The sequence below is a fragment of the Spinacia oleracea genome, chromosome 1, assembly GCF_020520425.1.
Source record: "Spinacia oleracea cultivar Varoflay chromosome 1, BTI_SOV_V1, whole genome shotgun sequence".
Classification (NCBI taxonomy): domain Eukaryota; kingdom Viridiplantae; phylum Streptophyta; class Magnoliopsida; order Caryophyllales; family Amaranthaceae; genus Spinacia; species Spinacia oleracea.
The window spans coordinates 74,903,529-74,975,617 of record NC_079487.1 but is presented as its reverse complement, the minus strand read 5'-3'; the positions used below and the strand labels follow the sequence as shown (position 1 = coordinate 74,975,617).

At 40.0% G+C, this 72,089-nt stretch overlaps 2 protein-coding genes, 1 long non-coding RNA gene and 1 other non-coding gene across 6 annotated transcripts in view; 1 reads left to right on the top strand and 3 right to left on the bottom strand.

Annotated features, from left to right (window-relative positions):
- Positions 1–7,552, top strand: part of LOC110799761 (uncharacterized) — an 8,973-nt gene extending 1,421 nt beyond the window's left edge. The window contains exons 2-6 of one of the 3 annotated variants that reach the window (XR_008925682.1): positions 293–473; positions 949–1,070; positions 1,186–1,393; positions 6,641–6,704; positions 7,400–7,552. This is a non-coding gene — a long non-coding RNA (uncharacterized lncRNA). Of the gene's footprint in view, positions 1–292; positions 474–948; positions 1,071–1,185; positions 1,732–6,640; positions 6,705–7,399 lie in introns of those variants that run through there. The other 2 variants (XR_008925681.1, XR_008925680.1) reach the window with 2 other exon arrangements.
- A 1,274-nt stretch (positions 7,553–8,826) lies between these two features.
- On the bottom strand, positions 8,827–8,910 carry LOC130466681 (small nucleolar RNA snoR53Y). Its single transcript, XR_008926850.1, has one exon. It is a non-coding gene; the product is annotated as a small nucleolar RNA snoR53Y (small nucleolar RNA).
- A 4,216-nt stretch (positions 8,911–13,126) lies between these two features.
- On the bottom strand, positions 13,127–14,174 carry LOC110799753 (GCN5-related N-acetyltransferase 8). The gene has a single exon (XM_022005024.2). The coding sequence runs from the start codon at positions 14,093–14,095 to the stop codon at positions 13,385–13,387; it is 711 nt and encodes a 236-aa protein (XP_021860716.1). The 5' UTR covers positions 14,096–14,174; the 3' UTR covers positions 13,127–13,384.
- Positions 14,175–48,969: 34,795 nt separating this feature from the next.
- On the bottom strand, positions 48,970–52,054 carry LOC130465442 (uncharacterized). The gene is made up of 3 exons (XM_056834199.1): positions 51,769–52,054; positions 50,547–51,702; positions 48,970–48,973 (listed from the first exon to the last, which is right to left on the bottom strand). Exons 1-3 carry the CDS (start codon positions 52,052–52,054, stop codon positions 48,970–48,972), a joined length of 1,446 nt encoding a protein of 481 aa, XP_056690177.1.
- Positions 52,055–72,089: the final 20,035 nt, after the last annotated feature.

Here is a 72,089-nt window from a genome sequence, read left to right as displayed (position 1 = left end):
TGATGTAATGTTGTTAGATTGAAGTTTTAGATAGGTGAATGTGTGTTGCTATTCTTTGGCTTGTTCATGGGTTCTAGCTGCTGTTTTGTTTTTCCGTTTGTTGTGCATTCATGGATTTCGTTATCCGTTCAATTTGAATTCGTTATTGTAGATGAAAATGATATGATAGCAGTTCCTTGGTTAATCTTGAGTTTGAGGATAAGGATATTGTGATCAGTGAAATTTTTTTTGTCTTATTCATATGCTGCTTAATATGGTTCACTATATATGTCTGTGTTATGCTATGGTTTAGGGAAACTTGAGGAAAGCAACTCCCCAACGAGCACAGAAGGTGCAATATAAGCAATCAAGCAGGCGGTTCGTCGTTAGAGCATCTACGAACCAAATTGCCTTTGACCAGGATTCGAGGGCAGCTCTTTAAGCTGGAATTGACAAACTTGTTGATGCTGTTGGACTTACCCTTGGACCTAGAGGTACTTTTTATTGTGTGGAAAAAAGAACTTTAATATTGATACTTGTTTGGCTAGGAGTGCCATTATTTGCTAAAAGGCTTGTGATTAAACTGGCTCATTGGTAACTCGGTTGGTTACCTAGTTTCAATAGTTAGTTGGAACTTCAATGAGATATTCTTGTTTTTATTTCTTGGCATGCTTCTATGTACTACCCCTTCCTGTGAATTTTAGATTGGAGAAATGCTGAGTCTAGTTGATTTTGTCTTTGTTTATTGTGTGAACTCCAGGGAGAATAGGTAGAGTTGCTGTGATTATTCTGGTTTAGTTGTTTTTGATGGTATTGTCCGGTTTCTTGTTCTTTAAAGCATGTTAAGTGTGTGTAACACATGAGTGCTTGACAATATATGATTGACTTTGTACTCTATACAGGGTTCATTTCTGCCCAATTACTATTTTAATTCTTCGTAATGGCATGATGATTTTATTCTTTTTTCAGGGAGAAATGTTGTTTTGGATGAGTTTGGGACCCCAAGAGTAGTTAATGATGGAGTTACTATTGCTCGAGCTATTGAGCTGGGTGATCCAATGGAGAATGCTGGTGCTGCTTTGCTTAGAGAGGTATGCATTTTCCATGTATTCTTCTAAGATGCAGTACACATCTCGTACTGAGTAAGAAACTAAAGTTTGCCGCCATTTTCAGTAATTTCTCATTTAATCGTATTTTGAAATAAAGGTCGCCAGTAAAATAAATGACTCTGCTGGCGATGGAACTACAACTGCCTAAGTTCTTGCTCGTGAGATTATCAGACAAGGTCTGCTGAGTGTTACCTCTATTGCTAACCCAGTATCTTTGAAAAGAGGAATTGATAAAACTGTTCTAGGATTAATCGAGGAACTTGAAAAGAGAGCCAGGCCCCTCAATGGTCGTGAGGACATCAAAGGTACTACTAGAAACTGTTGAATAGTATGGTGACTGATCTATACTATCATGCAAATCAAGTGTGTTTGAAAGTAGTAATACATAGTCCTTTGTTTTGATGGAAAGGGAATGTAATGGGTAGGAAAAGGCTTTACCTCCTTTACATGTCCTTTACTTTGGCGATCCGTTTTGGTATGAGGCTTTAGCTTGGGGTATTGGTTAATTGATTTTGTGTGTGATTTAAAAAACTACTTTGTGGGTATTTTTGCATCTGTATGCATATATCCATTTTAAATGGAGAGACTTCACCCTTGCCTATTAATTTTGGGCCAAATATGCCCTATCGTAATTGCCATGAAATCTGTCACTTAGTTTCTCTTATAATTTTCATATGTTCTTCATTTTTCTTTGCACTATCGGAATATTATTGATATCGGAATGCTTCTCATGTGAATTTTATGCGTTAATGTGTGTTGCAAGATACAACTAACGTTAATAACTCATTTGTAGCTCTAAAAATGAGCAATCGAGCAAAAATAATATCGCAATGAGAAACTTGACAATGGACCAAAGGCCTGTCACAACAGATCAGTTTCTGATCTGCACAGATGAACAGACCAGTTTCTGATCTGCACAGTTGCAGATCAGCAGCAGCAGATCAGCTGCTGAACAGATCAGAAACTGATCAGTTCAGCTGCTGATCTGCTGCTGCTGATCTGCAGCTAAACTGATCAGTTTCTGATCTGTTCAGCAGCTGATCTGCTGTTGCTGATCTGCAACTGAACAGATCAGAAACTGATCAGTTCAGCTGCTGATCTGCAACTGAACAGATCAGAAACTGATCAGTTCAGCTGCTGATCTGCTGCTGCTGATCTGCAGCTGAACTGATCAGTTTCTGATCTGTTCAGCAGCTGATCTGCTGCTGCTGATCTGCAACGGAACAGATCAGAAACTGATCAGTTCAGCTGCTGATCTGTTGCTGCTGATCTGCAGCTGAACTGATCAGTTTCTGATCTGTTCAAATATTAGATGATATATTGTTGTCTTTTAATGAAAAGGCTCGGGAATATATGCTCGGGACTATACATGTTAACTATTCGCCTATAATTGGCATGAACCGTCAAAAACGTCATTTTGGGCCAAATATGACCTATATCGTCCCAAATAGGCCTTATGTGTGCATAAAGAACTTGAAATGAATCTTAGTAAACTCTAACTAAGCATATGAAACATAAAAAAGATTTAGAAAGTATCATTAGGTTCGTTTGTTGGTAATTGGGATCGAAAATGCCATTTTTAGCCATAAATGACCTATATCGACTCAAATGACCCTTAGGCGTGCATAACGAACTTGAAATGAGTCTTATAATTATATGACTAATCATATAAATCATGAAAAATGTTTAGAATATGGAAATAGGTTCGTTTGTTGGTAGTTGGGTTCGAAAATGCCATTTTTGGCCGTAAATGAACTATATCGACCCAAATGATCCATAGGCCTGCATAACGAACTTAAAATGAGTCTTATAAACATATGACTAATCATATGAATCATGAAAAACGTTTAGAATATGGAAATAGGTTCATTTGTTGGTAGTTGGGATTGAAAATGCCATTTTTGACCATAAATGACCTATATCGACCCAAATGACCCTTAGGCGTGCATAACGAACTCGAAATGAGTCTTATAATCATATAACTAATCATATAAATCATGAAAAAGGTTTAGAATGTGGATATAAGTTCGTTTGTTGGTAGTTGGGATCGAAAATGCCATTTTTGGCCGTAAATGACCTATATCCACCCAAATGACCCTTAGGCGTGCATAACGAACTTGAAATGAGTCTTATAATTATATGACTAATCATATAAATCATGAAAAATGTTTAGAATATGGAAATAGGTTCGTTTGTTGGTAGTTGGGTTCGAAAATGCCATTTTTGGCCGTAAATGAACTATATCGACCCAAATGATCCATAGGCGTGCATAACGAACTTAAAATGAGTCTTATAAACATATAACTAATCATATAAATCATGAAAAAGGTTTAGAATGTGGATATAAGTTCGTTTGTTGGTAGTTGGGATCGAAAATGCCATTTTTAGCCATATATGACTTATATCGACCCAAATGACCCTTAGGCGTGCATAATGAACTTGAAATGAGTCTTATAATCATATAACTAATCATATAACTAATGAAAAAGGTTTAGAATGTGGATATAAGTTCGTTTGTTGGTAGTTGGGTTCGAAAATGCCATTTTTGACCTTAAATGACTTATATCGACCCAAATGACCCTTAGGCGTGCATAATGAACTTGAAATGAGTCTTATAATCATATAACTAATCATATAAATCATGAAAAAGGTTTAGAATGTGGATATAAGTTCGTTTGCTGGTAGTTGGGATCGAAAATGCCATTTTTTGCCATAAATGACCTATATCGACCCAAATGACCCTTAGGTGTGCATAACGAACTTGAAATGAGTCTTATAAACATATGACTAATCATATAAATCATGTAAAATGTTTAGAATATGGAAATAGGTTCGTTTGTTGGTAGTTGGGTTCGAAAATGCCATTTTTGGCCATAAATGACCTATATTGACCCAAATGACCCATAGGCGTGCATAAAGAACATGAAATGAGTCTTACAATCATATAACTAATCATATGAATCATGAAAAAGGTTATAATGTGGAAATAGGTTTGTTTGTTGGTAGTTGGTTTCGAAAATGACATTTTTTTGCCATAAATGGCCTATATTGACCAAAATGACCTTTGAGCTTGCATAACGAACTTCAAATGAGTTTCATAAACATATAACTAATCATATGAATCATGAAAAAGGGTTAGAATGTGGAAATAGTTCGTTTGTTGGTAGTTGGGATCGAAAATGCCATTTTTGGCCATAAATGACCTATATCGACCCAAATGACCCATAAGCGTGCATAACGAACTTGAAATGAGTCTTATAAACATATAACTAATCATATAAATCATAGAAAAGATTTAAAAAGTGTAGTTAGGTTCATTTTTTGATATTTGGGATCGAAAATGCCATTTTTGGCCAAATATGATCGAAAATGTCAAGATGATGTTTGGTGAAAGAGTATTCTATAAATTATAATGCAGAATTTTATATTGCAAAATATCAGAAATTATATTGCAGAATTTTTTTTTTTTTTTTTAAAAAAAAAAAACTCAAAAGTTGCCCTTGTTTGCAACAAGAGCAACTTATGTGCAGCTTATAAGTTGCCCTTGTTTGAAACAAGAGCAACTTATGTGAAGCTTATAAGTTGCCCTTGTATGCGACAAGGGAAACTTATAAGTTTCACATAAGTTGCCCTTGTTGCAAACAAGGGCAACTTATAAGATTATAAGTTGCCCTTGTTAAGGGCAACCTTTGATAATTTCACAAAAGTGACCCCCCCATATGTTGTCATTGCAATTGGCAACCTATAAGCCTATTTTAAGGGCAACCTATAAGGTTTTTTCCTCTAGTGAAAGTAATTTCAATGGTTAAAGTCTTGTGGGCCAATCACTTGACATCTGAAGCCACATGGGAAGTCGAAGCGCAAATGAGATCGAAATATCCCCAGTTATTCGTTTAGAAACGATAAGATGTATGCATGTTAATATGTTATCTGAATGATTATGTTATAATGTTATTCCGCCATGTTTGTATAGCGAATAAAACGATTAAGTATGAATTATATGAATCTATGAATGGCTAGTTCGACTGAGCTCCAGTTTCGAAGACGAAACTTTTTCTAAGGGGGTAAGAATGTAATACCCCGAAATTTTAAAGTCGATTTATTAAAATTAAAAATATTTATTAACTTGATTTCGTTTTAATTAAATTATGAAATCGAATTTCGTTAATTTTAATCGTTTTTATGATTTATTTTAAACGATAAATTTATAAACTGAAATTATTTATTTTCGTTAACGATAATTTATTTATTTTTAAGGAATTATTTTAATTAAACATTTTATTACAAATTCTGAATTTTTGCCAAATATTGTGAATTTATTATTAAAAAAAAAATGAAAATGTCAGCTTTATTTTCTTGCTCCCCACGCTCAAACCAGGAAGTCAAAAACTTCCTTCCTTCCCACATTTCAGTCCAAATGCAAATGCTTGGACCCCAAGCACAATTCCTAGCTTGTTCAACACAATTCTCATGTACAAAATCAGAATTTTTGGATGGAATTTCAACAACAAACCAAGCACAAATTTCAATTTCAATTTTCTGTGATTCAAACCCACCACCATCAATCACCGTCTGCCACCACCGCAGCCACCACCGTGCACCACCATTCCCTCAACCACCCCAACCACCGTCGCTCCCCAGAACCACCGCAAGCACCACCTCACCTCCCCTGCTCTCTTCGCACTCCCCTGCCCCCTCCCCTGTCTCTCCCCTTTCTTGCTCGCTGCGCCACCAGCACCACGCCACTCCACCACCCTAAAAACACCTCACCACCTCCCCAAACAAACCCCCGACCCCAATAACCCGACCAGCCGCCCTGTCGCCGCCCAGAACCACCCACGAAACCACCCCAATCTCCCCTGTTTTCGCCCCTGTTCGTGCTTCATTTCCTCGCTCCCTCGCCGTTCTGCCACCACCAGTCAATCACCACCATCGCCGCCTCACCTCTGGCGCCGTGCCACACCACCGAGCCACCCAACAACATTCCTCCTCTCCTCTCCTTCTCTTCGTGTTCTCCCCTCCCCCGTTCCGCACCCTGCTCCCAGAAAAACAAAACCAAATTTTGGTTTTCTTTGGTTTTACTCTCCTTTAAAAACCCACAATTAAATTGGGCCATCTTATTTGGGCTTTTGGGTAAGGAACTCTCTTATTATTTCAGATTTTTAGATTTTCGAATTTATTTAGTTCCATGTTTTAATAAATATCTATGATGAAATTATTTACTAATAAATTGTTATTATTTTCAGGTTTAATTATCAAATATCGATTTTACTAAAATAAATTACTTAGCCTGAATTAACAAAAATGGAATTTTTAATATTATTTACATGGAAATCAATTATAAAATATATATGTACTTCGATTGAAAATTCGATTAATAATAACATTTTCGTTAAATTTCGAAAGTATAATTTTATTAAAAATTCGTTATTTATATTAAAAACTCGTTAAGTATAAAATTCATTACTTATAAAATTTATGATTTATAAAATATTGATTTTATAACTATTTATCGTTTTTAGTACTAATTCAATTATTTAATATTTTTAAAGAAATTGGACTCGGAGCTCAGGACGAACGAACCAACGAAAACCCTTAGCAAATCGCGGAAGTGAGGTAACGGCTATTGCTAGTACCCGCAATTCCCTTATAAATGTGATTATGAAATTACAACGTATGATTGATTTATTAAATGAATGTTTTGACATGTTTTATGAATTGCGGGAAATGAAATATGATTTTATTGAATAATTTATTATAATATGATTTGATGGAATTATTCCTTATTTTATGATTGATTATAAAATGCTATTATGATTGATTGAATTTCTTATAAAATGCTGTTTATAAGAAACCATGAAAGAAAGGATGTTTGATCATATGATCCAAAGGAAATATGTTACTTCAATCGAAGTAAAAAGACTAAAATGTAAAATTAAACGAAACATGATAAATGAAAGTGAAAGACCTAGTCCGTTTGGGCAGTATATGTTCACAGGTTACGATTCTCGGTCATGCATGTACCCATGGGGCATCCGCCCATTGAGCCAAGGCTCTCATGTTCTCGGGCCAAGGCCCCATGTTTTATGGACAGCGGTCCATCGTGGAAGACGTTCCACCATGTCATACTTGCCACGACTAGCATGTGCACCCAAAAGTTATGAATGAATTAAATGAAGGACTTTATAAAATGTTTTACATTATTCTATTCTCCCTGTGTTATTGAATAAAATGAATTGAAATGAATTTACGTTGCTAGAATAGTTCGTTACTGAGTCTTCGGCTCACCGTTATTTTGTTTTCTGTTTTAGGTACCGCTGGGATCGAAGGGAACGAGTAGTGGCGAGGATTTCACTTTAATAATTCCCACCTGGTTTATGTTTTAAGTTTTTAATAGTTTAATTAAAGACTTTTAGTAATTTATGTACCTTTATTTTTGGTAATATAAAAGATTATTATATTAATTTTTGGGATTTAATATCTTATGATTGATGGTTGCCTTGTAATTTCCGAAAAGGAAGTTACGGCAGGTAATGCCCCGACCAATTAGGTTAATTCCGCTGCTAATTATGCTTTAATTATGTAATTAGAGGTCGGGGTGTTACATTTACCCATACCCATCCAAATACTTCCCTAAATTATTTTTCCTCTTAATTTTCTCCTGTTTCACAACAACTTGGTTTTGCAGATTAAAAATCCAAAAACAAAATAGGCAAATTTGCCAAAAACAACCTTTTATAACCATTTTTTTTGCAAAAAACAACCTTTTATAAATTTTTTTGCGAAAACAGACCTAAAAGTAAAAATAATTTGCAAAAGGCAGCCTTTTCCCATTTTCAGGCGTTGACTCTCAATTCTCCGGTTTGACTTGGCATGTGATGATCACGTGAGGCCTGTTTTTCTTATTTCCACCATTTCCCTCCATTTTTCCTCCCATATAAAACCCACTCCCTTAAAACCTAAAAAAAAAACTTCTGGAAGGACAAAAGGAAGGTGAAGGAACGCCATTAATGAAGCTCTGCAAACAACGAACCTCCGTTGAATGTTGTAAGTCATTCAATTCCAAACGTCACTTTCTTCAACTACTTAAAAGGATGTTTAATTTCCATTTTTGGGTAAAAATACTGAACTTTTTGCACTCATTTTCGGGATTGTAGAATTTGCAAGCCACGAACTTCCTTCCCGGGTTTTCATGAGTCCACGCGGTCCTCTTTGCTACAGGAAAACCACAGCCACATCTAACTTGCTTCAAAGGTGCCATGGTCCTGCAATTCCATCAACAAAACATAATCAATTCACAAAATTGAGGGGAAAAACCCAAAGTTTCCTACATTAAAATTAGGCAAAATTAATGAACAAAACTTACCAAAAATTAGTGGTTGAGTGTCGAAAATCACTTAGTATAGCAGCATGAAGAACGAGGATGAAGCAAGAAGAGAGGGAAAAAAATTGGTGGAGGATGAATAACAGAGAGAAAGCTGTAATTTTGGGGTTTTATTTTGGCTCCAAAATGGGTTTAAGTGATAAAAAGTGAGGGAAAGTGGGTGCCATAAGTAAAACCGACAAGTCAAACCGGAGAATTGAGAGTCAACGACTGAAAATGGGAAAAAGCTGTCTTTTGCAAATTATTTTTACTTATAGGTATGTTTTTGCAAAAAAAATTATAAAAGGTTGTTTTTTGCAAAAAAATGGTTATAAAAGATTGTTTTTGGCAAATTTGCCAACAAAATAAGAAAAAAGAACCCTCAGCTAATCAATAGCGAAAGTTATAGATCATGGGTTGATCAGAATTAGCATGGTATAAAATTGCATCACCGGGATTTTATAAGATCGATAAAAATAACGAAATTTTGTAAGATCTAGAGAGGCGGAAGAACGGAAATAGGTTGAGGGTTTATCACAAGTTAAACATTGAAGGGTATATTCGTCTTTTTATTGGGGACATAAAAAGTGGGAGTACCGAATTGCCCCTCCCCTCTTGGCTTATATAATAGAGATTAAAATTACGTTAGTACAACTAATCATAATAAATAATATGCAAGAAAAATTGTTCAAAAAGTTCATGTGAAGAAAAATTAGATACAATCTCTAATTAAAAAAATCTAAATAGTGAAACAATGTAATACATCTGCTATTATATGATGAAAAATCTAGATTGAAGTACAAAAGTAAAGAAAATAAACATTTGTACAAATAGTGTGTTGTACTTTTTTTTTCTCCTTTTGTTCGCAATCTACTTGGCTAATCACATGTTTCCCGCTCAATTAATTTGCAACACATAACACATTATAGGGTTATTCTGAATTAAAATCTTTAATTGGTGATGGTAACACTCATTAAAAAATCTTTGTTTTTGAATATTTAGAATACCTTTTCCTTTACCGATTGCGTCCTAGGCTGCATAAACATAACAATTCCCTTTAATTTTAAATACTTATGAGCTCATCAAAATCAAAAGAGTATTTGACGGTAAAACTGAAACATGTCGAGGTACTAATTTTATATTAGTAGCCAAACAACATAAAATTCCAATAATATCTCGTCAAAATGAAAAATAGTACAACTAGTGTAGAATTACAAAAAGTTTACTCAAAAAATGAAAAAAAGGTATGGAGTACTCTAGAACTCTTGTTTTTTGAGGAAGGACAAAAGGAGTACTGTAGAACCTAGGTATTGCTTTACTTACATTAAAAAAAGAAAACTAAGCTACGGGGTCTCAAGTCTAACCCCATACACTCAAGTCTCAACTATTATCTCATTCTCTCTTCTCCCATGTTTTTCTCACTCTCTCCTCCGCTTGTCGGAAACTGTCTGCGATCATCAATGCGCATGTTTGCTTCTATGTCGCCGAAACTAACATCGGCATTTCACCACCGTTCTCCGTCATTGGAGAACGATCGGCTTCAATCAATTACTAACGTCGGCATTTTACTCATGCCGGAGGAGGCGTCGGCGGAAAGATAGTAAAGAACATGCAAGTTCCAACTACTCGCCGCATTCTCCCCCGCCTCCTCCTCCGCCTTTCGACGACCCTGTAAACCCTAATTGGCTTTTCGGTTTGCTTTATCATGTAAAATTCATTACTTCTGGTGCTGGAGAGATAATTTTGATATTTTGATTGGTTATATATTTATGTTGTTTGATTTTGGGGGAATTTGCGAATTTTTTTGGGAGAATTTGTGAATCAATTGCAATCAATTACGCAATCAATCAATCAATTGCCATATTATTCTCATATTAGGCTAACTAAATATGGACATTGCCAATCAATCAATCACGCCAATCAATCCAGTTTATTCTCTATTTTTTAGTTAACTAATTAAATTTGTAAAGTAACCAAGAGTATTTATGGGTATGTATTTATGTGTAATAAATCAGTTCACTTTTTACCGTTACATTACCGGATTTTATTAATGATAATTACTTGGGTTTCCTAATTTGAAAGATTGAATCAAATCATCAGTTTTTTAATTTAGTAAAGAATCACAATTTAATTTCAAGCATGATTTATGTATGTCTGACTTATATAGTTATATGGTTTTCCTGATTTGTTAATTGAATTGAATTGTGAAGGACTGAAGGTGTGTGAGAGTACTATCGTCTATTCCTAGAGGGACACGAAAAGTGTATTTACTCATTTACCCCTCCCCTTTTCCCTTACGTAATAGAGATAACTAGATTAGATCCCGTGCACGCATTATGATCATTTTTTTACAAAATATTTAACTAAATATCCCCAAACTATTACATAATTATAAAAATTCTGAACATGCTCATTTAAATTTATTCATTCAATATGCATATTATATATGTCTAATATGCTAATTTGACCGGCATATCGAGTGAATATATTTTTCATTATTAATGTACCAATTTGACTACAATATTATCAAAAAGTATTTAGCAAAGTTATTATTAGGTGATATCTATTATTACCATAATTTATAAACTAATATTTTTTCCATACATAAATAGTTTATAAAAAGGGTAGAGAATGAAAATAAAATAAAAAAGATATTTATTTTAGGAAAATATTTTAGGCGGAAAATTTTTACACCAGGAAGTGACATGTGTCTTTCCCGGTGTCTGTTTTAGTATAAAGTAATACGGAGTAGAATTTATACCTGCTATTATGTCCCCTTGAGGCCTTAAGCATGATATGAATTCATTTCTCAAAAGAAAAATGGGGTTTGATCAACCATCAAGTGACAAACCCATGACTCATGAAGCAAATCTCTTACCTCTCTGTTGATAAGGGTAACCAGACATCAAATATTACAGTGTGACTTGAATAGGATATTGATCAAAGCATCCCTATCCAGTATCCATGCTTCCTCTAAACTGAAATCCGGGATGATACCCTTTCTGGAGTCAAAGGAGTTAGACCTACAAGTAAAAGTGTTCGTTACAGCAGAAATTAATCACCAGCCACTGCATTCAAAATGAGATCAGGACCGACTCTCCCTCCAGGCAGAAAAACATGCAAAATATGTTACTCTTTCTCTATTATATTTCATCCAACTTCCTAGAGTCAGATTATATGAGATTTATACACTCTCAATACCACTCCATTACAAGCGAAAGCCGTTCAGAATTTTCCTAAAGCAATTGGATATATACCCATGTCTAAAACTAATAGCTGAGTTTGTGTTACATGGTGAAGATCACATCTACTCTTTAGTATCCAACTAGTCTTCTTCACCTAAGAATACCTATTATTACAGCAACACCCTGAAAAGTGAAAACAGAGCTCCGCTCACCCTTCAAAAGTTCAAGTACCTCAAATTCGGTCCACGCTCTGAATAACACGAAAATAGATGCACACACCACAGCCTCCAAAAGTTTAAGTACCTCTACGGCTCTACCTCATCAAAAGAAAATGGAGTTTGACAACCAGCAAATGTAAAACCCATGACTAGATTCAAGATCTCAAGCCAGTCTCTTACCTCTCTGTTGATAAGGGCAACCTGACATCATATAATACTGTATTACTCGTAATAGGATGTTGATCAAAGCAACCCAAACTCAGGCTTATTCTCATCAACTATTCTTAGACACACAGTAAACATCCTGTGCACACTACCTCTAAACTGAATTCCAAGGAGTTGAACTACAAGTAAAGTGTTTGTTACAGTGGAAATTAGTAACAGACTATCAGGCTTACCAGCCCCTGCATCCAATGACCCAAATGAGATAAGGACTGACTCGCCATCCAGGCAGAAAATCATCCCACTTTGACTCTATTATATTTCCATCTAATTGCTTAAGAGTAAGATTTTGAGATTTCAATGTATCCTATAGTAAGATTTTGGTATTTCAATGTAGATATGAACTGTCAACACTACTCCATTCAAAGCCAAAGCCAAAGCCATGCAGAGTTTTTCTAAATCAATCAAGTGAAGCAGTTGGATATATGCCCATGTCCAACACTAAAAGCTGAGTTTGAGAAACATGCTCTTTAGCACCTACAAATTATAAACAATAGATACAGTAAGTATCCAGGCATCCAACTATTCATCTTAAGCTGCTTCATCTAAGAATACCCATCATTACAGCAAAACACTGTAAACATAGCTGACCTTCAAATGCCTCAACCGGTTCATGCTCTGAACAACGCGAAAATGGTTCCACCACCGCACAGCCTACAAGGTCTCCCCTCATATCCTACCCATACCACTATACCAGGGGGGAACACACATACAATACAGACATACTGAATCAAAGAGATCTCAGACAAATACTTGACTAATTGCACTAATATACAAGTTATACAACCATTAGGCAGAATACTTGTTTTGAGTTTAACTCTTAATACTTCACAGATTCATCATAGTAGCCTCCTAGGTAGAAAACCCCCCTCGAGCAGAATATAAATTCGTCATACTAGACTTCACCACAACCGAATAACTCTGCCCTTACCCGTTCCTACCTCTACCCCTTTTAACACTCCTATCATACTGTAAGTCATAAAAGAACAAGAACAAGAACAAGAACAACTAATCAACCGCCACAACCGAATCCAACAGGACAAAAATAAATGCACAACGAAATGAAAATCAATTCATAAAATCATCCATAACATATATGATAAAGCTAGTTAACAACAAAGTAAATGATGCAAAATCATTCAGTAAAATCCCACCATTAGACAAATCCAATCTCACAGAGACTACAACTAAATGTTCGCAACTACGAAAACACGAGTCAGATCGAACTATGAGATTAATTATTGATTACTACGAGATTAGGATTTAGGATGACCGTAAAATAGTAGGGAGTTGCCAACAAGTCTACTACTAGTAATTAGGCTGGCCATAAGAAAGTAGGGAGTCGCCAGTAAGTCGGCAAATCCGCCATTCCTGCATAACATCAGCTCCAATCTTCTCATAAAACCGAATGGCATTCACATTCCAATCAAGCACACACCACTCAACTCTCCCATACCCTAACTTCACAGCCTGATTCGCCACCGCCTTCATCAGCAAACCACCAAAACCCTGCCTACGGTAACACTCTCTGACGAACACATCCTCCACGTAAAACCCGGGTTTCGCGAGAAAAGACGAGTAGTTTGGGAAGAAGAGGACGAAGCCGGCGACGGTGGCGCCTTCAGCGGTGTGGAAGAGTGGCTCTTCAGCGTCGGAAATGAGATGGGAAAGAGGGATATGGACGGTTTTGTGGATGGGTTGGAAGAGGGAGGCAGTGGGAAGGTGGTGGAGAGAGAGAGGAGTAGGGGAAACTTCGAGAAGGAAGACGGTGAAAGATTGGAAAGGAGGGGCATTGGTGAAGAGGGTGGAGGAGAGAGAAGATTCGGTGGCTTCGAAGAGGTGGGTGAGCTTCTCGAAGACGGCCATTTGATGGATGAGTTTGTGGATGAAAGGGACATCAGTTTGGGTGGCGAGGCGGATGCGGGTGTAGAGAGGGGTGGATTTGAGGTGGTCTGAGTGGAGGTTCATGTTGGGTTCCGGTGTTGGAGTGGGTGGAGGTGGTGGTTCTACGGCCGCCATTGATGATAGTACAAGGAAGCTCTGGGAGGACAGGTGGCTAGAGAAAAAGGTCACTGATTTGTTGTGGGAATTGGAGTGTGATTCTTTATGTACTTATAGTCTTATGCCAGGTTTAGGCTCGGTTTATTTCTATCCTATCCACTCGAAAAATTTGCAAATTAATATCTAGATATTCAATGACTGAATTGAATTGAATTGAATGAACTAAACTGAATTGAACTGAATTGAACTGAATTGAGCTGAACTGAACTGAATGTTTCTGAACTGAACTGAACTCCCACTTGCATGGACCTGGTCCACGCTATAATTAGCGTGTATCGGGGTGTTTTTGTAAATTAACGTGAATCGGGTAATCGGCGTCTTCTATTATAGAAACTATAGGTTTTGTAAAGTAACTATATCTTCAGAATAGTAACTATGAAAAAATAATAATAATATAGTCATTTCGATAAGAATAATTATTCTATCAAAAGATTAACTATATCATATAGAAAAGTAATTTTAACTGTAAAACAATTACTATATATTCATTCTTGCAGACAAAAATAGTAAATTATAGAAACTATAGGTTCTGTAAAGTAACTATATTTTCAAAATAGTAACTATGAAAATAATAATAATATAGTCATTTCGATAAGAATAATTATTCTATCCAAAGAGTAACTATATCATATAGAAAAGTAACTTTAGCTGTAGAACAATTACTATATTATAAAATAAACAATATGATATATAGATGCTTTAGAGGTCATATAGTAACTTTTACTATTATATAGTTACTATTGTATATCACATAATTACTGAAATAAAAAAAGAGTAACTATATCAAAAGTAACAGTAATTACAACTCTTGATCGAACAGTAATAAAGAAAACATTAACTACTTGGTCAGCTGTTTTAGCTACGACATTCTAATTATTTGCATCTATTAAATAAACCAGGTTAAAATCAAATATTTTTTGAACTAAAAAATACTAATCGACACGTCCATGTCTTTTTTTTCCACCAGCACGTCCTCTCCTTCCTCTACCACGTCCTTGGTTTCCATTGTTATAAGGATTTTCTTCTTCTCTTGCTTTTGTTTTCCTTGCAAAATTTATTCTTTGCACGACTTCAATTATGGGTGCATCATCTTTGTATTTCTGAATCAATAATATTTAAACTAAGTTAATGATTTAGCATTTAAATATGAAAAATTAACATAGTAACTATGTAAACATATTGTTTCTATTATGCATCATATAGTAACTCTTAGAATTAACGATGGTAAGATACTCGCAGAATTGCAGATATAATTATTGTTATTGTTATAGTCATATAGTTACTGTCATAATAATATAGTCACTTTTATTACTAATAACATAGAGTACAAAGAAAAAACATAAAAAGAACATAAAAGAACATAATGATAACATAGTCACTATTAAAAATATAAAGTTACTATTATACACGATATAGTATCTCTTAATATTAATGATAGTCATATACGAGCAGGGTTGCAGATATAGTTATTGTTATGATCATATAGTTATTGTGATCATAACATAGTAACTCTTATAACATAGAGGACAACAAACAACCTAAAAATAACATTATAATATACATAAAAAACTATACCAAACATATAGTTACTATAATACAAGAAATAGTACCTATAAATATTATTGATGGTCATTTAGTCACAAAGTTGCAGACATAGTTGGTGTGATAATTGTTGTGGGAGTTTTTCCTTTGTATGATGACAAGGAGGTATCAGGTTCCACGTAGTGTCGAGTCCAGTCCACGTCGGCGGCGTACCTACAAAACAAGAATATTCCCGAAGGAATATTCCCTCCGATGCTTAAGTAAGACACGGGTTTTAAGGAAGATGTAATTAATGAACAAAAAGCATTAAAGGTAAGTAGTAGAATGTTTCTCTATCTAGAATTGTGTGTCCATTTCTTGGGAATTGGAGGTATTTATAGTCTCCCCCTTTTATGGGAAAACCCTAGAATCATGTCACATGATTGGCTAGTTTATTAGATAATGACATGTGTCACTATCACAACATTCCTTATGGGCCATGGGCCTCAAAAGGGACTCTTTCATCAGCATAGGCTGATTCTTGGGTGGCAGCCAAGATATGCGGCTGACCAGTGATCGGGAGCCACGTGTCGCGTGACATTGATGCCACGTAGGTGGGGTATTTTTACCCACATCATTTGCCCCTCAAGAAGGGTATTAAGGTAAGATGGCCTACCTGATGCCCGTTCTTGTTCGCTGATCTCCTGATCAGATTCTTTGAACCAGGGAGAGTGCGCCACGTGGCGACTTTTCCTATTCTGTCCTCCCTATATATAAGTGAGGGGGTAAAAAAATTCATTTTTCACTTTACAAAATTCACCTCTGTGCTTTTCTGGGAGAGAATCTACAGAGATTTCTGACGCAGTCTTCTATTCGGCCCATATCCTAAGACGAAGGAAAGACTGTATGAGCCCTTCGTCTCCTTTTCGTGACTCTTACCCTTGACGCCATCCTCTCCGTTATTTTTGAGGTAAGCACCTAATTACAGTATGTTAGTTATTTCTTGCATTTTTTGTTATTCGTCAGTTTTGGCATCGTCCATTTTTCTTTTCCTTTTGGAACGATGGTATGCGGTTCTTGAGCCGTTAAGGTTGGAACTTCTGGGTATGGTGGTCTGATCTGCGCCGCACCAATATCCCACATTTTTTAAGCCCGTCGTTAAGTTCGGCCTCCCATTGCGTCTTTATGCAGGACACGATGGCGAGGACGAAAAAGACGGCAAACATCGCTGACTTGCGGCTTAAAGGTCAGCAGATGGACCCTTCTTTCTCGGGAGGGAGATCCATCAAAGTGCCGGCAGGGGAAATAAGCCGGACTCCCCCAGGTGAGGCTAGCAGTGCTCGTCAAGGAGGTACTTACTTTGATGAGTTTTGGATGGAAGAGATGGAAGCTGGTCCATCGAAACAGCCCGCCGCCTCGTTCGATGAGTCGGAACCAGATGAGAGCGGTGGCGAGGCTATGGGTGAAGAAGTTGAAGAGGAGGCGGCTGGAGTGCCTCAGGTTTTTGCTGGAGGCGTCCAGGGTGAGAATGCTCAAATTGACGCGGGTCATATTGGGGCTGACCCGAAGTGGTTAAAATGGCTGGAGAGACATAAGGAGAATTATGCCGCTGGCATGAATACTGGCCCTGGCTACGAAATGAGATTTCTTGAGAGTGAGGCGTCCACCATTTTTGACGTGAGCCCAGGTGAATTTCCTGTGTATGCTGGGGCCTTTAAAAGTGGTTTACGGTTCCCTGTCCATCCTTTTGTGGAGGAAGTATTGGATGGGTTCGGCATTGGCCTCTGCCAATTGTCACCCAATTCCTGGACAAACGTACTTGGGTACGTCGCAAAGTGAGCCAAAAGTTGGTGCGTGAGGTCGTCGTTCAATGCATTTCTTAGGTTGGTGCGTTTTCAGAAAGTAAAGGGAGCCAAAAGTTGGTTCCAATTAGCTAACAAAGGGGAGTATGCCACCACTTTCGACAAGCCGTCAAAACACCACTTCTGGAGAATGAGGTGGGTGGTGATGTGGACCGCCGACGAGGAGGCGGAGCTAAAATTTAGCCGTTGGCAGTTAGAACCTCGCTTTGCAAGGGGGAACGAGGAATTGCCGGCCTTAACGGCACAGGAGTGGGATCAGATCACGGTCCATTTCCAGGCTGAGGCCGTGACGGCACAGACCAAGAACTTGAACATTCCCTTGTCTTGGCTTCTGTCATGTGCTCAGCTCAGGGACCCTGTGTTCCTGGCAGCGGTTGGCCTAGACCATGAGTTGGACCAAGGTATCATGGCATTACTGCTTTTGTGTATTGGATGTTACTTGCTTACTAACTTTTATAAAAAATCTCCTTTTGCAGCCGTCGCCATGTCCAAGCTTCCGCCTCAAGAGAAGGGGGTTATTAGCACCAAGGAGTGGTTAACACAGATGGTTGACCAGAAGCTGAAAGGGATCGGCGGAGGTGCTCCGGCAAGAGTGAGTTGCCTATATATTTATTATTATTATTTTACTCAGTCATTTTTTTTTGTTTGTTTGTTTTTATTTTTATTTTTATCTTTCTTCCTCTAATATTTCAGAAGGGCAAGAAAGGTTCGGCCGGCCCTAAGCGCAAAGCCGAGGACAAGGACGCTTCTATGGCAGGGAAACGTCCCTAGGTCAAGGCGGGGATCAGGCGTCCTAAAAGGGAGGACTTGCCAGAGGAGTCGTCTGATTCTCCAGTGGAAGTCGTTCCTATGGCAGTGACTCCTCTACGGCAGCATCCTCCTACGGAGGGTTCGGCCAAAAGAGGGGATGCCAGAGGCGGAGCCGGTCCCAGCAAGAGGGCTGCTTTCCCTACGCCGGTCGAGGTCCTTGACTGTGAGGACGACCAGCCTTCGGCTCAGGCGGCCCAGAATCCAGAAGCCCATCGTCCTCCTCATGTGGGAGGCGACGACCCAGATAAATGCTAAATTCTTCAAGTTAAATTGTTTTCTTGATCAAGTACTTTTGTGGACTCTCACCTCTTCTTTGTGTATAGCTTCTGGCCGGCAGGCGGCTCTGGACAATGAGGTCCGCAATATTCCTCCGTCTCGGCATTTCTCGTCCCGAGATAAGGCTAAGATCATCTCTTCGGTGATTAAGGCCGTGCCGAAGGAATATGTGGAGCAGTTCCCTTCGGCGGCGGATGCGCAATTCGGGGCTATGCAGGCGGTTCTCCTGGATGTAAGCATCCGTCTTTTTGTTTCATTCCTGTACTTAGCAATTTTTACTCTTTCTTACTTACATTTTTCTTGCAGCTGCTTATTAAGGCCGAAGGCTTTAAACGCTGGCGAGCTGACGTCACCAGTCAGCTTCAGCGGCAGGTGCATAAGGCTACCAATGTCGGGGACTATGCCATGTCGACGGTGGAGAAGGTTCGGCTGGAGATGCAGGAGACCATTGAAGCTCAGAGCAAGGAGCTGGCCGTCCTGAGGAGTGACAAGAGGCAGTGCTTGATCAAAATTAATGAACAAGTTCTTGCTATTGAGACCCTTAATGCCGAAGCCCTTTCTACCCAGTCGTTCCTCCAGGAGGCCGAAGCCAAGGTGAAGGAAGCTGCGAGCTTGCGCCAGCAAGTGGCCAGTCTTGAAGAGATGGTCTCGGCTTCTCAGGCCGAGGTTTCTCGGGTCAAGGCCGAGGCCAAGTTGGCTGCTGAGGAGGTGAGAGAGAGAACTCGCCGAGCCTGGGACGCCTGCATGGAGAACTTCTCATTCGCCTGGTTTGAGTGGCAAATTCAAAAGCAGGGTGCAATTATTGAGGCGGAGCAACAAGGTATTCCTCCTCCCGTGTTAAAGGATTCCGACGCCGAAAGTGAGGAGGTGAACTCACCGGCTCCGGAGGAGGGGACTTCAGCTCAGCCAACCTCAAAGCCTGCTGTCGATGGTCCAGATGGTGTGGGCACGTCGACCTCCACCCATTCTGCCGCTGCTCGTCCTGCTGGGTCTTAACTCCACTCCCCTTCATCAAAATCAGTTTTTATGGCGCCTAGAGCGCCTGTAATGAATAATTTTTATTTGTGCTTCAACGCTTAGGGCGTTTGTTTGGATAATTTTTTATTTTTGTTGAATTTGGCGCCGTTTTGAGCGCAAACCAGTGGTGATTCGTCACCTTTTTATGTTATCTTTTCCTGTTAAAGACTTTTAAACGCCTTCTCTGTTTATGTCGTGTGTGATTGGCCGTCCATTTCATTCCCCAGAGCAGGTGTTTGCAAGTCTCTGAACCAGACTCCCAAGCCCAAGTTTATTTTAGTTGATTGATTGACGCAAGTCAATCAATCAGTATGATTGCCGCTGAACTTGGGTATGGGGATTATTGTGCGGCTTCTTGCAGTTGGATTACTTTTTTGTTTCGGCATGTAGGAGTAATCCTACTTGCTTTAGAAAATATTCGTTGTTTAAGAAAACGACGAATTATATGGGGGGTTTGCCCCAGTCGTAAATGGGGCGCGGCATGTGTGATGCCGCGGCATATAGGAGTAATCCTATTTGCCTTAGAAAAATATTCATTTTTAAGAAAACGACAAGTTGTATTGGGGTTTGCCCCCGTCGCAAATTAGGCGCGGCATGTTTGATGCCGCGGCGTATGACTTATGTAGGGGTTTGCCCCCGTCGTCAATGTGAAGCGGCATGTTTGTTGCCGCGTCATATAGGAATGAACCTTTTTTCCTTAGAAAAATATTCATTTTAAGATAACTATTTGTATGGGGGTTTACCCTCGTCGTAAATTGGGCGCGGCATGTTTGATGCTGCGGCGTATGACTTATGTGGGGGTTTGCCCCCGTTGTCAATGTGAAGCGGCATGTTTGTTTCCGCGGCATATAGGAATGAACCTATTTGCCTTAGAAAAATATTCATTTTAAGATAACAATTTGTATGGGGGTTTGCCCCCGTCGTAAATTGGGCGCGGCATGTTTGATGCCGCCGCGTATGACTTATGTGGGGGTTTGCCCACGTCATCAATGTGAAGCGGCATGTTTCTTGCCGCGGCATATAGGAATGAACCTATTTGCCTTAGAAAAATATTCATTTTTAAGAAAACGACAAGTTGTATGGGGGTTTGCCCCTGTCGCAAATTGGGCGCGGCATGTTTGATGCCGCGACGTATGACTTATGTGGAGGTTTGCCCTCGTCGTCAATGTGAAGCGGCATGTATGTTGCCGCGGCATATAGGAATGAACCTATTTGCCTTAGAAAAATATTCGTTTTTCAGAAAACAATTTGTATGGGGGTTTGCCCCCGTCGTAAATTGGGCGCGGCATGTTTGATGCCGCGGTGTATGACTTATGTGGGGGTTTGCCCCCGTCGTCAATGTGAAGCGGCATGTTTGTTGCCGCGGCATATAGGAATGAACCTATTTGCCTTAGAAAAATATTCATTTTTAAGAAAACGACAAGTTGTATGGGGGTTTTCCCCCGTCGCAAATTGGGCGCGGCATGTTTGATGCCGCGGCGTATTACTTATGTAGGGGTTAGCCCCCGTCGTCAATGTGAAGCACCATGTTTGTTGCCGCGGCATATAGGAATGAACCTATTTGCCTTAGAAAAATATTCATTTTAAGATAACAATTTGTATGGGGGTTTGCCCCCGTCGTAAATTGGGCGCGGCATGTTTGATGCCGCGGCGTATGACTTATGTGGAGGTTTGCCCCCGTCGTCAATGTGAAGCGGCATGTTTGTTGCCGCGGCATATAGGAATGAACCTATTTGCCTTAGAAAAATATTCATTTTTAAGAAAACAATTTGTATGGGGGTTTGCCCCCGTCGTAAATTGGGCGCGGCATGTTTGATGCCGCGACGTATGACTTATGTGGAGGTTTGCCCCCGTCGTCAATGTGAAGCGGCATGTTCGTTGCCGCAACATATAGGAATGAACCTATTTGCCTTAGAAAAATATTCGTTTTTAAGAAAACAATTTGTATGGGGGTTTGCCCCCGTCGTAAATTGGGCGCGGCATGTTTGATGCCGCGGCGTATGACTTATGTGGGGGTTTTCCCCCGTCGTCAATGTGAAGCGGCATGTTTGTTGCCGCGGCATATAGGAATGAACCTATTTGCCTTAGAAAAATATTCGTTTTTAAGAAAACAATTTGTATGGGGGTTTGCCCCCGTCGTAAATTGGGCGCGGCATGTTTGATGCCGCGGCGTATGACTTATGTGGGGGTTTGCCCCCGCCGTCAATGTGAAGCGGCATGTTTGTTGCCGCGACATATAGGAATGAACCTATTTGCCTGAGAAAAATAGACGTTTGTGTTTTCCGGAACGTATTTTACAATTTAATAGGTGATCAGCCTATGTTTATGCTAATCTGGGCCACTTCTTATGCTTCAAACAATTAGGCTTGTAAATGTTGTGCTAATCTGGGGCCACTTCTTAGGCCTTTATTCGATTAGGCTTTTTGCATGCATATGTTAAGTAAGTTAGTAAAGAGTAATAAATAGGACGAAACAAGAGTAATATTATTTATACTTTGTAGGCGAATTTAGCCGGTTACAAGGGAGACTACTACTCCATTAGGACCATTAGCGGCCGTTGTCTAGATCACATATTCTTTCATAAAGGATAGTCAGAATACACCTTAGAAAAAGTATTTTTTGAGATTGTCTGCATTCCAGGTGCGTAGAATTGGTCGGCCTTGCATGTCCTGAATGCGATAGGTTCCATCTCTGACCTCGTCATAGATCTCATAGGGTCCCTCCCAAGTGGGAGTCAGTTTACCCTGTTCGTTGGCTCGTCCCACAGATTCCATCTTTCGGAGAACAAAGTCTCCTACTTTGAGCACTCTTTTGGAGACTTTCTTGTTGTACTCCTTCGCCATCCTTATCTTGTACAGTTGTTGCCTCAATGCTGCATTTCCTCTTACTTCAGGTAAAAAGTCAAGGGCCAACTTCATCATTTCCCAGTTGGCATTCTCGTCATATAACATGACCCTTAGTGTAGGTTCACACATTTCTATGGGAAACACGGCCTCAGCTCCATAGGCTAGCAGGAATGGGGTTTCGCCGGTTGAGTTCTTAGCCGTGGTGCGGATGGACCATAAGACGTTTGGCAGCTCATCGGCCCATAGACCCTTGGCTTCACCTAGTTTCTTCTTGATCCCCTCGGAGATAATCTTGTTAAAAGCTTCGACTTGGCCATTGGCTTGAGGTCGTCCCACAGAGGCAAAGCAGCTATGTATGCCGTGGTCTGCTAACCACTCCTTCAGCTTAGGCGTCTCAAACTGAGGCCCATTATCAAAGACGATAGCTTGCGGTATTCCAAAGCGAGTCATGATATTTTTCCAGATAAACGCCCTCACATCACTTGTCTTTATGTTCTTGAGAGCCTCTGCTTCAACCCACTTGGTGAAGTAATCAACGGCCACTATCACATAGCGCCGGCCTCCAGGGGCCGCTGTATATGGCCCTAACAGGTCCATTCCCCACTTGGCAAACGGAATGGGACTCATAATAGGAGTGAGAGGGTGGGCCGGCCTGTGGATGAGATGAGCAAACCGTTGGCACTTGTCACATTTTTGCACCATGGCTAGGGCGTCTTCTCTCAAAGTGGGCCAGTAATAACCAGTTCGCAAGGCTTTCTCTGTCAAGGCTCGTCCTCTAATGTGGGAGCTACATAATCCTTGGTGCAAATCATCTAGAATTTCTTTCCCTTTCTGAGGAGTGACACACCGCAGGAGGGGTCTAGAAAATGACTTCTTGTACGAAACTCCATTCCACCATTCAAACCAAGAACTCTTCTTTTGTATTTTGGCGGCCAGACTTGAGTCGTCCGGAAGCGAACCGTCCACTTTGTAAGCAATGATAGGGTCCATCCAGGTTGACGACCGATCCAGAATAGCTACCATAGGAGCGCACAATTCCTGCTCAATACTTCGCTTATCTTTTACTTCCCAGAACACGTGACACGGTGTATCACAGGAAGCCGAGCTAGCTAGTTTTGACAGGGCATCGGCCTGATTGTTCTCCGTTCTGGGAATCTTCTTAGCTTCAAAGCTCTTTAGATGTTTTATTTCTTGATGCACAGCTTGCATATATTTGATCATGTTAGGGTCTCTTGCCTCATAGTCCCCATTTACTTGACTCACAATGAGCTGAGAGTCAGAGAAGGCAAGTATCTCTTGAGCTCCAGCAGCTTTGCACATTTTTATGCCGGCTAATAAAGCTTCGTATTCTGCCTCGTTGTTGGATGTTTGGAAATTGAATCTCATGGCATACTCATACTTGTCTCCTTCAGGAGATTGACATATTAGGCCGGCTCCACACCCGTTCTGGGTCGACGAGCCATCTACATAGACTGTCCAGCGAGTCGCCACATTCTTTTCAAAAGTCGGCCTCGTCATTTCTGCAATGAAATCAGCAAATGCTTGTCCCTTGATAGCTTTTCGAGGCTCATATGAGATATCAAATGCATTCAGCTCAATTTCCCATTTCAGTATTCGTCCAGCAGCGTCTAGCTTAGTAAGGGGTTGTTTCAAAGGTTGGTCTGTGTATACCACTAGTTTTTGTGCCAGAAAATAAGGGCGCAACTTCTTGCTGGCCATAAACAGCGCAAGTGCAAACTTCTCAATTGGAGAATATCTTAATTCAGCGTTTTGCAGGACATGGCTCACAAAATAGACGGGGAGTTGCACTCCCTCCCTTTCAGTTAGCAAGACAGCACTCAAGGACCACTCAGAAATGGCCAAATACACATACAAAGTTTCCCCCTGAAGAGTTCTGACAAGCCGAGGTAAGGTGTGGAGGTGTTCTTTTAATCGGACGAAGGCAGTTTCTGCCGCCTCAGTCCATTCAAATTTGCTCTTCTTCTTGATTGTGCCGAAGAAGTAATGACACTTGTCACCTGCCCTTGATAAGAACCGTAAACATCCTGTCAGGCGTTGGACTTCCTTGACTGATTTTGGCGACGTCATATCTATTACTGCCTGTACTTTATCAGGATTGGCCTCGATTCCTCTTTCATCAATAAGGAATCCCAAGAACTTCCCAGCCGTTACCCCAAAAACACACTTCTTTGGATTCAACCTCATCTGATATTTTCGGAGCGTCTCAAAAGTTTCTCTTAAGTCAGCCAAGTGTTCTTCGCGTTGCTTGCTTTTTACTATCATATCATCAATGTAAGATTCGATGTTTCGTCCTAACTGACAAGAGAAGACAGTGTTGACTAGACGTTGAAATGTGGCTGACACATTCTTTAAACCGAACGACATCACTTTGTAACAGTATAGGCCTTGCTCGGTAACAAATGACGTCTTTTCCTGATCGTCTGGCCACAAAGGAATTTGGTGAAAGCCCGAGTATGCGTCCATGAAAGACATCAAAGCATGGCCAGCCGTTGAATCTACCAACCGGTCTATCTTGGGTAGAGGGAAGATGTCTTTTGGGCAAGCCTTGTTTAGATCTGTATAGTCCACACACATTCTCCAGGATTTGTTGGGCTTCGGCACCAATACTACATTTGCCACCCAATCTGGATATTGACTTGGCCGAATGAACCCAGCCTCCAACAACTTCTGCACTTCTTCAGCTGCAGCTTTGTTTCTTGCTTCCCCATGATTTCTCTTCTTCTGACGAACAGGTTTTAAGGACTCATCTACATTGAGCTTGTGGACAGCTATGCTTGGATCAATGCCCGGCATCTCCTCCACAACAAAAGCAAAAATGTCCTGGAATTCTCTCAGGAGAGTGACTAAATGTGCCCCAAGCTGGTCGTCAGGAGAGACCCCTACTGGCACCAGCCTATCTGGACGTGCTTCATCAAGGATGATTTCATAATGTCCACCAACTGGGTTAGGCCGCCTAGTTTCCATGTGAGCCGTGGCAATGGTAAAGGTCTCCTTCTTGACTTTCTCCTCCATCTCATCTAGTTTTCTTTTTGAGCTTGCTCTGGCTTCGTCAGTTTTCCCCCAAGCCTCGGGACTTAGCGTAGTGAGGTAACAATCTCTTGCTAGCTGTTGATCACCATGAATTGTGCCGACCTGACCTTTATCACAGACATACTTTGTAACACCCTAATAATTCCTTGCTTTTATAAAACCATTTTCGAACTTAAAATAAAGGAATTACTAAAGTATTACCGCCACCGTGATAACGGTTAAGGCTATTACCAGAATTACGCAGCGGAATTTAATGTTAACTAACTTTCAAACCATTATAAATAATATTTATTGAGGCCTCCTACAAGTTGGAACCATAACGGCCCAAAACCAAAGTATTAAAAATCCATAAACTCCAAAACATAATTAAAGTATAATTTGAAATAGTTTCAAAGCACAAAAGAATGCAACTCTCTCAACCATCCCAAGCTACATGATTTCGATCGTACTTTGATCTACCAACCTGCTAAATTAATCTACTCCCCAACAATGCAAGTGCAAATGGTGGATCATCATAGGGTCTTTAAGGCGAAGGCCATGACCAAAAGACACAAAGCACGTAGTCAGCAAAAGCTGAGTACTTACAAGGATAGAGTGAAATAAAACTATAGACATGCATCACTCGCTAAAGTACTAATCAACATGCAAAAGCCATTTAATAAATAACAAACGAATCATGAATACAAGACTCGACTCTTGACTCGACTCTTGACTCACAATTTAATTAGAATAAGCTTCGAACGGGCCAAAAGAATATTCCATAAAGGAAGGGTGTTGGGAGCCCACCAAACACCAAATATTAAATAATAATATCGGACCATACCTAGTGTCGGGCCATACCGACGGAATTCCAGCGCATAATTTAAATGAAACAACGTCTTGTATCATTAGTAGGAGATCAAGCTTTCCGGCAAGTCTCCCCCCATTGTTCATACTCAAGGTATATACGTTCCAAGAGTTTTGAAGCTTGTTCTGGTTGCACTTTACGTTTATTAATATTTTATTAAGGCGAACTCGAGACTCAAACAAACATACATTTAATAAACAACAACCAAAACAGTCTCATTTTAATCCTTTAGGACTTGTGATCAATAAATCCAGACGTAGTGAAATTACTACCAAGTTCCTTCTCACAAAAAGGTGAGATTCCACATCATGCCTATTAACATGAGGGTTGTGCCCTTGCACGACAAATCCTAATTCATTTCATACAAAATATTCCCAACCGAACCCTACATGTGCGGTGGCTTACGTGAGCGAACCCTTCACATGTGGTAAAATAAATAGTGCAACGAGGCACGAATAATTGGCTCAAAAGTATGCTAGACATCCTGTACAATAACATACAAATAAATAATCCATCCCTTGCATGTGAAACAAACCATACATGCATAAATATTGAACAACATGATTGACAATGAAATCCATACTCACAATAGTCCCAACATGCTTGTTCAACCAACGAATCAATAATTTCAATAATAAATATCCACATGATCGTTCACCAAACCAAATATGAATTCACCAAGTTCACATAATATAATTCACATCAATAACAATCATGTAATGTCCCTTGACAAATAATGTGGTCGCCCTAGACTTGTACGTACCTGGAATACCTAAGTACGGTGACCATTGTACGAATCACAACTTACTAGAAATCAACTCCTATAAACACAATGGAGAAACTTAATTATTATCCATGCTTACTAAATTTCCAGCAACTTTGTTTAGTTTTAAAACACTTGAATTAATTAGAACTTAAACGTTCATAAATAAAATAATAGTCTCAATCAATCGTTTAAAACCCTAGTATGAAATTAATTTATTTTCATGCATAAAACCATTAAAATCGACGTTTTAAGTCTTTATAATATTCTGAAAAATATAATTGATTATCATAATTAAATTCATCATCTAATTATGCTAATCAATCACCCATAAGGCTTAGATTAAAACTCTAATCATAGTTTGTAATTAAACCATTAAAACTAATAAAAATTGAAGCTTTAATATATATTTCAAATCTGAAAATTATAATATTTCAATCCAAAACATTCTTCAATAATTCAAACATACAAATCCTCAAAATTCGGTGTTCATAACCGATCCCAACATTTTAATTAAACAAAAACAATAATATTAATATAATTTAAAATACGGAATTGAAATAGAATAGGTAAGGAAGAAGAGAATTATACCAATCCGGCCTATAGCACGGTACAATCACGAATTGAATGTGATTGGGCGAAAAAAGAATTAACAGAACACAAACAGACACACAACACACACGAAGGGTGTGTTGCGTGTGCGGACAACGAACAAGCAAGCAACATGGGTGGTGAGGGCTCGGCGCAGCAGGCACGAGAGGAAGGAGAGAGGCGAGTGTGCGAGTGTGTGTGGGCGAGGGCACCACAACACAGCAACAACACACGGCAACAACAGCAACCACAACACGCAAGGTGTGGCTGTGCGGGTAGGTTGCAACGACGAGGGCGAGAGAGGGAGTGTGAGGGACAAAGCACGAGCAACGCAGCAAGGGAGTGCTAGGGATGGTGCTCGAAGGCACGGGGTGCAGCAACGAGCAGCAGGGCTCGTGCTGAGTGCTCGGGTGAGGGGCGACGGGCAAGGAGAGAAAGACAAAAGTGAAATACTGCAGCAGTAATTTAGAATGCTCATAACTTTTAATCTATAACTCGGAATCGATCGATTCTTGGAGCAAAGTTCAAGAACTTTTCGAGATCTACAACTTTGAATAAGAAACTATTTTCTGAAAACGAACGGAAATAGGTGAAAAACGGCCAAACATAAGTTCGACGAAAGAAAGAGGAGTTTAGGTTAGGGTTTTACTTTTAGGTTTAATGAATAATAGTGAGCGATTTTGAGGGTGAGCACCTATATTTATAGGCTTAGGAAACTCAAAGATGGGTTAGACTTTAGGATTCCCTTACGGGCTTCATAAAACATAAGCTGGGCTTGCTTTAATTTGTTTGGACTTGAACTTGAAATTGAATTGAGCTAGATTCATTTAAAATCGTTTTACTTTTGAAATCCAATTAATTTCCCAACTTGAAATAATAATTTCGTTTTGTAATTAATTAAAATAATAAATATTCTAATTAATTAAAAATGCATTTAAATAATATTTAAATGCGAAATAAATTCTAAAAATCATAAAATGCTTTATAAATATAATAAAATATATTTATAAATACAGAAAAATACGAGGTATTACAGTCTACCCTCCTTAAAAGAAGTTTCGTCCCGAAACTTGGGCACGGAAATCACAATTTGAAATCAAAACTTGAGACTTTATGAGACTTTATTGCGTTTTCTTTGCAAAAATATTTTAGTTGCTGTACTCTTTAAGTAATTCAACATGATAATATGAAGTGCGATTTCCATAGAAGGCACTAAATTAAGCCCAAAATAAGGGAAAATAAGGTAAAAGCGCGAAATTCTACCGCACTCTACCCCCCCTTAAAAGAAACGAGTTACGACCCCGTAACTCAACTACCCTCGGGAAATAGCTAGGGATACTTTCTCATATCGTCCTCAGCTTCCCTGGACCAAAAAACTTCATTAGACCACAAAACTTTCACAATTTTAACACCCTTAGTTCGTGTATTACGACTTTACAATCCAGGACTTTGACTGGTCTTTCCTTGAAATATAAATTTTGGTCAAATTCTATGGTTTCCGGTTGCAACACATGCGACTTATCCGGAACATACTTTCTCAATTGAGATATATGAAACACATTATGCACTCTATGCAGGTCCATGGGTAAGGCTAGTCTATAAGCTACCTTTCCTATCCATTCTAGGATTTCATATGGGCCTATATACTTTGGGCTAAGCTTCCCTTTCTTGGAAAATCTTATCACATCTTTCATTGGTGAAACTTGGAGTAACAATTTGTCACCCACTAGAAACTTTTGTCAAGTATGCATAGCTCTTTTGGCAATCTTACGCTACTTGAATCTTTGATTGAATAGTTCTAATTTGGTTCATTGTGTCTATCATTTGAGGTCCTAACAACATTGTCTTACTGACGTCGCTCCAACATAGTGGACTTCTACATTTCCTTCCATACAAGACCTCAAATGGTGCCATTCCAATACTAGCGTGATAGCTATTGTTATATGAAAACTCAATCAAATCCAGGCTATCTTCCCAACTTCCTTGGAAATCAATGACGCATGCCCGAAGCATGTCCTCAAGGATTTGGATGGTTCTCTCAGTTTGTCCATTTGTGGCTGGGTGGAAGGCTGTACTCATTTTCAATGTCGTACCAAAGCTCTTCTACACACTTTCCCAGGAGATTGAAAGAAACCTTGAATCCCTATCTGGCACGATATCCTTAGGAACTCCATGTAGTCTCACAACATACTTAATGCAAGCCTTAGCAAGTTGCTCCATCTTTCTAGGTCTCCTTCATTGGTATAAACACTGATGGCTTGGTCAGTCTATCTACCACAACCCAATTGGTGTCATTTCCTAACTTTGACTTGGGTAAACACGTGACAAAGTTCATTGAGATACAGTCCCACTTCCAACTTGGAATCTCTAAAGGTTGGACCTTTCCCTGAGGTATCCTATGCTCAATCTTAACTTTCTGACAAGTCAAACATCTTGCCACAACTCAGCTACTTCATTCCTCATTTTTGGCCATTAATAGACATTTTTCAGATCCTTATACAACTTGTCACCACCTGGGTGAACAGAATATGGTGTATTATGACCTTCTCTCATAAGATTTTCTTTAACTCTTCGCACATTTGAGGCACACACCACCTTCCTTTGTGCCTAAAACTTTCATCAACATGGATTTTAAAATCTATTTCCTTCCCTTGCGAAATCTTTTCCTTGATTCGCTCCAAGTTAACCTCTCCAATTTGATTCTCCTTAATCTCATCCATGCAAACAACATGGCTGCTAGCTGTATGACATGGGTAGGGTACTTAGGTTTACACGGTTTTAATTTCCTTGATGCATACACAATAACCTTCCTGTTCTGCATCAATACACACCATAAACCATTCCTTGATGCATCACTATACACATTATAGGTATCATTTCCATCTGGTAGAGTTAACACTGACACGGTTGTCAAACGCATATTTAGAGCTTGGAATGCTTCCTTACAATTCTCATTCCACTCAAACTTAGCTTCTTTCTTCATCAAGGTAGTCATTGGTTTGGGTATCCTAGACAAGTCTTGCACAAAGAGTCTATAATATCCAGCTAAACTTAAGAAAACTTCAAATTTCAGTGACTCTCTTTGGTGTAGGTCATTCCCTAACAGCTTTAATCTTGCAAGGTTCACTACAACTTCTTCTTTAGACACTAGATACCCCAAAATGTGACATTCTCCATCCAGAATTCACACATTGGTAATTTGGCATAGAATTGGTTATCCCTAAGTGTACTTAACATAGACCCAAAATGTTCAACATGCTCTTTATTGCTCTTCGAATACACCAAGATATCATCTACAAAAATACTAAAACTTATCCATAAATGCATGGAACACACGATTCTTCAATCCATGGATATTGTAGGTGCACTGACCAACCCAAATGGCATAACAGTGAACTCGAAATGACTATATCTTGTCCCAAATGCAGTCTTTGGTATATCATTATCCGCAATTCTCAATTGATGATAACCTGATCACAATTCGATTTTCATGAAAATTCCTGCTTCTTTAAATTGGTCAAAGTAGGTGTCTATCCTGGGCAAAAAGGGTACTTTGCTCTTAATTATGACCTCCTTGGTTTCCGTGTAGTCTATACAATGTCTCATACTCTTGTCCTTCTCTTTCATAAACACAATTGGTACTCCTCATTGTGATACACTTGGTCTAATATAAAATTTCTCCAACAAATCTTTCAATTTACCCTTCAACTCACTCACTTCTTCTGGAGTTATTCTATATGGAGCTTTCGAAATAGGTGCATTTTCATGTTCTAAGTTTATAGTAAATTCAATAGGTTGATTGGGAGGCATTTCCGGGGTCTCTTCCGGAAACACATCCAGAAACTCATTCACAACTTCAATGTCCTCAGGTATATCCTTAACTTTATTATTAAGGTCTCTCATATTGCATAAGAATAGTGGGTTCCCTTTACTGACTAGCTTCACGAGTTCAATTTCCGTGATAATTCATATGTTTCTAGGCTTACCCAAAATGACGATAGGTACTACTGTACTTAAGCTAGATCTCAAATCAACCTCCTGATTTTCGCAGTCAATTTTGTCTTTGAATATGGCCAACCAATCCATCACTAAAATCACCTCCAATTCCCCTAATTTAATCTCAACCAGGTTAGACAGGAAAATGGTTTTGGCTATGGTCAAGGCACATTCTTATGAATCTTGGTACTTACTATACTACCAGTTGGTATAATTATGGGTACTTCAATAACTCTGGTTCCTAACGTCCTTCCTCTTTTTGCCAGTTTCACTTTCAATCTTGTTCTTCCTCACCTGTAGTCCATACAGATGAGCGACCTTTCTATATATAGAGGGTATCTAGAGAAGTAAGGATCTCTCCAGATAGTAACAACTACGAATCTATTTGACAGTCCATTTTCAAACCTTTGAGCCCTAAGCTCTTCCGTTGCCACCACTTCAGGTGCAAATCTAGATAATTCTATAACTTGGAGTAGTATTCCGTCACAACCATCCCATCCATATTTAGATCAATGTACTCTTGGGCTTTCTGCTTTTTCAAGTACGGTTGGTAAAATTTGGTTCTTAAGGCATCTTTGAATGATTCCTATCCAAATCCAGGTGTAGCTCTCAAAGCGTTCTCACACCTTTTCCACCACAAACCAATTGCTCCCATAAGGTAATACACAACACTATCAACCCTAAGGTTCTCTGGATAGTTTACAACAACCATCAATTTATCAAACTTTCTAAGCCAGTTCTCCAGTACACTTGGGTCAGACTCCCCTTGGTACAGCGGAAGATTACTCTGGACTACCATCTTGAACATTCCCCTAGCAGGGTCATTAATTGAATTTTGCCTAGTCTCTTCTAGGTCTTGAAGTACTGCGGCTAGTTGCCTAACAACATTGGCTATTCCTTACTCATGCAAGACTCACTTTAATGACTGGGTTTGACATGGACAACGCTAAGGTTACAGACCAACAAACCAATCAAATTATTTTGCAACAATGCATATAATTTCGAACATGATGGGGAAAGTGGAGCCACCTACTAGCCACCCCCTTGACTTGTTCGAACCACATATCTAAGTGGGAAATAACCACGATGCACTTAGTTAATAATCAATTTGAGAAATAAAACACATAATCCCTTTGCGATACCCACAAAACTTTTAATCGAGATTTGAACTCAAGAGATAACAAAAGGAATTCGATGCTTTTATTAATACTTCAATGAAAAGGCCTTACATCCATCAGTAAGATTGCTTTTATTTCTCCAAACCATAATTGAACTAATAACCATAAATAGTAGCTTTGCTACTTTATTAATCAACAAAATAAATAACTAAGGATTACAGTTCTTTAAAGACTAATGTCATCACGACGATCATCTCTTCCTTTGTATTGTTCTGGAGTAAGTTCTTGATCATTAGGATCATCCATGTTGTCTTCCCGATCAGAATATTTATCTATAACCTCATCATCCTGTTGTGACACTCTATTAACATCACTATTAGCCTTAGGTTCTATTTCAAAGCCACTAGAAAACTCAATATAGTAGGTTCATGAACCACTGGATCCAGATTTTCAACCTCAACAACTTCACCATCATACTTCAATTTCTCTTTTTTTTTTCCATTTCATACTCAATCATCATCATCATTATCACCATCTCATACCCATCATACTCATCTATGTCACCTAGGCCTAATCCCATAGGAAGCATACCATCTTCATAGCACATTTCTGCTAATTCAATGATAGTAATCATAACCTAAGAATCATACCTCCATTTACCATCTACAATGCCATATTTCCTCCAGTTAGGTGTATCATCCTCAAAATGCATATCACTAAACAATGCTTAAGCTTTATATAAGGCGTCATATGGGGTAAACAATATACAATCACCTCAAGGCATAACATTAATTTTCCTCAAATATGGCAAATTCTTAAGTATAGCAAAATAATTGCATGCAAACTCAATCTTCTTTCACAAATAAAGTGGAGTTTCACTATCAATCTTCTCTAACTGTCCCGGATTAGGGAACCTTGAATGCAACATTCTTAAGTCCTAAAAACACACACTTAAGAGTCTCACTAACGTGTTCCCCACAAAATTCAACCCCCAAGGAGAGGAAACAGTTTAAGTTCGTGGAGCCATACAATTTCAATGCACAAGTACATGCATAATCATGAATCGTGATGCAAATAATCACATAAAGCAACATAAAACATGATCAATCTTAATTAAAAGGTCACAAAATCAAGGCATAATCACATAAACACTTGATTAAATTGCATACTTAGATTAAATGCACACTTAGTCTAAATATGCCCTACTTAATCTACCCATTCCTCACTTGGAAGTAATATTAATTTTCGAAATTAATTAAGAAATAACTCCTAACTTAGTTGAAATTATTAAAACTAAAATCGAAAATTAATAAGAATTATTAATTAATTAAATAAATAAATTTCGGATAATAAAAAGAAAAATCAGAAAATTTGAAAAAAATAAATTCGAAAAAAATATTCGAATAAATAAATAAATAAGAAAATCCGAAAATAATTAAAATATTTCGAATTTAAATCAAAATTTTTTGAGTAAAAAAAATTTAGGAAAAATTTAATTTAATTAAATAATAATCCGACTTTTTCAACTCATTTCAAACGACACAAAATAATTGGTATTTGACCTTTAAAATATTGAGTATTCAAAATAATATGTTTTGACTTTAGGAAAATAATATTTAAAAATCCTAAAGTTTCGCAAATACCACTTTGTAGTATGAATTACTACAAAGAAGCATTAGTCTCCGATTACCACTTTGTAGTATTGCTTACTACAAAGAAGGAATGAAACTAAGCTCTAGTATACCACTTTTATAGTTTGCAGAGCTCTGATACCACTTTGTAACACCCTAATAATTCCTTGCTTTTATAAAACCATTTTCCAACTTAAAATAAAGGAATTACTAAAGTATTACCGCCACCGTGATAACGGTTAAGGCTATTACCAGAATTACGCAGCGGAATTAAATGTCAACTAACTTTTAAAAAACCATAATTAATGAAATATTGAGGCCTCCTACAATTTGGAACCATAATGGCCCAAAACCCAAAATATAAATAATTCAAACATTTCAAACGTAATTAAAATGTTAAATAAAATAGTTTCAAAGAACGAAAGCATGCAACTCTCTCAATCATCCCAAGCCACATGATTTCGATCGTACTTGATCTACCAACCTGCTATATTACTCTACTCCCCAACAATGCAAGTGCAAATGATGGATCATCATAGGGTCATTAAGGCAAAGGCCATGACCAGAAACACACAAAGCACGTAGTCAGCAAACGCTGAGTACTTACAAGCATAAGGTAAATGAAACTAAAACATGCATCACTCACTAAGTACTAATCAACATGCAAAAGCCATATAATACTTAACAAACAATCATGAGACACAAGACTCGACTCTTGACTCACAATTTAATTAGAATAAGCTTCGAACGGGCCAAAAGAATAATCCACAAAGGGAAAAGGTGATGGGAGCCAACCATACACCAAATATAATAATAATAAAATCGGGCCATACCGAGTGTCGGGCCATACCGACGGAATTCCTGCGCATAATATAAATGAAACAACGTCTTGTATCATTAGTAGGAGTACGAGCTTTCCGGCAAGACTCCCCCCATTGTTCATACTCAAGGTATATACGTTCCAATAGTTTTGAAGCTTGTTCGGGTTGCACTTTACGTTTATTAATATTTTATTAAAGGCGAACTCAAGACTCGACAACATGCATACATACCATTAATAAACAACAACCAAAACAATCTTATTTTAATGCTTTAAGACTTGTGGTCAACCAAGCAAGACAGTTGTGATATTACTACCATGTTCCTCCTCACCAAAGTGAGACTCCACATCATGCATATTAACATGAGGGTTGTGCCCTTGCACGACAAATCCTAATTCATTTCATACATAATATTCCCAACTGAACCCTACATGTGCGGTGGCTTACGTGAGCTAACCCTTCACATGTGGTAAAATAAATAGTACATCGAGGTACAAATAAATGGCTCAAAGTATGCTAGACATCCCGTACAATAGCATACAAATAAATAATCCATCCCTTGCATGTGAAATAAATCATACATGCATAAATATTGAACAACATGATTGACAATGAAATCCATACTCATAATAATTTCAACATGCTTGTTCAAGAATTAATCCAATAAATCCAACATCACAAAACACATGCTCGTTCACCAAAATAAACATGATTCCACATAATGTAATTCACATCATCAACAATCATGTAATGTCATTGACAAAAAGGTGTGGTCGCCCTAGACTTGTACGTACCTTGAATACCTAAGCGTAGGGGCCACTTTGCAATAACGAGCACACAACTAGAAATCACCTCCTATCATCAAAATAATGAAACTTAAATTATTTCCATGTTCATTAAATTTCCAGCAACTTTATAAAAATTAAAACCTCCTTTAGACTTTAGAATTCAATCGTTTTTCAATAATAAAATCGTCTCAATTTGCAAAATCAATCCCTAGTACGAAAACATATTTTTTCCGCCTTTAACAATAAAAATCGACACTTTAAACCTTTATTCAAATCTGAAAATATAATTGATTATCATAATTAAAATCATCACCTAATTATGCTAATCAATTGACTCATTAGGTCTAGGTTAAAACCCTAACTTGAAAATACCAATAAAACTAGTTTAATATCATAAAAATCAATGCTTTATTAAATAAACAAATCTGAAAATTCATCCTTTAATAATTAAAACAAACCTAATGAATCACAACACAAAAATCCTCAAACCACGGTATTCATAACCGGTCCCCATCATTTTAATTACTCAAAACAATATTAATATAATAATTTAAAATACGGAATTTAAATAGAATAGGTAAGGAAGAAGAGGATTATACCAATTCGGCCTATAGCATGGAACAACCACGAATTAATGTGATTGGGCGAAAAAGAAATCGAATTACGAGCACGAACAACACACACACACGCACGCGTGTGTGCGCGCAGGGGCGAAGGGCGCAGCAGCGCTTGCGCGCAGGACAGGGCAAACGGCACGCTGGGGCGCGCGCGCGAGAGAAGGGGCGAGAGAGCAGGGCACAGCGCGCGCTGGCGCGAGGGAGCGAGCGAGGGAGTGCAGGTGAGGCGCGCGAGGGGCGAGAGAGGGAGTGTGGGTGTGGCTGGCGCAAGCAACGCACACAACAACAACAACAACGGCACAGCAGCAGCGCAAGGGGCGCGCTGGCTGGGCTCGAGCAAGAGGGTGGGCGAGAACGTGGGGCGAGCAACAAGGGCACGAGCAGCACACGAGGCACGACAGTGCTCGTGCTGTGCGTGCGGGTGAACCAGACCAAAGAGGAGAGAGAAAGAGGAGTGTTGGGCAAGAAAGAGAGAAAAGGGTTTATGACAAAATAGGGGGTCAATTAATGATGAGGAGTCCTATTTATAGGCTCCTTATTGTTAATGGGCTAGGCTTAGGAAATTAGAATTGGGCTTAGGGAATTAAATGATTGGGCTAGCTTAGGACTTGAATTAAATACTTTTGATTGGCCTCGTTCAATAAAACGAATTGGACTTTTCATTTAAAACCCGAAGCCTTTAAAAATCATTTGCAACTCATTTAATTTCCCGACTCAAGAATTAAATTCGTTTCGTAATTAATTAAAATAATAAATATTCTAATTAATTAAAATACATTAACTAAAATGCATTTAAATATTATTTAAACGATAATAAATCGTAAAATGCTTTAAATATAATAAAATATATTTATAAATATTATAAAAATACGAGGTATTACAGTCTACCCTCCTTAAAAGAAGTTTCGTCCCGAAACTTGGGTTCGGAAATCAAAATTCAACTCAAAACTTGAGACTTTCTGAGACTTTCAATACGTTCATTTACAAAAGTTTTAAGTTGCTGTACTCTTTACATGATTAAACAGGACAATAATAAGTGAAAATTCAATACAAAGCACTAAATTGAGCATAAAATAGGGAAAAACAAGGTAAAAAGCGCGAAATTCTACCGCACTCTACCCCCCTTAAAAGACACGAGTTACGACCCCGTAACTCAACTAACCTCGGGAAAAAGCTCGGGATATTTCTTTCTCATTTCGTCCTCCGCTTCCCAATTGGCTTCCTCAGATTCTTGATTAGACCACAACACTTTGACAATTTTCACATCTTTAGTACGCGTACTACGCACTTTGCTATCAAGGATTTTGACAGGTCTTTCCTCAAAGGTTAGACTTTGGTCTAATTCTATGGTCTCCGGTTGCAACACATGCGATTTATCCGGGATATATTTCCTTAACTGAGATATGTGGAACACATTATGCACTAGCTCTATGCAAGTCCAAAGGCAAGGCTAGTCTATAAGCTACCTTTCCGATTCTTTCTAAGATCTCATATGGGCCTATGTACTTAGGGCTTAACTTCCCTTTCTTCCCAAATCTCATGACACCTTTCATTGGTGACACTTTGAGCAACACTTTATCACCTATGTTGAACTCTTCATCCCTACGTTTCAAGTCTGCATAACTCTTTTGGTGATCCTGCGCCGCTTGAATATTTGATTGGATGGTTCTGATTTGGTTCATGGTGTCCTCTATCATTTGAGGTCCCAACACTACGGTTTCACTAATATCGTTCCAACAAAGTGGACTTCTACACTTTCGTCCATACAAAGCTTCAAATGGTGCCATTCTAATGCTAGCATGATAGCTATTGTTATAGGAAAACTCACTCAGATCTAGACTATCTTCCCAACTTCCTTGGAAATCAATAACGCATGCCCGAAGCATGTCCTCCAGGGTTTGGATAGTCCGTTTAGTTTGTCCATCCGTGGCTGGGTGGAAGGCTGTACTCATTTTCAATGTTGTACCAAAACTCTTCTGCACACTTTTCCAGAAATTCGAAAGAAACCTTGAATCCCTATCTGATACGATATCCTTAGGAACTCCATGTAACCTCACAACATTCTTAATGTAGGCTTTAGCAAGTTGTTCCATTTTCCAGGTTTCCTTCATTGGTATAAACACTGCTGACTTGGTCAACCTATCTACCACAACCCAAATTGTATCATTCCCAGTCTTTGACTTAGGTAAACAAGTGACAAAGTCCAGTGAAATACAGTCCCATTTGCAGCTTGGAATCTCTAAAGGTTGGACCTTCCCTTGAGGTCTCCTATGCTCAATTTTAACCTTCTGGCAAGTCAAACATCTAGTCACAAATTTAGCCACTTCGTTCTTCATCCTTGGCCACCAGTAGACCTTTTTCAAGTCCTTATACAACTTGTCACCCCCTGGGTGCACAGAATATGGCGTATTATGCCCTTCTTTCATCAATCTTTCTTTCAGTTCTCCACACTTTTGAGGCACGCACCACATGCCTTTGTACCTCAAACTTCCATCATCATGGATTCGGAATTCTAACTCCTTACCTTGCGAAATCTTTTCCTTGATTCGCTCCAACTTTATATCACCAGCTTGATTCTCTCTAATCTCATCAAATATTGACGGTTGGATGGTTAAGGCATTCATTATTCCCACAAGGCTTTCACCACTTACTATTTCTAGGTTCAAACGCTGCATGTCCTTACACAGCTCGTTAGCAACTACTAACGCATTAACACTATGACTTGATTTCCTACTCAAGGCATCCGCAACTACATTAGCTTTTCCCTCATGGTACTGGATATCCAAATCATAGTCCTTAATTAACTCCAACCACCTTCGTTGGCGCATATTCAAATCCTTCTGTGTGAAGATGTACTTCAAACTCTTGTGGTCCGTAAATATCCTACACTTCACACCAAACAGATATTGTCTCCATATCTTCAATGCGAATACTATAGCCGCCAGCTCTAAATCATGGGTAGGGTAATTGGATTCATATGGCTTCAATTGCCTTGACGCATACGCAATAACTTTCCCGTTTTGCATCAATACACACCCTAAACCATTCTTAGAGGCATCACTATACACATCGTATGCACCACTCTCATCTGGTAAGGTTAACACTGGCGCGGTTGTCAATCGCGTCTTTAAGGCTTGGAATGCTTCCTCACACTGGTCACTCCATTCAAACTTGGTTTCCTTCTTCATCAAGGTAGTCATGGGCTTGGCTATCCTAGAGAAGTCTTGAACAAATCGTCAATAGTAGCCCGCTAATCCCAAAAAACTACGAATGTCAGTCACACTCTTGGGTGTAGGCCATTCACTAACAGCTTTGATCTTAGCAGGGTCAACTGCCACTCCTTCTTTTGAAACAAAATGTCCTAAAAATGCAACTCTTTCCAACCAAAACTCACACCTTGAGAACTTGGCATACAACTGGTTCTCTCTCAAGGTACTCAACACCGATCTCAAGTGTTCCGCGTGATCTTCTTCACTCTTTGAATACACTAGGATGTCATCTATGAAAACCACTACAAACTTGTCCAAATAGGCATGGAATACACGGTTCATTAAGTCCATAAATATTGCAGGGGCATTGGATAACCCAAAAGGCATAACAGTGAACTCATAATGTCCGTATCTAGTTCTGAATACAGTCTTTGGTATGTCATGGTCAGTGATTCTCAATTGATGATAACCCGAACTGTAATACCTCGTATTTTTATAATATTTATAAATATATTTTATTATATTTATAAAGCATTTTACGATTTATTAGCATTTAAATTATATTTAAATATATTTAATGTATTTTAATTAATTAGAATATTTATTATTTTAATTAATTACGAAACGAATTTAATTCTTGAGTCGGGAAATTAAATGAGTTGCAAATGATTTTTAAAGCTTCGGGTTTTGAATAAAAAGTGCAATTCATTTTATTAAACGAGCCCAATCAAAAGTATTTAATTCAAGTCCTAAGCTAGCCCAATTCATTTAATTCCTAAGCCCAACCTAAATATCCTAAGCCTAGCCCATCAAGGGATTAGGGAGCCTATAAATAGGACTCCCCATCATTAAATAAACCCCTAAAATTTCATAAAGCCCCTTTTTGATTTCTTGCCCAACACTCCTCTCCTCTCTTTGCTCGGCACACCGCACGCACGCACACAGCCCCGTGCTCGTGCTGCTGTGCTCTCGTGCTGCTCGGCCTCACGCCCAGCGCTGCACTCTCTCGCTCGTGCCCTCGCGCGCAGCGCCCACACCTCCCTCACTCTCTCGCTCGTGCCCTCGCGCGCAGCGCCCACACCTCCCTCGCTCTCTCGCTCGTGCCCGCGCGCACAGCGCCCAGCCACACGCTCACCTTCTCTCGCTCTCTCCTCGCGCACAGCGCGCGCCCCTGCTGCCCTCGCCCTCGCGCACAGCGCGCGCCCCTGCTGCCCTCGCCCTCGCCCACAGCGCGCCCACAGCGCGCCCCTGCTGCCCTCGTCCTCGCGCACAGCGCGCCCCGTGCCTCGTCCCTTCGCTGCTGCGCGCACACACACGATTGTGTGTGTGTGTGGGTTGTTGTTCGTGTTCGTTTTCCAATCTCTTTTCGCCCAATCACCCTAATTCGTGATTGTTCCGTGCTATAGGCCGGATTGGTATAATTCTCTTCTTCCTTACCTATTCTATTTAAATTCTGTATTTTAAATTATTATATTAATATTGTTTTGAGTAATTAAAATGCTGGGAACCGGTTATGAATACCGTGGTTTGAGGATTTGTGTGTTGTGATTCGTTAGGTTTGTTTTAATTATTAAAGAATGAATTTTCAGATTTGTTTATTTAATAAAGCATGGATTTTTATGATATTAAACTAGTGTTATTGGGATTTTCAAGTTAGGGTTTTAACCTAGACCTAATGAGTCGATTGATTAGCATAATTAGGTGATGATTTTAATTATGATAATCAATTATATTTTCAGATTTGAATAAAGGTTTAAAGTGTTGATTTTTATTGATTTTAAAGGCGGAAAAAATATGTTTTTGTACTAGGGATTGATTTTGCAAATTGAGACGACTTTATTAATGAAAAACGATTGAATTCTAAAGTCTAAAGGAAGTTTTAAATTTTATAAAGTTGCTGGAAATTTAATGAACACGGAAATAATTTAAGTTTCATTATTTTGATGATAGGAGGTGATTTCTAGTTGAGTGCTCGTTATTGCAAAGTGACCCCTACGCTTAGCTATTCAAGGTACGTACAAGTCTAGGGCGACCACACCTTTTTGTCAATGACATTATATGATTGTTGATGATGTGAATTACATTATGTGAAATCATGTTTATTTTGGTGAACGAGCATTGTTGTGTGATGTTGGATTTATTGAATTAATTGTTGAACAAGCATGTTGGAATTATTATGAGTATGGATTTCATTGTCAATCATGTTGTTCAATATTTATGCATGTATGGTTCAATTCACATGCAAGGGGTGGATTAATTATTTGTATGCTATTGTACGGGATGTCTAGCATACTTTGAGCCATTTAATTGTACCTCGTTGTACTACTTATTTTACCACATGTGAAGGGTTAGCTCACGTAAGCCACCGCACATGTAGGGTTCAGTTGGGAATATTATGTATGAAATGAATTAGGATTTGTCGTGCAAGGGCACAACCCACATGTTAATATGCATGATGTGGAGTCTCACTTTGGTGAGGAGGAACATGGTAGTAATATCACAAGTGTCTTGCTTGGTTGATCACAAGTCCTAAGGCATTAAAATAAGATTGTTTTGGTTGTTGTTTATTAATTGTATGTGTGCATGTTGCCGAGTCTTGAGTTCGCCTTTATTAAAATATTAATAAACGTAAAGTGCAACCGGAACAAGCTTCAAAACTCTTGGAACGTATATACCTTGAGTATGAACAATGGGGGGAGTCTTGCCGGAAAGCTCGTACTCCTACTAATGATACAAGACGTTGTTTAATTTATATTATGCGCAGGAATTCCGTCGGTATGGCCCGACACTCGGTATGGCCCGATTTTATTATTATTATTATATTTGGTGTTTGGTTGGCTCCCATCACCTTTGTCCCTTTGTGGATTATTCTTTTGGCCCGTTCGAAGCTTATTCTAATTAAATTGTGAGTCAAGAGTCGAGTCAAGAGTCGAGTCTTGTATCTCATGATTGTTTGATTTGTTATTATATGGCTTTTGCATGTCGATTAGTATTTAGTGAGTGATGCATGCTTTAGTTTCATTACGCTATGCTTGTAAGTACTCAGCTTTTGCTGACTACGTGCTTTGTGTGTTTCCGGTCATGGCCTTTGCCTTAATGACCCTATGATGATCCATCATTTGAACTTGCATTGTTGGGGAGTAGAATAATATAGCAGGTTGGTAGATCAAGTACGATCGAAATCATGTGGCTTGGGATGATTGAGAGAGTTGCATGTTTTCGTCTTTTGAAACTATTCCTTTAATATTTTAATTATGTTTGAAATGTTTGAATTATTTATATTTTGGGTTTTGGGCCATTATGGTTCCAAATTGTAGGAGGCCTCGATATTTTATTAATTATGGTTTTTAAAAGTTAGTTGACATTTAATTCCGCTGCGTAATTCTGGTAATAACCTTAGCCGTTATCACGGTGGCGGTAATTCTTTAGTAATTCCTTTATTTTAAGTTGGAAAATGATTTTATAAAAGCAAGGAATTATTAGGGTGTTACACGAACGCAAATCGATCTTTGAAAAGATTCCTGGTCCTTTTAGTTGGTCAAATAGGTCTTCTATCCTAGGTAATGGATATTTGTTCTTGATTGTGACCTTATTGAGCTTCCTGTAGTCTATACAGAGCCTCATGCTTCCGTCTTTTTTCTTCACAAACAACACTGGTGCTCCCCAAGGCGATGCGCTTGGCCTAATATAACCTTTCTCCAATAGATCCTCTAGTTGGATTTTTAATTCATTCATTTATGCTGGAGCCATTCGATAAGGTGCTTTTGAAATAGGGGAAGTTCCAGGCACTAAATCTATGGTAAAGTCAATAGGTCGATTGGGAGGCATCCCCGGGATCTCTTCTGGAAATACATCAAGGAATTCATTGACTACTGCAATATCCTCAGGCTGATCCTTTATCACATGCTCTAAGTTCCTCACATTACATAAGAAGGCTGGGTTCCCTTTACTGACTAGCTTCACGAGTTCCATTGCCGTGATGATTCCTATGTTCTTAGGTTTACCAAAACGACGATATGACACTACTTTGCCTAGGCTAGACCTCAAGTGAACCGTCTGCTTCTCACAATCTATTTTGGCTTTGAACTTGGCCAACCAATCCATTCCTAGAATTACGTCTAGCTCTCCTAGCTCGAATTCGATTAGGTTAGATAAGAACACGGTCTTGGCTATGGTCATAGGCACATCTCTATGGATTTTGGTACACTTCACTATACTACCAGTAGGTATGACTATAGGTACTTCAATTGATTCAGGCTCTTTCAACCCTAATTTCCCCAAAGCATCTACTGATATAAAAGAATAAGTCGCACCAGAATCGAATAGAACTTTAACTGAAACGGAATTAATAGAAAAAGTACCCGCTATGACGTCAGAGGAAGTCTCCGCTTCTTGCCCAGATATCACATTCAACTTTCCTTGGGCAACTCCTTTGTTATAGCCACCTCCATTGGTGTTCCCATTGTTGTTTCGATTCCCATTCTGCTGTTGGTTCCCTCCAGGCTTTCCATGGTTCTGGTGATTGCCATTGCTATTGCCATTGTTACCACTTTGGTAGTTCCTTTGATTTCCACCTCCATTTCCCCCATTCCGGTTCTGATTATTCCGGTTATTGCCTTGGTGGTTACCTTGATTAGGCTTTCCATTCTTAGAATAGCATTCATACTCCCTATGGCCTAACTTCTGACAGAATCTACAAGTCACCAAATTCCCATCACAATCTTTTCCAGGGTGATTCATGTTACAACGCCTACATTCGTAGGTTCGTACTCCATTCCTTCCAAACTGATTTCCACCACCTTGGTTGTTGAGATTACCACCATTGTTAGTCCTAAACTGGAAATTCCCATTTCCTTTGTGCTTCTTAAAATTCCCCTGATTGATTCGAGCTTCCACCATCCTTTCTCTTTTCAGCACTACCATTCTTCCTTTGCTGTAGCCCATACAGGTGAGCAGCTTTTCCGTACAGGGTGTCTAATGAGGTAAAGGTCTCTCCAGACAACAACAGCTGTAAGTCCATGGTCAAACCATTCTCAAATCTTTGAGCCCTGAACTCTTCCGTTGCCACCACTTCAGGTGCAAACCTAGACAGCTCTATAAACTTAGAATAGTATTCCGTCACAGAAAGACCTCCCATTTTGAGTTCAATGAACTCCTGCGCCTTTTGCTTCTTCAGGTAGGGTGGGTAAAACTTCTTCCTTAGTGCAGTTTTGAATGCTTCCCATCCAAAGCTAGGTGTGGCTCTAAGGGTATTTCACATCGTTGCCACCATAAATCAGCTTCACCTCTCAGGTAGTACACAACACTATTCACCCTAAGGTTTTCGGGGCGATTCACAGCTACAATGAGTTTATCAAACTCTCTCAACCAGTTCTCCAACACACTTGGTTCAATCTCTCCGCTATGGAGTGGAGGCTTGCTTTGAGCTATTTTCTTAAACATTTCCCCAGCCGGGTCATGCATTGGGTTTGCTCTGGTTTGAGCTAGGTCACGAACTACCTCAGCTAGTTGTTTAACCACTTCAGAAATATCTTGGCTAGCCATATCCCTTCTCCTGAATAAATAAAAAGGCTAACTTTAATATTGGTTGGACATGACATCACTAAGGCACTGGTTCGTCAACGAACCTACTCACAACAAGAACACATTTAAGCGCAACCTAGGGGGAAGAGTTGGCGCCACCTTCGGGCCTTCTCACCCCACTATTCGATGCAAGTAAATTTAGATGGTTGCTACTAAACCACCTTGCACATAAAATTTCATTGAAGAAATAACAAATAATCCCTTTGCGATACCCACAAGACTTAGGATTGAGAATTAAACTTAAAGGATAACGAAAAAGGAAATTCTATTCTTTATTAAAACTCCAATGAATAAGTCTTACATCCACTAATGCCATAACATTTATTGTCCAACTATAATAAACTAAAACCATAAATAGTAGTTTTGCCACTTTATTAATCAACGAAAAATAAAACTAAGGATTACATTTCTCTAGAGACTAACGTCATCACGACGATCATTTCTTTCCTTGTATTGCTTTGGAGTAAAGTCTTGATCATTAGGATCATCCAAGTCTTCTTCCGGATCCGAGTCTTCATCCATAGCCTCATCATTTTGTTGTGGCTCACTATCAACCACATTATTCTCTTCAAGCTCATCTTCAGATCCACTGGATATCTCAATGGTTGGTTCAGGAACTATAGGGTTAGGATTGTCAATCTCTACCACATCATCATCACTATCCTCCTCAACATCACTAGCTTGCTCATCATGGATCATGCCATCCTCACCATCACCTTCTATTCCTCCATAGCCCATACCAAAACCCGCAGAATACTTTCCATCCTCATAGCTATTTTCCGCAACCTCTAGGATAGTAGCAAGAACCTCAGAATCATACTTCCACCTACCATCACTAGTCCCATATTTGTACCAATTAGGGGTACCATCACCATAATGCATGTCACTGAACCTATTCTTGAGGTTTATGTAAGGGTTCTTATGGGGTAAACAATGTATAATCATACTAGCCATCATATCTTTGTGCCTAAGGTGGGGCATATTCTTGGTCGAAGCCAAATAGTCACAAGCAAACATGATCTTTTGAACATACGTGCGAGGAGTCTCATTATCCATCTTCTCTAAGTATCCTAGACTGGTGAACTTAGAAGGTAGCATCATTAATTCCTGAAAATTCACAACTCAAACGTCTTACTAACGCGTTTCCATAGAAATTCCAACCCCAAAAGGATACAATAAATAGTTCGTGGAGCCATACAATTTCAATGCACAAATATATGCTCAACATGAAATATGATGCAATTAATCACATGAAGCAAGATAAAACATGGTTAGAACATATACATGGCACTTAATAATCACAGTGTCACATAATATGCATTCTTAGACTAATATGCCCTTCTAAGTCTACCCATTTCTCACTTGAAAATAATATTAATTTTCGAAATTAATTAAGAAATAACTCCTAACTTTGTTGAAATTATTTAAATTAAAATCGAAAATTAATAAGAATTATTGATTAATTAAATGAATAAATAAATAAATTTCGGATAATAAAAAAAAAAAAATCCGAAAAATTAAAATATAAATTCGAGAAAAAAGTATTCGAATAACAATAAATAAATAAATAATTAAATAAAATAAATAATTCGGATATTTTAAGAAAATCCGAAAATTATAAGATTTTTTTTTTTTTCGAATTTAGTTCAAAATTTTCGAGTGAAATAAAAAAATAAATAAGAAAAATATTTCGGAAATTTTAATTAAATTAAATAATAACCCTACTTTTCAACTCATTTCAAATGACCCAAAATAATTGATATTTGACCTTTAAAATATTGAGTACTCAAAATAATACGTTTTGGCTTTAGGAAAATAATTTTCGAAAATCCTAAAGTTCCGCAATTGTAGTTTAAGGATTTACCACTTTGCACTATTAATTAATGCAAAGCAGCTCTCAAACTAGAGCTCTGCAAATACCACTTTCCAAACTAAGATCTGATACCACTTTGTCACAACCTAATAATTCCTTGCTTTTATAAAACCATTTTCGAACTTAAAATAAAGGAATTACAAAAGTATTACCGCCACCGTGATAACGGTTAAGGCTATTACCAGAATTACGCAGCGGAATTTAATGTTAAATAACTTTCAAACCATTATAAATAATATTTATTGAGGCCTCCTACAAGTTGGAACCATAACGGCCCAAAACCAAAGTATTAAAAATCCATAAACTCCAAAACATAATTAAAGTATAATTTGAAATAGTTTCAAAGCACAAAAGAATGCAACTCTCTCAACCATCCCAAGCTACATGATTTCGATCGTACTTTGCTCTACCAACCTGCTAAATTAATCTACTCCCCAACAATGCAAGTGCAAATAGTGGATCATCATAGGGTCTTTAAGGCGAAGGCCATGACCAAAAGACACAAAGCACGTAGTCAGCAAAATTTGAGTACTTACAAGGCTAGAGTGAAATAAAACTATAGACATGCATCACTCGCTAAAGTACTAATCAACATGCAAAAGCCATTTAATAAATAACAAACGAATCATGAATACAAGACTCGACTCTTGACTCGACTCTTGACTCACAATTTAATTAGAATAAGTTTCGAACGGGCCAAAAGAATATTCCATAAAGGAAGGGTGTTGGGAGCCCACCAAACACCAAATATTAAATAATAATATCGGACCATACCGAGTGTCGGGCCATACCGACGGAATTCCAGCGCATAATTTAAATGAAACAACGTCTTGTATCATTAGTAGGAGATCAAGCTTTCCGGCAAGTCTCCCCCCATTGTTCATACTCAAGGTATATACGTTCCAAGAGTTTTGAAGCTTGTTCTGGTTGCACTTTACGTTTATTAATATTTTATTAAGGCGAACTCGAGACTCAAACAAACATACATTTAATAAACAACAACCAAAACAGTCTCATTTTAATCCTTTAGGACTTGTGATCAATAAATCCAGACGTAGTGAAATTACTACCAAGTTCCTTCTCACAAAAAGGTGAGATTCCACATCATGCCTATTAACATGAGGGTTGTGCCCTTGCACGACAAATCCTAATTCATTTCATACAAAATATTCCCAACCGAACCCTACATGTGCGGTGGCTTACGTGAGAGAACCCTTCACATGTGGTAAAATAAATAGTGCAACGAGGCACGAATAATTGGCTCAAAAGTATGCTAGACATCCCGTACAATAGCATACAAATAAATAATCCATCCCTTGCATGTGAAACAAACCATACATGCATAAATATTGAACAACATGATTGACAATGAAATCCATACTCACAATAGTCCCAACATGCTTGTTCAACCAACGAATCAATAATTCCAATAATAAATATCCACATGATCGCTCACCAAACCAAATATGAATTCACCAAGTTCACATAATATAATTCACATCAATAACAATCATGTAATGTCCCTTGACAAATAATGTGGTCGCCCTAGACTTGTACGTACCTGGAATACCTAAGTACGGTGACCACTGTACGAATCACAACTTACTAGAAATCAACTCCTATAAACACAATGGAGAAACTTAATTATTATTCATGCTTACTAAATTTCCAGCAACTTTGTTTAGTTTTAAAACACTTGAATTAATTAGAACTTAAGCGTTCATAAATAAAATAATAGTCTCAATCAATCGTTTAAAACCCTAGCATGAAATTAATTTATTTTCATGCATAAAACCATTAAAATCGACGTTTTAAGTCTTTATAATATTCTGAAAAATATAATTGATTATCATAATTAAATTCATCATCTAATTATGCTAATCAATCACCCATAAGGCTTAGATTAAAACTCTAATCATAGTTTGTAATTAAACCATTAAAACTAATAAAAATTGAAGCTTTAATATATATTTCAAATCTGAAAATTATAATATTTCAATCCAAAACATTCTTCAATAATTCAAACATACAAATCCTCAAAATTCGGTGTTCATAACCGATCCCAGCATTTATTTAAACAAAACCAATAATATTAATATAATTTAAAATACGGAATTGAAATAGAATAGGTAAGGAAGAAGAGAATTATACCAATCCGGCCTATAGCACGGTACAATCACGAATTGAATGTGATTGGGCGAAAAAAGAATTAACGGAACACAAACAAACACACAACACACACGAAGGGTGTGTTGCGTGTGCGGACAACGAACAAGCAAGCAACATGGGTGGTGAGGGCTCGGCGCAGCAGGCACGAGAGGAAGGAGAGAGGCAAGTGTGCGAGTGTGTGTGGGCGAGGGCACCACAACACAGCAACAACACACGGCAACAACAACAACCACAACACGCAAGGTGTGGCTGTACGGGTAGGTTGCAACGACGAGGGCGAGAGAGGGAGTGTGAGGGACAAAGCACGAGCAACGCAGCAAGGCAGTGCTAGGGATGGTGCTCGAAGGCACGGGGTGCAGCAACGAGCAGCAGGGCTCGTGCTGAGTGCTCGGGTGAGGGGCGACGGGCAAGGAGAGAAAGACAAAAGTGAAATACTGCAGCAGTAATTTAGAATGCTCATAACTTTTAATCTATAACTCGGAATCGATCGATTCTTGGACCAAAGTTCAAGAACTTTTCGAGATCTACAACTTTGAAGAAGAAAACATTTTCTGAAAACTAACGGAAATGGGTGAGAAACGGCCAAACATAAGTTCGACGAAAGAAAGAGGAGTTTAGGTTAGGGTTTTACTTTTAGGATTAATGAATAATAGGGAGCGATTTTGAGGGTGAACACCTATATTTATAGGCTTAGGAAACTCAAAGATGGGTTAGGCTTTAGGATTCCCTTACGGGCTTCATAAAACATAAGGTGGGCTTGCTTTAATTTGTTTAGACTTGAACTTGAAATTGAATTGGGCTAGATTCATTTAAAATCGTTTTACTTTTGAAATCCAATTAATTTCCCAACTTGAAATAATAAATTCGTTTTGTAATTAATTAAAATAATAAATATTCTAATTAATTAAAAATGCATTTAAATAATATTTAAATGCGAAATAAATTCTAAAAATCATAAAATGCTTTATAAATATAATAAAATATATTTATAAATACAGAAAAATACGAGGTATTACATACTTCATGAGCATAAGATGAGTGACGACCACTGCCTTGGCCTGATTCAAAGTTGGACGACCCATTATGATATTGTAAGCAGTGAGGTCTTTTACAATTAGAAAGCGGACGTTCAAGTTCTTTCTTTGATGCCGGCCTCCAACTCGTAGGGGCAGAGTGATTATCCCCTGGGGATGAATTACGCCGCCTCCGAATCCAATGATCGGATATTGTATTTTTTCAATAGTCTTTGGATCATGCTCAAGACGGCTTAGACAAGCTGTGCTGATAATGTCTGACGAACTCCCCGTATCTACTAAAATATGCCTTACCTTGAGGTTTGCGACCTTCAATTCAATGACCAAGGGGTCGTCATGTGGAGTGACGATCTTGCCCCTGTCAGATTCACAAATCTCTACTTTAGGGAAATGGTCAATTGGGGCTTTTCCAGACAACATGACCTGTCCCAACCGGCTTGCATAGTCTTTTTGACATCTTATTGTTGGGCCCCCAGCGGCTAGACTTCCTGAGATGACGGCTACAATTTCTGGGTCAGTGTCGTTGTCATCACGTCGGTATGGCGGTGACTTGCTTTTCTTGTAGAACTTTTTACCACTTCCCCCTGTGCTTGTGCTGAGATAGGATTTCAGGAACCCTTTAGCGGCTAGTCCATCGAGAGCCCTTCGTAGGGATTTGCAATCTTTTGTTTCATGTCCCACATCACAATGGAACTTACAGTAAAGCGAGCTGTCCCGGGTTTCCACCGGCGACTTCATGGGGAACGGTCGATCTATCTCATACCTAGCACTGACATCTAGCAATATCGTATACATGTCAGTGTTGTATTCAAACCTTTCTTTGTCATAGGGCCGTCCTCTCTTCTGCCCTTGGGAGCGGTCTGTCTGATATCCTTTCTTTTCAATGGCCCATGTCCCATTCGGACGGCTGGTCTTTTTGTTTGACTTATCCTTGCACTGAGGATGATCTGTGGCCTCCGTTCCCTTAGACTCTTTGGGGACGGAGCAGATTTCAGTGGCATGGATAAAGGACTCGGCCTCATCCAGAGCGTCGTCCATAGTTCTCACACTTTTCTTCACCAAATCGAACTTAAAGGACCCATTCTTAAGTCCCCTAAAGAAATTATCAAACGCCACCCCGTCAGGCAGGTCTGGAATCTGTCCTGATTCCAAATTAAAACGTCGAACATAACTTCACAAAGATTCATCTTTTCCTTGCTGTATTAGACCCAAATGCATGCTCGTCTTTTTCTCTTCTTTATAAGCCATAAATCTTGCTGAAAATAACATCTCCAATTCGACATATGTGTTGATCGTTCCCGCAGGCAACTTCTTGAACCATTTGGAGGCAACCCCTTTCAGAGTGGACGGGAAGTATTTGCACCAGGTTGCATCAGTAGTCCCTTGGACATACATATGATGCCGATAGGCCAAGAGGTGTACATCAGGATCAGACGTGCCATCATAGGCGTCAATAGCAAGTGGTTTTACTTTAGGCTCCTTGGGAGCATTCATGATATCAGCACAGAATGGGGGTGGTGTAATCGAGGATTATGCCGGCTACCCCTTGTTGAATATGGCATATTGGATCCTGCCTTCTATTCTGGGATGTTCTACGCCGCTCGCTGTCCGCGCGGCTGACAAGAGTCCTGGTAAGACGGCACGAAGGGGCAGCAAGGGGTGAATCTTGCATGACAGGAGTGGAACCTGTATGTGACAACTCAGTTTCTTGGGGCCTATCAAGCTGAATGATCGGTACTCTTCGGGACGGTCCAGATTCAGGCCGAGAAGTTGGCAGGATCCGACGCGGAGCTATGGGCTGGAAGGAAGTTCTTGTTCTGTCAAAGCGTCTGTCATGATCGTAATTGCGTGCTTGGTCTTGCCGCCAGACATTAGACCGAGTGAGTCCATTAAAGAACGGAATTCCCGTCCCCTGAGACTGAGAACGGATAATCTTGATCTCATCTTGTAGGGTGTCCATCTGTGCTTTGAATCCAGCTAGGATATCTTTGAGCTGCCCAGCAGACACCGGCAAGTCTGGGTTCTCTTCCATAACTGTGTCGGCATCAGCCCTCAAGTGGCCGCCTGGAGGAAACAAAGGTTGACCCATCTCATCTTCCACTTGAACCTGCTGGGTTGCGACTCAGGAGGAGGTTCAGGACGACCGTCCTTCCCTACAGACTGGTGACTTCTGTCTTTCCTCCCTCGAGGAGGACGATCACCATTGATTGCGGTTTCGTCGTTTTCGTTTCGACTGATGGGCGCGTCTCCGAAGTGCTGGACGTCTACCATGTTACCTTACCTCCCCACAGACGGCGCCAAATGTTGTGGGAGTTTTTCCTTTGTATGATGATGGGGAGGTATCAGGTTCTACGTAGTGTCGAGTCCACTCCACGTCGGCGGTGTACCTACAAAACAAGAATATTCCCGAAGGAATATTCCCTCGGATGCTTAAGTAAGACACGGGTTTTAAGGAAGATGTAATTAATGAACAGAAAGCATTAAAGGTAAGTAGTAGAATGTTTCTCTATCTAGAATTGTGTGTCAATTTCTTGGGAATTGGAGGTATTTATAGTCTCCCCCTTTTAGGGGAAAACCCTAGAATCATGTCACATGATTGGCTAGTTTATTAGATAATGACATGTGTCACTATCACAACATTCCTTATGGGCCATGGGCCTCAAAAGGGACTCTTTCATCAGCATAGGCTGATTCTTGAGTGGCAGCCAAGATATGCGGCTGACCAGTGATCGGGAGCCACGTGTCGCGTGACATTGATGCCACGTACGTAGGTGGGGTATTTTTACCCACATCAATAATAATATAGTAACTCGATCCACAATATAGTAACTACATCACTAAAAATGTAGAATAAACATAAAAAACATGCACATAAAATAATAAACTAACATTGTACCTACTTCAAACATATAATAACTATATAAAACATACAATAACTATTGAAGAAAATAAAATATGGTAACAAATCATGATAAAATAAACATAGTACCTATTTCAAACATATAATAACTATATAAAACATACAATAACTATTGAAGAAAATAAACATATGGTAACAAATCATGATAAAATAAACATAGTACCTATTTCAAATATATAGTAACTATATAAACCATATAATAACTATATAAAACATATAGTGGCTATTATTATAATACAGTAACTATTGTACATATATAGTAATAACCATTATAATTATATAGTCACTATCTAAGAAGCGGACAAAAACATACTCTATATAACATAGTACATAATGTAATCGAATAGTAACTATTATTATCAAAAAGTCACTATAAATTGTTCATAACATAATAACTATCTTAAACACATAGTAATTGTTTTAAACTTATAATAACTTTCTAAAAAATATAGTAACTATTTTAAACACATATATAGTTACTGTTTTAAAGTTATATATAGTAACTTTTTAAAAATATAGTTACTCTAAAAACTATTACTAACATAAACACAACGAACATTCTAGTGCCTACTAAAAACACTATTTCGCAACATAAATTAAAGGTGACTATATCATTTATATACTAACTATGTGAAACACTAACCCTAATTTCAACAAAACAACAAACATTTCAAATCACTCAACAAAATAATAACTATTGTACACATATACTAACTATTGTACACATATAGTTGTTAGGTTATGATACATATAAACGAATATAAATCATGCGGAAAAACCATAAATTCCAGGATTCCAAATTAATTGCCACATAACAATTAGCATAATTAGGATGCATACTCTTTGTAGCGTGCCCTCCCTTGCTACGCCCGAACCGAACACGAACAAGTCTTTAGGACTCCAAGTGCGTCCCTCCGTAGAAAGTCCACAGCACGTCCGGATCCGCCTTAAGATTGACTAACTAGAATCGCCCTTAAGGTACTAATATATTCGGCTGTTATGGGCAAAGTATATGACTGAATTTTTGCTCAAAATTCTTACCTTTGAATACTTCAAACTCTTTATCAATTATGAGCCTTGATCTCATATTTATAGGCTATGGAATAAGCAATCGAATCCTACTAGGATACGAATTCATTAAGTTAGAATCCTATCAGAACTCTTATTCAATTAATTTATCTTTTAGGATTAGGAATTTAATCATCAAACGAATCCTATACATTCTAGGTTTCGTATGGAAGCAAAAACACTACACGAGCATGACCCGCAAGCGTGCAGGCCATGCCCGCGCATAGCCCACACGGCCGCTCGGCCCACGCAAACTACAAGCCCACGCAAGCGCAGCAGCAATGCTCACAGCCCACTGCTCGCAGCTGCGCGCGCAGCCTCGGCCTGCTGGGTTGATTCTCCAACATGCTTGATTCCCATAGCTGCATTGTGCGAGTTTTGCTTCGCCTGCGGCAGAGGTTTAGTCAATGGATCTGAGATGTTATCGTCAGTTCCAATCTTGCTTATCTCGACTTCTTTTCTTTCAACGAACTCTCGTAGAAGGTGAAATCTATGAAGTACATGCTTGACTCTTTGGTGGTGTCTAGGCTCTTTTGCCTGTGCAATAGCTCCATTATTATCACAATACAGAGCTATGGTCCTTTAATGGAATGAGACTACACCAACTTCACCTATGAACTTCCTTAGCCATATAGCTTCATTTGCTGCTTCATGTGCAGCAATGTACTCCGCTTCAGTTGTAGAATCCGCAATGGTGCTCTGCTTAGCACTTTTCCAGCTTACTGCACCTCCGTTCAGGCAGAAGACAAACCCAGACTTTGATCTGAAATCATTTTTGTCGGTTTGGAAACTTGCGTCCGTATATCCTTTAACAATTGATTCATCATCTCCACCATAGACCAGGAAGTCATCTTTGTGCTTTTTCAGGTACTTCAGAATGTTCTTGGTAGCAGTCTAATGTGCCTCTCCTGGATCTGACTGGTATCTGCTCGTAGCACTGAGTCATACGCAACATCCGGGCGTGTACATATCATAGCATACATTATTAAACCAATCAATGATGCATATGGAATCCCACTCATTCGTCAACGCTCATCTAGTGTTTTTGGGCACTGAGTCTTTTTTAGAGTCATTCCATGAGACATGGGTAGGTAGCCTCGCTTGGAGTCTGCCATTTTGAACCTTTCAAGCACCTTATTGATATAAGTGCTTTGACTGAGTCCAATCATCTTCTTAGATCAATCTTTGTAAATCTTGATGCCCAATATGTACTGTGCTTCTCCTAGATCCTTCATCGAAAAACATTTCCCAAGCCAAATCTTGACAGAGTTCAACATAGGAATGTCATTTCCGATAAGTAATATGTCGTCGACATATAATACTAGAAAAACAATTTTTCTCCCACTGACCTTCTTGTATACACAAGATTCGTCTGCGTTCTTGATAAAACCAAAGTCACTAACTGCTTCATCAAAATGTATATTGCAGCTCCTCGATGCTTGCTTCAATCCATAGATGGATTTCTTAAGCTTGCATACCTTTTTAGCATTCTTTGGATCCTCAAAACCCTCTGGTTGTGTCATAAACACATTTTCTGTTAAAACGCCGTTTAAGAAAGCGGTTTTGAAATCCATCTGCCATATTTCCTAATCGTAATATGCTGCGATTGCTAACATTATCCGAATAGACTTTAGCATTGCAACTGGTGAAAAGGTTTCATCGTAATCCACACCGTGGACTTGCCTGTAACCTTTTACAACCAATATAGCTTTGAAAACTTCAAGTTTCCCATCCTTGTCCTTTTTCAGTTTGAAAACACATTTGCTTCCTATGGCTTGGTAGCCATCTAGCAAATCGACCAAATCCCAAACTTGGTTTCAGACATGGAGTCTAATTCTGATTGCATGGCTTCTTGCCATTGCTTGGAGCTAGGGCTCGTCATAGCTTGTTTGTAAGTCTCAGGTTCATCACTTTCAAGTAATAGAACTTCATAGCTCTCGTTCTTCAAAATACCTAAGTACCTTTCCGGTTGATATCTATATCTCTGCGGTCTACGCGGGGTTACATTTCTAGATGGTCCTTGATTCTCACCAGATACTTATAAAGATCTTTGAGTTTCATCCTGAATGTCATCTTGAGCATTCTCTAGAGTTTGTTGTTCGACTCGAATTTCTTCGAGGTCTACTTTTCTCCCACTTGTCATTTTGGAAATGTGATTTCTTTCCAAAAAGATACCATCTCGAGCAACAAACTCCTTGTTCTCAGATGTATTGTAGAAGTAATACCCCTTTGTTTCCTTTGGGTAGCCCACAAGGATACATTTGTCAGATTTTGGATGAAGTTTGTCTGAAATTAATCGTTTGACGTATACTTCACATCCCCAAATCTTATGAAAAGACACTTTTAGAGGCTTTCTAAACCATAACTCACATGGAGTCTTTTCAACAGCTTTAGATGGAGCTCTATTTATAGTGAGTGCAGCTGTATTTAGTGCATGTCCCCAAAATTCTATTGGAAGTTCGGCCTGACCCATCATTTATCTAACCATGTCTAGCAAGGTTCTATTCCTCCGTTCTGACACACCGTTGTGAGGGGGTCGAAAAAGCGCGAGGCTAATGCGTGACCTTGTCCCTCGTGGGTGTGACGATTCTTTTTATTTAATCAAGTGTAATTGGATTTCCTGTGAGTATACACCCAATTGACTAGTAATATAGGAGTCGCCATTCAGTTTTTAAGGACAATGAGAAAAACTGACAAAGCCCGGTTATCGTGACATAAAGGGAGTGCAATTATGTTTGACCACGACGGCCGTAGGTTCCCTTGTGATCCCTGGTGTGGGGATCTCTCAATATACACCCGCAAGGTAGAGATTGAGGGTTCGGGGGACTGTAACTACCGAGAGGAGTAATTCGCTCGTCGATAACTCCAGAGGCAGGATATCCTTACTAGCTCATCAAAAATAATTGAAGGGACATGCGTTAACTATTAAACTAATCTGAATTGATTTTAGCAATATGCAACATATAATACTAATTCGATCGTGATTATCTGATTTAAATAACATTAAGGGACCTAGCATGATAATCCGATTTCCCAAAAATATTATATTTGTTTAGGCGTGATAGAACATTCAAATTAGGTTAGTTTAACAGTTCATAAAAAGGGCGAGGAAAGCAGTTAAATCATCGAAAAGGGACACATCACGACGCACCCTTGAGAGGTGCGTCACGGTTCTCAGAAAACTAACCACTTTGACTTTGCTATTTCTCCTTTTTATTTAACGAATCTCGATTATGGGACAGGATACGTTCTGTTCGATTTATGGATCGATTGCGACAGAACGCGTGAACAGTTTCGCAGCGAGAGGCTTAGGCCAAGGGGGTTTAGAGTCAATACTCAGAATATATTATGTGTTGTTGTGTGTTGTTTCACGTCAAAACTAGGGGCCTATTTATAGGGAAGAGTTCGTGGAAAGATAGATTTGCAGAGTTCTAATCCGCAACGAATTAGGAAAAGAGACGTAACCAGGTACTTTCAGCGCCCAGGCCTGGGCGCCGAAGATTTCGGCGCCTAGAGCCAGGCGTTGAAAATAGGGTCTGGGCAGCTTTGTTTAGTCATATTCGGATTCCTAAAATCCGTAGAGTTTGAGATTAATTCGAGTCTTTTAGCGCGTATCAATTTTGAGACGGAATGCGTCTGGGCCCGTTACGAAGTCTAGGCTCGTTAGGATTTTAATTAATACGTAACTCTTATTTCCGAATCTTATTAGGAATAGGATTCTCGCGGTTTTCTATCTCATTTAGGATTTATGTTGGAATGCAACACCTAATTCTGACAGGTTTCTATCTTTTATGATTTGCCACTTTTAGACGCTACTTTTTACGGCAGTCACTATTTTTAGCAGGTTTCCATAAATAGCAGGTTTCGGGTAAAATGAAATGGGGAATCGAGATTCGTTTATTTTATACAAGATGCGTTGTCAAGTGGAGTTTTTATGCTTTCATCATCGAACCTTTCCCTTGCGGGAATGGGGACAAAAGTAGGTGTCTACAGTTAGCCCCCACTTTGACTGAGTCTTGGAGTAAGACGATGGTCAAAGTATTAGACGGAGTGCGTCACACAAGCCACGGTGTATTGTGACCTGTTTTGCGAGGGTCTCGCGAGCCCCCGAGTGATAACATTTGACTTAAGGGTCATCACTTGAAGTGTCGACATATCCCTCACGTGTCATTGGGATTTGTCAACTGATAGTATAGAAACTTCCTCACTTTGTCATTGGAAGGATCTAAAGATGCGTAGAAAACTCCCTCACTTTGTCATTGGGAGTAACTACAGATGTTTTCGAAATTAAAGCTGTAAAGTGTAATTGGGCCTGGCCAAGCCCAATCACGAGGTAAAACGTTTTTAAAGATTCTCATTTTCAGGGCTAGCTAAACGAGAAAACCCCCTTGTTTTTATAGGACGTAAAACGAAGGAAAATCCAACAAACCAATCCTTTAATTTTTGGAAAAAGGGAAAACCAATAAAAGTTATCGCTGCAGCGACTAAGGACCTGCGCTGTTAGTGACGCAGACCCCGCCGGCTGAAGATGGCGAGCCTGTCCGCTGAGGGTGGACCCCCCGTCCGATAGAAGTGGACGAATCTGTTTGATGTTTTTGAAAATAAGGACCTACGCGGTTTGTGACGTAGACCCCGCCGGTTGAAGATGGCGAGCCTGTCCGCTGAGGGTGGACCCCCCGTCCGATAGAAGTGGACGAATCTGTTTTGAAATTTTATTTTGTTTTTTTTTTGAAAATAAGGACCTACGTGGTTTGCGCCGTAGACCCCGCCGGCTGAAGATGGCGAGCCTATTTTAAATTTGAAGACTTTTATTCTTCGAAAAACTGAGGACCTGCGCGGCTAGTGACGTAGACCCCGCCCGCTGAGGGTGGGCGAGCCCATTTTGAATTTCTTATTTTGCCTATGTAGAAGGGCTTTTGTGATTACAACCTGTTGGTGGGTCGTAATATTTCCTGATTAGATGTGTCCTATAAGTGGGTCCACATTGTGTATATTTTTGTTTAACGATATTTTATTTTATTATTTTTTTATTTATTATTATTTTTTTTTTCAAAATACCGTTTTTTTCTTCTTTGGGATAGAAATAAGATAACGGATATCTTTACACAAAATAGGGGAGTACGCGTGCCCGACAGCGAATATTCGCTGTCTGGGAAGCATTTTCAGCGCCCAGGCTTGGGCGCGAGAATTTCTAACGCCCAGAGCTGGGCGTTGAAAATGCGAAAGGCGGACTGGTCTTTAAATTCGCGGACCGTCTCCTTCCTTTCCCATTTCCACCATTTTCGCTCAAACTTCTTCACTTCTCTCTACTGATTTTTGCTCGTTTTCTTCACTTTTCTTCACGAATTCTACTCCAAATTACTTCCCAATCTTCCCAATGTAAGTAATTTTCAATAATTTTGAGCTTTTCTGTCAATTTCAGTATTTTTGTCAAGTATTTTCGTGCATGAAATTGATTTGGGGGTTTTTTATTTTGTGCCCCTTTTCTCCAATCAGATAGTTGGAAATGTTCCACATAACATGTTAATTAGTTTGTGCATGTTAATTTTTGCAAGTATGTTGATTTTTGTTGAATTTGGGCATTTTCATGCTAGCCCCCAAGTATACCTACGAATCTAGTATTTTCTTATAATGTAGGTGTTCTTGGTATATTGCTTGCGTTCCTCATAATTCATGAATGACAAATTATGGGAGAATTTTAATTTTGCTGGAGTTAATTTTTACTTCGGGAATTTTGCTAAGTATGAACTTAGTATCATGTTTTTTAGGGAACAAAAATTGTACGACTCCATTTCATGAGTGAAATGCATTCTTTTTAGGGATCGGTATGAGTGCCGATTTTGTCAAAAGTATAATGCCTTGTTGTATTGTTGATCAGCATGTCTGACGAGTCGTTACCCCCTCCTGGTGGCCACGAGGTGCGTGGCATGACGCGTCAGTCGACTGGCCCGGGTCCCCTATGGGTGGGCCCTGAGCTTTACGATGGTCGTGATCTGCACTACGACCTGGAGCACCATGTGACTTCCCGCCTTCACGCGAGGAGAGAGACTACAGTTCGCGGCTACGGCGCCGCGACGAGTGAGACCGTTTTTAGCTATCTGAGCTCGGACGCCCAGGCCTTGGTGAGGGCGAACTCACTGTTTTCGGTGGTTGAGACCTTCTGGGAGATACTGCGGCTCAACATCTGCCTGTCCTTTCTGCGGTCGTTCATGAGGTGGTGGTGGGATACCACCAACACCTTCCATTTTCCTTGGGCGAGATGACGATCACTCCTGAGGACTACACAGCTTTGACGGGTTTGACCTTTACAGGGAACCCCGTTTGTCTGAGGTCGGACGGCCCATCGCCGACTGTTGCTGAGGGTACCAGGCTCCTGGGCTCGTGGATGGGTAGTAGGTTACCTTCGTACCAGCCCCGTGGGATACCTTTCGCTGACCTGATGTGGGCTTTGGAGCACGGGGTAGAGGAGTCGCCTCCGAGACAGGCTCGGCTGTTCTCCCTCCATTTTATTACTTCCACTTTTCTATCGGGTCGGACTGACACCTTTGACCCGAGGTGGATAGGCATGGTGGAGGACGTGTCTACACTGGGTGACTATCGCTGGGGCGATTTGGGCTATGCGACGCTTGTCGGCCAGATGAGTTTGACGGTGCGCGTCTCGGACCCGAGTATACGTCACTTTGTGATTACATTAGCGGGAGTGCCGCGTTTGATCGAGGTATGTGCCTAGACTTTCTTTTGTTTTTCTCGCTTTTACCCGGCCTATTTTTTTTTAACGCTTCATTATCCTTTTCGTTTGCAGCTGTGGGCCTTTGAGCACTTACCCTGGCTGGCTCCCCGAAAGGGGCAGAGGCCTTTGGAGTTCCCTGCCGGTCGCCGTTGGGGTTGGAAGAAGAAGCTGACAGTGCGTCCGCCGCCCGATACCGTGTGGGATCTTATCCGGGACGGGAACCCTGAGCATGTACAGAATCTTATCCTCTATCTCGTATTTCGTCATTCTTTTCATGTGCGAGATCTGACTGCGTTTTGTACGAAAACAGGTGGTTTGGACCCCATGGCTCTCTTTTAGGGGTACCCATGCTTCGGTCAGGGAGAGTTATGCCCTGAGCCAGATGCGGGTCTTGTTCGTTGGCCGCCGGGACCCTGTCTGGTACCTGGGAGAGCGGGTACGTATACAGACGGTCGGGGTTTTTTCGGTGCCCAGGCCTCCGCCTGCGACCATGCTGTCTACTCGCTCGATAGGCGAGTCGTGGAGGGTCCACTCGAGGACTGGTGTGCCGGCGACAGAGTTGGTGATAGAGGGAGCTAGCTATTACCAGTTTATCCAGGATTCTCTTCGTCTCCCGGAGCCTGGCGCTGTAAGTTGCCTCCTCTCTTTGTATTGATTTTAGTGTTATCATGTTCGTGCCCATGTTTTTATGCCTACTGTGTTTTTTGCAGGAGGGTCATGACCCTTTGTTGGGGGGATGGGTGCTTCCCGATGCTCGGATCTCGTATACCGGAGACAGTGGATCCGAGATTGTGGAGACTTTCCCGGAAGACCGGGTTTTCTATGCTCCGCTCCCTGAGGGAGTAGAGGCGGTATGCACCTTTCATTTGTGTACTCTTCTTTATATTTTTTCTTTCTTCTTTTACTGACATTCTTGTTTTAGGTTCCGGCCCGTACGGCCAATGCGATGGTGGGGGTGATCAACCGGTTGAAGTCCGCGTTGGTTCGAGCTCGGTCTGCACTTTCTTGCAGGAGCCCCCACTCTACTCGGGTAATGTGCCCTCTTTTTTTTTGATCTGTAGCTTTGGTTTGGCTTTCGGTTATTCACTCTCTTTTTTTGTCCCTTTTTGCAGACGGCTACTGGGCGTGCTGGGGCCGATGACGCGGGTCCCTCGGGCGGGGGACACGGTCGTCGCGAGAGAGAGAGAGCACAACACTCGCCCCTACGGCATCGCCGTCCTGACGCGGGGGTGAGTTCTTCCGGGGAGAGGTCCGAGCCGGAGCGTAGGCGGCGTTCCGTGTCGGTGGCCCGAGAACCTAGCCCCGAGTTGCAGTCGCAACCTCATTTTTGGGGTGACTCTGGCTGGGGTCCCTCATACCACGGGGAGTGGAGTGGATGGACCGGCGAGGCTTGGAGACATGGAGCCGATGACGAGTCTTAGGCTTACCTCCTGTTTTATACATATTCATTCTTGTGTTCCGCATGTATATATATATTTTTTGCGATTTTTGGTGCAAGAATGTTTTGAGCCTTCCGTGTGCTTTGTTTTAACATATTATAGCAATATTAGCTTCCTAAACCAACGACGAATTTTTAAAAGGAAAAGACTTTCGTAAAAATAATGAGTTCATATAAGAGTGCACATATATTTTTAGACTAACCGACTACTTGGGGTATTACATATGCATGTTCACTATTTTTGTTTTTTGCCGACTCGTGTCATACTCCTTTGTTGGGCTTTTTCCTGGAAACTCTTGTGGCTTTTTCATTTTATTTGGTCTTGCCCGTGCATGGGTTAGGGTAGAGTGCCATTTGCGATATCTTTTCTTCTTGATGCGTTGCATGACTTTTATTATTTTATAATTTTTTATTGGACCGAATCCTTGAGAAGGATTACCTACGTATCTTGTCAAAATCAGGTCGCGCGTAGTTCTAGCTTTTTCAAAAAAACTTTTTGAAAGGGGTGTTCATTACTCGTCTTCTTCCCCCCCAAGTGTCCGTGGTTCTTTTGAGGGTTAGAAAAAGGAGTACGAACACTTTGTAGAAGCGGGAGGGTAGGTGGCAAGAGAGAACGACGCCCGATTTAGGGCGAAGGAAATATCGGCGCCCAGGCCTGGGCGTGAGAAATAACAGCGCCCAGTCCTGGGCGTTGAAGTTTTGTCCTTCGCTTTTTCTACTTTATCGAGTTTTATGCCGTTTGTGCAGAATGTTTGCTTATGAGTCTTAATATGTTTTATTAGATGCCTTAACTCCGAACTGAATTTTATTAAATATAGTACTTTTTCAATTGGTCTAAGTTCGTGAGGTTAGCGAATTCCGCTCCATCTATGTCGGCTAGTTGGACTGCTCCGCCAGGTAGGATGGTCTTTACAAAATATGGTCCTGTCCAGTTAGGCCGGAATTTTCCTCGAGGGTCCGTAGTAGGTGCGCGGACTTCTTTTAAAACAAAATCGCCTTCTTTGATGTTTCGAGGTTTGACTCTTTTGTTGAATTGCCTTGCGATGCGCTTTTGATACACTTGCACGTGATGTAGAGCTCTCAACATCCGTTCGTCTAAAAGGACGAGTTCGTCGTACCTAGCTTGAACCCAATCAGCTTCGGATAGCTTGCTTTCTAGGACGATCCGGAGGGAGGGAATCTCCAACTCGACCGGTTGGACTGCCTCCATTCCGTATACCAAGGAGTAGGGTGTTACTCCAATGGAGGTGCAGATTGAGGTTCGATAGCCCCATAATGCGAAGTGTAATTTATTGGGCCAATCCTTATAATTTTAGGCCATTTTTTGGATTATGACTTTAATATTTTTGTTGGCCCGCCTCTACCGCGCCGTTCATTTGCGGCCTGTAGGGAGAGGATTTATGGTGTTTGACATGATATTTTTTGAGCAGGTCTTGGACTTCGGCCCTGAAGTGGGAACCTTGGTCACTTATGATTTCATGTGGAACCCCGTATCGACAGAATATGTTCTTTTCTAGGAATCGAGCGACATGTTTGGCTGTTAACTTTGCATAGGAGACTGCCTCTACCCATTTAGTGAAGTAATCAATTGCAACTAAAACGTACTCGTGTCCCCCTACGCCTGTTGGTGTTACCTTGCCGATTATATCTATACCCCAGGTGGAAAAGGGCCATGAAGAAGTGAAGGTGTATAGTTCTGAGGGAGGCAAATGGTTAAGGTTACTGAAGATTTGGAATTTTGGGCAAGTTTTTACAAAGTGATGGCAATCGGTTTCCATAGTGGTCCAATAGTACCCTGAGCGGGATATTTTTCGGGATAGCATTTTTCCGTTCATATGGGGTCCGCACACGCCGTTATGGTATTCTTCCATCAGTCTTTGGGCTTGGTTTTGATGGACACAAAGTAATTTGATTTTATTCGGCATGTATTTGTACAGTTCTCCCAGAATTATGCTATATTGTGAAGCGAGGAGGCGTAGGGCCTTTTGTGCTCGCGGGGAAGTGTTTGGAGGGAATTCCCCACTTGTTTTGTAACGAAGGATGTCGGTGTACCATGGTTCTTCTTCGGTGTTTTCAGGTTCGGAGTCTATGGCACAACAATAAGCCGGCTCTTTCCTTCGCTCGACCCGAAGGGTCATTCCGTCCCATTCATTCGGGATGTTGAGCATTGAAGCTAGCTTCGCTAGTGCATCCGCGGATTGGTTGTCGTCTCTTGGCAAGTATGTATACTCGATTTTTTCAAATTGCTCGACTATTTGGTCTAAGTGAGCTTGATATTTTGAGAGACTAGTGCTTCGGACCTTCCATCTTTTGGATATATGGTTGATTATTAGGGAAGAATCCCCGAAGACTTGTAGGTATTTGACTCCGAGGCTAACTGCGGCCTCTAGCCCGACAATGCAGGCCTCGTATTCGGCGGCATTGTTTGTGGCCTCGAAGTCAAGTTTGACGGAAATTGGTATATGGGCTCCTTCGGGACTGACTAGGAGAACTCCGACGCCGCATCCTTTTTGGTTGGACGCGCCATCGAAGTATAGTGTCCAATAGTCGTCTTGTATCATCAGAAGTTCCTCGTCGAGGAGGAGGTAAGCTTCCGGGGTTTCCTCATTCGTGGCATGCTCGGCCAGGAATTCGGCTACCGCTCTTCCTTTGATTGTTTTTTCCGGCATGAATTTTAGGTCGAATTTTGAGAGCATGACTAGCGACCTGGACAGGCGACCACTCAGGGCGGGCTTTTCGAACACGTATTTTAAGGGATCTAGTTGTGACACTATATGAACAGTGTGGGCCAATAGGTAATGTTTGAGTTTTTTGGATGCCCAGACGAGGGCGAGACAGGTTTTCTCAAGTTCTGTGTATCTCTTCTCGTACTGTATGAAATTCTTGCTCAAGTAGTAAATGGCTCGCTCGGATCCATGTACACACTGTGAGAGCATAGCTTTTGCTGCAGTATCCGTGACGGTTAGGTATAGGCGTAAAGGGATTCCAGGCAAAGGTGGGGAGAGGACGGGTGGCTTGCTTAGGTATTCTTTGATTTTATCGAAGGCAGTTTGGCATTGTTCATCCCATTCGGCCTTTTCCTCTTTTCTTAATTTTTTGAATATTGGCTCACAAGTCATAGTAAGCTTGGAAATGAACCTACTGATGTATTGCAGCTTTCCTAGGAAGCCCCTTATCTGTTTTTCAGTTTTTGGTGGGGGCATTTCGGTAATGGCTTTGATCTTAGATGGGTCAATCTCGATTCCTCGCGTACTAACAACGTATCCTAGCAATTTTCCCGAGGTTACCCCGAACACACATTTTTGTGGATTTAGTCTCATGTTATATTTCAAGATTCGAGTGAAGAATTTTTTAAGTGCCGGGAGGTGACCGCGCCGGTCTTTAGATTTGACGATCATGTCGTCCACATAGATCTCGATTTCTTTATGTATCATGTCATGGAGTAACGTGGTGGCTGTTCTTTGATAGGTGGCCCCCGCGTTTTTCAAACCAAAAGGCATTACAGTGTAACAATATGTTCCCCAAGGGGTAATGAAAGTTGTTTTTTCCATGTCTTCTTCTGCCATTAGTATTTGGTTATATCCGGCGTACCCGTCCATAAAGGAGAGGAGCGCGTGTTCTGCGGTGTTGTCTACTAGTATGTCAATGTGAGGTAGGGGGAAGTCATCTTTAGGACTGGCTTTGTTGAGGTCTCGAAAGTCTACGCACATTCGCACTCGTCCGTCTTTTTTAGCTACGGGGACAATATTGGCCACCCATTCTTGGTAGTTGGAGACTTTTATAAAGCCGGCGTCTAATTGTTTAGTGACTTCTTCTTTTATTTTCAAGGCTATCTCTGGTTTGAGCCGCCGTAGCTTTTGTTTTACTGGCGTCATTTTGGGATCTAGCGGAATTTTATGCTCAGCGATTTCTCGATCTATTCCCGGCATGTCTTTGTAGGACCAAGCAAAGACACCCTCGAATTCCCGCAAAGTGGAGATTAGATCGGCCTTTTCAGTGGGAGTTAAGGTGAGGCCAATTTTAATAATTTTAGGGTTTTCTTCTGTTCCAATATTTACCGATTCTGTGTCCTCAATTATAGGAGTTTTGAGTTCTTGTTCATTTACAGCTTTTATTAGTTCGGTATATTCCTCTTCTGGCTCTTTTTCGTGCTCATTAGTGGCGAGACATTCTGCATTATTACTCTGAATTTTAAGCCGCACATACTCAAAAGTTTTGTTTATCTTATTAAAGTCGTGAAGCATTACATCAAAAAGATCTCCCGGAGTAGAGATTTCCGGGTCTAAAATATTTTTGGGAGGGGTTACAATTTTGCTGGGTTCGGACTCGGAGTCAGACTCTAATTCTTCGTACATCGGACCCTCTCCCGCAGATATCTTGAACTTTATCCCACGAGCATTAGTCCATTTGAAAGTCTTGCGCCACCCTCGTTGGATTTGGTCATCTTTTGAGGGTGACGGGGCGATCAATTTAGTAGGATCGAACACTTCATCTTGGAGAGCTAGTGCCATAATTTCTGTTTCTTTCTTCGCTCTTTTCTTTTCTAACCCAAACAATAGCCCGAAAGCATGCGAGTTGGGGAGCGTTTTTGGCATAGCATGGTTCTTTGGGGCGAGTGGCCTTTGAGAACGTAAAGGGTCGTGTCCTAGAGCATGCATCTCTTGGGTTTGTGCGACCTCTAGGTACTGATGTTCGGGATATGCTTCTTCCATCGCGTTTCTTGATGGCTATCACGGGCAAGTACTCAGGGGCCCTGCATTATTGTTGTGGAGTAGGAGACACTTTGTTTCGTGAGTCGGTTTCTTAGGCATTCTATGACTACCCTTAAGTCGGACTAGTATATTTGGACTATTATGTGTGCACTTTGAACTCTTTATGTTTTTGAAAATCTCTGCCTGTGTGACATTCTTGATTATTTGCTTGGTCGACTTTTAGAGTCGAGCATTGCCGTCGTAGGAGGCCTAACAACGACGCAAAGAGTTATTAATTTTTCGCGGGTCGCTTATGAAATCGAGTGCTTTTCTTACGCCCTCGTAGCAATTCTTTTTTATGAATATTTTTTGCTACGTATTTTCCTTTCGTGCGGGCACCGAAGCTGCTGCGCCTGACCAGACGGCCAAGCAGCAACTTCAGCGCCCAGCTAGGGGCGTGAGAAATTCTGGCGCCCAGCCAGGGGCGTTGAAAATGCGTCCCTGGCTGGTTCTCGTTTTCTGTCTTTTGTTTATGCGACTTCGATTTGCGTGCTTGCCTAATAACGTCCTTTACGCGTAACAGCGTTTGTGGGATTCGTTACAGGCCATCCCGAGCGTCGCTTATTTTGTGGCGATCATTCGGGTTTGCGGAACACGTGTTTCGGTATAACTCTTTGGCAAATTAGTCTATGAATGTTTGGGCAATTTTTAACGTCATTGGTTTTCTAGGATAGTTTGTCACACACAATCACATATTTCGCTACACATAACTACATTACAAACAGGGATTTGAAAATTAAATATGCCGCGTAGTTTATGATAGGCTTCTATGGGTAGTTTATCTGCGCCTGGCTTGGTACCGCTTCTATCTTAGATCCAACACATGCCCCGGTCGAGGTAGTGTCTTCAACAGACGAATTTCGCTCAAGAGGCCAACTCGCAAGTGCAAGTCAAGGGGGCAGGCAGGCGAGAGGGACCTAATGGGCGAGCGATTGGGTTCGGGATAGGTGTACTACCTGCACAAGTACCGAGTGGGAAACCTGCGCGGCGTATGCACCCCCCTATTGGCGAAAAAAGGTATCCTTAGTCCCAACTCCCGAGGGAGCCGAGATTCGTTATGATGTTCTGCCCGTTCACATTAATATGCTGATTTTCAGGTCGTCCCAACTTGATGGGGAAATAAACGCGGGGTAGGATCGTTTCGCCCTTCGGCTATTTTGATTACCTACAAGCACGAGTATTTCCTTCACTATCCCCAGTGGAGTCGCCACTGTGAGGGGGTCGAAAAAGCGCGAGGCTAATGCGTGACCTTGTCCCTCGTGGGTGTGACGATTCTTTTTATTCAATCAAGTGTAATTGGATTTCCTGTGAGTATACACCCAATTGACTAGTAATATAGGAGTCGCCATTCAGTTTTTAACGACAATGAGAAAAACTGACAAAACCCGGTTATCGTGACATAAAGGGAGTGCAATTATGTTTGACCACGACGGCCGTAGGTTCCCTTGTGATCCCTGGTGTGGGGATCTCTCAATATACACCCGCAAGGTAGAGATTGAGGGTTCGGGGGACTGTAACTACCGAGAGGAGTAATTCGCTCGTCGATAACTCCAGAGGCAGGATATCCTTACTAGCTCAGCATAAATAATTGAAGGGACATGCGTTAACTATTAAACTAATCTGAATTGATTTTAGCAATATGCAACATATAATACTAATTCGATCGTGATTATCTGATTTAAATAACATTAAGGGACCTAGCATGATAATCCGATTTCCCAAAAATATTATATTTGTTTAGGCGTGATAGAACATTCAAATTAGGTTAGTTTAACAGTTCATAAAAAGGGCGAGGAAAGCAGTGAAATCATCGAAAAGGGACACATCACGACGCACCCTTGAGAGGTGCGTCACGGTTCTCAGAAAACTAACCACTTTGACTTTGCTATTTCTCCTTTTTATTTAACGAATCTCGATTATGGGACAGGATACATTCTGTTCGATTTATGGATCGATTGCGACAGAACGCGTGAACAGTTTCGCAGCGAGAGGCTTAGGCTAAGGGGGTTTAGAGTCAATACTCAGAATATATTATATGTTGTTGTGTGTTGTTTCACGTCGAAACTAGGGGCCTATTTATAGGGAAGAGTTCGTGGAAAGATAGATTTGCAGTGTTCTAATCCGCAAAGAATTAGGAAAAGAGACGTACCCAGGTACTTTCAGCGCCCAGGCCTGGGCGCCGAAGATTTCGGCGCCCAGAGCCAGGCGTTGAAAATAGGGTCTGGGCAGCTTTGTTTAGTCGGATTCGGATTCCTAAAATCCGTAGAGTTTGAGATTAATTCGAGTCTTTTAGCGCGTATCAATTTTGTGACGGAATGCGTCTGGGCCCGTTACGAACTCTAGGCTCGTTAGGATTTTAATTAATACGTAACTCTTATTTCCGAATCTTATTAGGAATAGGATTCTCGCGGTTTTCTATCTCATTTAGGATTTATGTTGGAATGCAACACCTAATTCTGACAGGTTTTTATCTTTTATGATTTGCCACTTTTAGACGCTACTTTTTACGGCAGTCACTATTTTTAGCAGGTTTCCATAAATAGCAGGTTTCGGGTGAAATGAAATGGGGAATCGAGATTCATTTATTTTATAGGAGATGCGTTGTCAAGTGGAGTTTTTATGCTTTCATCATCGAACCTTTCCCTTGCGGGAATGGGGACAAAAGTAGGTGTCTACAACCGTTCCATTGTGGTGTTCCCGGAGGAGTCAATTATGATAGAATTCCACATTCTTTCAGATGGTCATCAAATTCATAGCTCAGATATTCACCGCCTCTGTCAGACCGCAGTGCCTTAATCTTCTTGCCTAATTGATTCTCTATACTTCACTCTGAAATTCCTTGAATTTGTCAAAGGATTCAGACTTATGCTTCATTAGGTAGACATAACCATATCTACTGAAGTCATCAGTGAAAGTGATAAAGTAGCTGAAACCACCTCTAGCATTTATACTCATTGGTCCACATACATCTGTATGGATTAAACCCAATAGTTCATTTGCTCTTTCTCCAACTTTAGAGAAAGGTTGCTTTGTCATTTTGCCAAGTAAACATGATTCGCACTTACCATAATCCTCTAAGTCAAATGGGTCTAGAATTCCTTACTTTTGAAGTCTTTCTATGCGCTTCAAGTTAATATGGCCTAATCGACAATGCCACAGATAGGTGAGATCTGAATCATTCTTTTTGGCCTTTTTGGTATTTATGTTATAAACTTGTTTGTCGTGATCTAATAAATAAAGTCCATTGACTAATCTAGCAGATCCATAAAACATCTCTTTAAAACAAACAACTATTGTCTTTTATTGAAAAGGAAAATCCCTTAGCATCTAAGCAAGAAACATGAATGATGTTTTTTAGTAAGACTTGGAACATAGAAACAATTTTCCACTTCCAAAACTAGCCCAGAGGGCAACGACAAATAATAAGTTCCTACAGCTAATGCAGCAATCCGTGCTCCATTTCCCACTCGTAGGTCGACTTCACCCTTTCTTAACCTTCTACTTCTTCTTAGTGCCTGTGAATTGGAACATAAGTGTAAGCCACAACCTGTATCTAATACCCAAGAAGTTGAAATAGCAAGTACACAGTCTATAACGAAGATACCTGAAGATGGAACGACTGTTCCGTTCTTCTGATCTTCCTTAAGCTTTGGACATTCTCTCTTGTAATGGCCTATTCCATCACAATAAAGACAGCTTGATGTGGACTTGTCCTGCTTTGTCTTAGCATTGCCCTTGGACTTTCCACCTTTCTTGAAGGGTCTCCCTTTAGCCTTGAGTAAATCTTTGGCTTCACAGTCGAGTACTATCTCAGCCTTTCTGACAAGGTGAACAAACTCTGCAACTGTTTCTTCTCTTGGTTCACTTAGGTATAGTTTCTTAAAGCGACCAATCCCACTGTGCAATGAATTGAGCAAGATAGAGACTGCCATCCTTTCGCTTATTGGTGTTCCTAGCAGACTTAGGCGATCAAAATATGAAAGCATAAGCTCCACATGGAACCTCAGTGGGACGCCTACCCTCTGTTTAGTGCGAAGGAGCTGAACATGTGTTTCTTGGACCTCCATCCTATAACACCTGTTTTGAGAACTAACCTTCAGACCAGTCATTGATCCAATCAACTCATGGACATTAAGGTCTCTATCCTCCGTGTTTCCACGACAGACATCCCTCAGATCTTGATGAGCGTAAAAGGTTCGTAAGCTACAAACCTTCTAGCCCATTGATCAGGGATATTGTTCAGCATGAGACTCATAACCTTTTTCAGATCCGCATCCCAGGCGGCAAATCTTTCAGGGGTCATGTCACCGGCATAGTAGCTTGGCATGGGATGTAACAGTACATACTCAAGTCCATTTAGTCTGATTATTTCAACGAGCTTAGCTTCCCATTCAAGAAAATTTGTTAGGTTCAGCTTGACCATAAGCTCAGAACCCATGATGATGTTTTGATTGTTGATTTCCATAGTTAAAACTACAATTGAAAAAGAATAAACAAATAAATAATCATTCACGGTTTCTCTTAATAAACTTTAAATTCCAGCATACATGCATAATTTATCATTTATTAAGCATTTTATTCAAGTTATGTGTTCCGGCAGGTGTGAATAAAATGATTCCAAG

Coding starts and splice junctions, on each gene's coding strand:
- LOC130465442 (XM_056834199.1), bottom strand. CDS start 52,054: ATGAATGCTCCCAAGGAGCCTAAAGTAAAACCACTTGCTATTGACGCC. Junction 51,703..51,768: donor AAAGACGAGCATGCATTTGG/GTCTAATACAGC, acceptor ATTTGGAATCAG/GACAGATTCCAGACCTGCCT.
- LOC110799753 (XM_022005024.2), bottom strand. CDS start 14,095: ATGGCGGCCGTAGAACCACCACCTCCACCCACTCCAACACCGGAACCC.